Source organism: Lotus japonicus, chromosome 1, assembly GCF_012489685.1.
Source record: "Lotus japonicus ecotype B-129 chromosome 1, LjGifu_v1.2".
NCBI lineage: Eukaryota > Viridiplantae > Streptophyta > Magnoliopsida > Fabales > Fabaceae > Lotus > Lotus japonicus.
In genome coordinates, this window is record NC_080041.1 from 115,421,256 (window position 1) to 115,492,880 (window position 71,625).

The 71,625-nt window shown below is 37.2% G+C and overlaps 6 protein-coding genes across 14 annotated transcripts; 3 read left to right on the top strand and 3 right to left on the bottom strand.

Moving 5' to 3' along the window:
* The first annotated feature begins 9,479 nt into the window (after positions 1–9,479).
* LOC130729566 (high affinity nitrate transporter 2.7) lies at positions 9,480–12,466 on the top strand. Its single transcript, XM_057581355.1, has 3 exons — positions 9,480–10,337; positions 10,673–11,159; positions 11,984–12,466. The coding sequence occupies exons 1-3, from the start codon at positions 9,686–9,688 to the stop codon at positions 12,225–12,227; spliced, it is 1,383 nt and encodes a 460-aa protein (XP_057437338.1). The 5' UTR covers positions 9,480–9,685; the 3' UTR covers positions 12,228–12,466.
* Positions 12,467–14,250: 1,784 nt separating this feature from the next.
* LOC130729567 (chaperone protein dnaJ C76, chloroplastic-like) lies at positions 14,251–16,808 on the top strand. The gene is made up of 6 exons (XM_057581356.1): positions 14,251–14,490; positions 14,727–14,898; positions 15,094–15,289; positions 15,479–15,585; positions 16,156–16,366; positions 16,463–16,808. The coding sequence occupies exons 1-6, from the start codon at positions 14,396–14,398 to the stop codon at positions 16,585–16,587; spliced, it is 906 nt and encodes a 301-aa protein (XP_057437339.1). The 5' UTR covers positions 14,251–14,395; the 3' UTR covers positions 16,588–16,808.
* Positions 16,809–18,736: 1,928 nt separating this feature from the next.
* LOC130729568 (protein ANTHESIS POMOTING FACTOR 1) lies at positions 18,737–32,048 on the top strand. The gene is made up of 10 exons (XM_057581357.1): positions 18,737–18,901; positions 19,110–19,210; positions 19,555–19,664; positions 19,761–19,827; positions 21,301–21,400; positions 22,269–22,385; positions 22,462–22,599; positions 22,702–22,783; positions 30,661–30,710; positions 31,607–32,048. The coding sequence occupies exons 1-10, from the start codon at positions 18,824–18,826 to the stop codon at positions 31,760–31,762; spliced, it is 999 nt and encodes a 332-aa protein (XP_057437340.1). The 5' UTR covers positions 18,737–18,823; the 3' UTR covers positions 31,763–32,048.
* Positions 32,049–32,566: 518 nt separating this feature from the next.
* LOC130732488 (oleosin Ara h 10.0101-like) lies at positions 32,567–33,842 on the bottom strand. The gene has a single exon (XM_057584525.1). The coding sequence runs from the start codon at positions 33,435–33,437 to the stop codon at positions 32,823–32,825; it is 615 nt and encodes a 204-aa protein (XP_057440508.1). The 5' UTR covers positions 33,438–33,842; the 3' UTR covers positions 32,567–32,822.
* A 9,926-nt stretch (positions 33,843–43,768) lies between these two features.
* On the bottom strand, positions 43,769–46,079 carry LOC130729569 (LOB domain-containing protein 25-like). Of its 2 annotated transcripts, none has more exons than XM_057581359.1 (2): positions 45,851–46,079; positions 43,769–44,778 (listed from the first exon to the last, which is right to left on the bottom strand). In XM_057581359.1, exon 2 carries the CDS (start codon positions 44,760–44,762, stop codon positions 44,268–44,270), a length of 495 nt encoding a protein of 164 aa, XP_057437342.1. In that variant the 5' UTR covers positions 44,763–44,778; positions 45,851–46,079; the 3' UTR covers positions 43,769–44,267. The 2 variants fall into 2 exon arrangements, with proteins under 2 accessions (XP_057437342.1, XP_057437341.1); XM_057581358.1 differs by having other exon boundaries at positions 43,769–44,796.
* Positions 46,080–55,821: 9,742 nt separating this feature from the next.
* LOC130729572 (deoxyhypusine synthase) lies at positions 55,822–66,742 on the bottom strand. Of its 8 annotated transcripts, none has more exons than XM_057581363.1 (13): positions 66,276–66,742; positions 65,964–66,092; positions 65,593–65,679; positions 65,269–65,374; positions 64,946–65,181; positions 63,459–63,605; positions 62,731–63,249; positions 61,905–62,123; positions 61,531–61,617; positions 61,207–61,312; positions 60,884–61,119; positions 59,332–59,414; positions 55,822–56,194 (listed from the first exon to the last, which is right to left on the bottom strand). In XM_057581363.1, exons 1-12 carry the CDS (start codon positions 66,672–66,674, stop codon positions 59,337–59,339), a joined length of 2,349 nt encoding a protein of 782 aa, XP_057437346.1. In that variant the 5' UTR covers positions 66,675–66,742; the 3' UTR covers positions 55,822–56,194; positions 59,332–59,336. The 8 variants fall into 8 exon arrangements, 7 of the variants coding, with proteins under 7 accessions (XP_057437346.1, XP_057437345.1, XP_057437344.1 ...); XM_057581362.1 differs by lacking the exon at positions 55,822–56,194 and adding an exon at positions 58,317–58,943; XM_057581361.1 differs by lacking the exon at positions 55,822–56,194 and adding an exon at positions 58,317–58,973.
* Between the last annotated feature and the right edge of the window lie 4,883 nt (positions 66,743–71,625).

Below are 71,625 nucleotides of genomic sequence, written 5' to 3' on the forward strand. Positions count from 1 at the left end.
CTATAGGGGACAAATGTCGTTTTTTTTTTTTTTTCTGTGTCTAAATCAAATGAACCAATTCAAGTCTCTATTTATAGAAAAAAAATTATGAGCTTTGGTGAAAAAAAATAATATCTACGAAATAATTGACCCCAAATAATTAGGATGAGATAAAAATCTGGAAATTACAACAACCAATGAGATTTTGCCAAGTGTGTTGAGTGGACCCATTTACTATTCATTCAACCATGTTGAAAGTATTCAACATGTTGAACATTAAGCATGTCTTTCAACTACCCCATTCCATCTATTCAACCGTTGAATCCGTGATTCAACTACCCCATTGCATATAGTCTTATGAGTAGCTTATGAAAATAAACTTAAAACAACGTATGGTAGGTCATAAGCTATTTGCATAAGTTCTCCTAAATACTGGCTTGAGCGCTATGCTATCAGATAAGCTCAACCTCTTACAAACGGAGCCTAAATCCCCAAAACAAGCTTAAGTTTCTTCAAAAAAGTTGTAGCTTTAGATGTTTAGCAAAATAGTGCTTCAAACTCCATCCAATTAGGATACACACAGCTCGATCGAGATATGCTTTCACCATATGATCATCTTCTACTCAACTTTTATCCAAGCTAAAGGTCGAACCAGGTCTAGAGTTGAACATAAAAATTGTAGCTCTATTTCTTAGCTTTCCAAAGATATATGATATGCTTAATTTTGATAAGTCTAGCTCCATATAGCCTTTTTAACTCGAAATATGACCAGATGCTAGAAATGACCGTTTCACCGCTTTTCCCTTCCTTTAAAGCTTCCTTCGCCTATATTCATTATAAAGTACATCAAGATAGAAATTCAATCCAAAACAAATGGACATATAATATAAACTACCAAAATGATGCTAAAATGAGACGTAATATATGGTGTAAAACTCTATGGAAATTAAACCCGTCAACAACTTGATTAAAGATTGTTGGATGTGTTAGAAACAATGAATAGATTGAATGATTCTTCTTAGATTCAATGCTTGAAGATTACAGCTTATATACAAGTTCCTAATCAGTGAAAGATAAAGAAAAACTAACTAACTGAACTCTAACAAACTCTAACTGACTATTAACAAACTCTAACTAACTGCTAACAAACTAACAAACTCTAACTGACTTGACTTGTGAGTCAAGTTACTAATTTAAATTACAATAATTCCAATACCCTCCCTCAAACTGAGGCATATATGTCTCTAAGACTCAGTTTGGAAACAAGATGATTGAACTGCGTTGGATGAAGTGCTTTGGTATGCATATCTGCAAGTTGGGCAGTAGTTGGAATTGGCATGAGTTTGATGATCCCTTGTTGAATTTTCTCCCTAACCAAGTGGCAATCAACTTCTATATGCTTAGTCCGCTCATGAAACGTGGGGTTCTGAGCTATGTGAATGGCTGACAGGTTATCACAGTAAAGAGCTACAGGAGATAACATAGGATTATGTAAATCTTTCATCAGATAAAGTAGCCACTGTATTTCACAGGTTGTAGATTCTATTGCTCGATATTCAGCTTCAGATGAGGATCTGGAAATGGTACTCTGCTTCTTGGATTTCCAGCTAATTAAGGAAGTACCATAAAAGATGTTGAAACCTGTGATTGACCTTCGAGTATCAACACATGATGCCCAATCAGAATCACAAAATGCTGTAAGTTTATGTGCTGAAGTCGAAGAGAAGAATAAGCCTTGACCAGGATGTTGTTTGATATAGCGAAGAACTCTAAGTGCAGCATCATGATGCTCTTTCATAGGATTAGATAAGAACTGACTAAGAGTGCTCACAGCAAAACACAGATCAGGTCTTGTGTTTGTGAGATAGAGTAGCCGACCAATCAACCTTCGATAAGCAAGAATATCTGAATAAGGTTGGCCCGAGCTAGCTGAAAACTTGGTTCCTGGTGTCATTGGAGTAGTAACTGGTTGACATGCTAACAGGCCTGCATCATCAATCAGTTCCAGAGCATATTTTCTCTGTGACAAGATTAAACCCTCCTTGGATCTAGCTACTTCAAAACCAAGAAAGAATTTGAGAGCTCCAAGGTCTTTGATCTTGAACTGTTGATCCAGAATGTGTTTGACATGTTGTATTTCTTCAAGATCATCTCCAGCCAATACTACATCATCAACATAGACAAGCAAGATGGTAATATGGTTGGCTGTGTGCTTAACAAACAAGGAATAATCTGACTTGGATTGTGTGTAGCCAAGTGTGATTAAAGAGGAGGTGAGCTTGGAATTCCACTGTCTGCTGGCTTGTTTTAGCCCATATAGAGACTTGACCAACTTGCAAACTTGTCCAGAATGACTTGGCTGATATCCTGGTGGAAGAGACATGTAGACCTCCTCATCTAACTGACCATGCAAAAATGCATTATTAACATCCAACTGTTGCAAATGCCAGTTATTTGATGCTGCCATAGCCAGAACTAATCTCACTGTGGTCATCTTAACCACTGGTGAAAAAGTCTCAAAATAATCAAGACCATGCTGTTGAGTGTAGCCCTTAGCTACTAACCGAGCTTTGTACCTTCAATGCTCCCATCTGCATGTCTCTTGATTTTATACACCCATTTACAACCAATGGGGTGTTTACCAGAAGGCAGATCAATTAATACCCAAGTCTGTGTGCCTTCAAGAGCTGCAATCTCAAGATCCATAGCATGCCTCCAACATTCATGTTTGACAGCTTGTGCATATGTGGTTGGTTCAACACTTTGAGAAACAGCTAAGACATAAGACTTATGGGATGGTGACAATGAATCATTTGAAAGAAAATCAGAAAGAGGATAAGAAATACCAGAAGATGTAGAAGCCTGAGAAGAAGTATGAGCCATGTTACAATGGTAATCATGAAGATAGGTAGGTTTCTGTTTTGGTCTAGTGGAATGCCTCAATGGAATCTGATGTGGTATAAGCTCAGGGGTAGGAAGAGGTGAAATGGCTACTGGTTCTACTGGTTCTAGGGGAACAGGTTGAGGAGGAGTGAGATCACTAGGGGAGTCACTCAGGGAAGTAGGAAGGGGAGGAAGATGCAGAAGGTCAGGGTGTGAAACTTTGTCACTTGCTTGAAAAGGAAACAAATTTTCATAAAATATGACATTCCTTGAAAGAAATATCTCTCTAGTGTGCAAATCAAGCAACAAATACCCTTTTATCCCATCCTTTTGTCCTAAAAGAATACACTTTCTAGCTCTAGGCTGAAACTTAGTTCTATGAGCAGTAAGGGTAGTTGCATAACACAAGGATCCAAAAACTCTTAAACCTGTGATATCTGGTGTTGTGTTATGCAAAACCTTAAAAGGAGAAGAAAACTTCAGAATTTTAGTTGGCAAAATGTTCATCAAATACACTGCATGTATGACTGCAAAAGACCAGAATTCAATGGACAGATTTGACTGAAACATTAAAGCTCTAGCAATGTTTAAAATGTGCTGATGTTTCCTCTCCACAACACCATTCTGTTGTGGAGTTTCAACACAAGATAACTGGTGTTGGATGCCATTTTGTGTGTAAAAATCTGTCATGGCAAACTCTACACCATTATCTGATCTAACAATTTTTACTAAGGAGTTATACCTCTTTTGAGCATAAAGGATAAAGGCTTGGAGTGAGGCCCGAGCCTCTGATTTGGCTTTTAACAGTTTAATCCATGTGAACCTAGATTTATCATCCACTATAGTAAGAAAATACTTGGCTCCTGTAATAGACACAGTGCCATATGGTCCCCATATATCAACATGCAATAATTCCAATATAACACCAGAAAGAGTATTACTCAAAGGAAAAGACAATTTTCTTTGTTCAGCAAAATGACAAGCATCACAGTTTACACAAGGAGAAGTAGTAATAGCAGGATACAATTGCTGTAAAGAAACATAACAAGGCCTAGAGGGATGTCCTAACCTATGATGCCATACATTTGGCAAACTAGAGGGAGTAATAGTGGCCATGTTTACAGAATGAAAGGTATGTAGAGGCTTGATACTAGTAATTGGGGGAAGTACCATGATGTATAGCCCATCCTTGATCTCAGCTCTCCCAATCATCTTCAAAGTGATCTTGTCCTGAATAAGACACAAAAAATCAGTGAAAATCAATCTATATAACAAAGATTTGGTGAGTTGATGAATGGAAACAAGATTCACAGAAAACTCAGGGACATAAAGAACATTATGCAAAGTTAAAGTAGGGGATAGAAATACTGTCCCTAAATGTCTGGCAATAGCATGTGCTCCATTAGGAAGATTAACAGGCACTGGTTTAATAGAATGATAGGAAGTGAAAAAGACAAAGAAGAAGAAATATGATCAATGGCACCCGAGTCCAAGATCCATTGAGAAGTAATTTTACCTATGTTGTTAGAAACAACATTGTGACTGCTCACAAGATTGGTGGAATGTGAAACTGCAGTAGGTTGAGATGCAGGAAGTAATGCTAGGAGACTTTGAAATTGCTCTCTTGTCAGCTCAAGACTTGAGGAAGAAGGCTGATCTTGATCTGGAGGAGGATGAGAATCATCTCCTGAAGCAGCAACAGCAACAGTGTATGCTTTCTTTGGCTTGTAGCCATTCGGAAAGCCAGGAGGATAACCATGCTTGAGAAAGCATGTTTCCACAGTATGATTCAATCGGCCACAGTGTGTGCATTACCTCTGGCCAGAAAACTTGCTAGAATTGTGCTGAGAAGATGATTTGCCCTTGTTGTAGGTGGAATTCTGAGAAGAAGAAGCTTGTGAGTGAGAAGTATGAACTGCTAATGCTGCTGGTTCTGGAAGAACACCAATACCAAGATGCCTCTCTTGTTGAATGATCATGGAAAAAATCTTAGACAGTGACGGCAAGGGTTCCATCAACAGAATTTGAGATCGAGCAGCAGCATAGTTGTCATTCAATCCACGAAGAAAGCAGAGAACACAATCATTCTCACGATATTGCTGAAACGTCTTCACTGCGTCACAACAACACGCAGAAGGAGAAGAACAAGCAGGAATTGGGCGATAGTTGCACAATTCATCCCAGAGAATCTTCATTTTGGTATAGTATGCAGTAATAGACAGATCTGCTTGATTCAAAGAGTATAATTCGTGATGAAGATGAGAAATCCTTACCGAATCTCCCTGAGAAAACCGATCCTTGAGATCTTTCCAAGCAGCTGAAGCAGTATCGATCCAGATGATGCTTGTTGCAATTTCTGGAGAAACAGAGTGATTGATCCAAGCGATAACAAGATTATTGCAGCGTTTCCAAGCAGGAAGCATAGGATCATCATCTGCAAGCTTGACAATGGAGCCATCAGCGAAACCAAATTTGTTCTTCATCTGCAGAGACATAGTCATGGCGCGAGCCCAGCCATGGTAGTTGCTGCCATCGAGAATGGGAGAAACGAGAACCAGAGAAGGATTCTCATTCGGATGAATGTAGTAATCATGTGTAGAATCTTGCAAATTTGCGCGAGTAATCGGTGATCTTGTCGCCATTGATGAGGAAGAAGAGAATTGTAAACCAGAGAATCAAGGAAGAAGAAGAGGAAGACAGAAGAAGAAGAAGAGTATGCGGAAGTGTGAAGGAGAAGAAAAGAGAGCAACTCTATTCATCTGATACCATGTTAGAAACAATGAATAGATTGAATGATTCTTCTTAGATTCAATGCTTGAAGATTACAGCTTATATACAAGTTCCTAATCAGTGAAAGATAAAGAAAAACTAACTAACTGAACTCTAACAAACTCTAACTGACTATTAACAAACTCTAACTAACTGCTAACAAACTAACAAACTCTAACTGACTTGACTTGTGAGTCAAGTTACTAATTTAAATTACAATAATTCCAATAGGATGTACTCAAATCATACAAGATAAAAAAAAACCACTTTTATTGTTTAAACGCATTATAATTCATAAGCCACCAAACTTAAGAGCCTCATATGACCTATCTAGTCTCAAATAGATCCTTATGCATTATAATCCATACGCCAAAAGTAATGTAGACCAGCGGAAAATAATTTCTTCTAGCAGATAGATATTACAAACTCAGTAAGAAACGATTATTGCGTTGTCATGTCAGCACTTGGATTGTAATAAAACCAAATAATACGGTACACGTATATCGTCAATTATTGTACGTACACCTTAGTGGTTAAGAAATTGCCGATGATATATATTTATTTTTCTACCTTTTGCAAAATTGTAGGCATAATTCACATATTTTTTGTCGCTACAACAATCGTACGTACGTGTAATTTGTAAATATGATGCGATATTTTGTAGAATCTAGAGAAGACAAGATTCAATATGAACAACATATATACCTTGTATTTTCAAGCTTTTGTTTTTTCCTCGATTAGCTCTGGTCCCAAACATTTGAACGCTATGTTATTCTTTTTGGGAATTGTTATTTAGACCCCCGCAGCTATTCAGACTCCTGAAAAAGTGTAAATATACTTAAATACACTTAATGAAAAAAATATGAAAAAACCCCACCCCTCCTCACATTTTCTCTTCTCTCTCCTTACCTCTTTCCTCTTACTCTCACCCCCCACCACCACACACCACCACCACCACCACCCACAGCCACCGCCACCCCTATGGCCGCCGCCACCACCGCCGTCCCCACTACCACCACAAGCTCCATCTTATGCCGTTTTTGAAAATTATCAATTGTAGGGAGTTGTTACTGTCGTTTTTAATTTTTTTTCCTGCAAATAAACGCACTTTAGAAGTGTGTTGCGCACGCAAAGTGCGTCGTTAACGCACGTATAACGTGCAAAGTAAACACACTTTTAAAGGGCGAATTGCTGTAAATTTGTACAGAACTGATGTTAGATGATTTTTAAAAATTATGATACTCCACAGTAAATCAAGTTAGAATATTTGGAGATTTATGGTGGAAATTCAAAATAAAATACTAGATGAAGGAATTTGGCTAAATTACACAAATCTTAGGAGACCTTCAAAGAAGGTCCTAAGTTATGATCGTTTGATTTTTCTCTTCAACTTTGCAGTTGATCGACTTCGCATCCGAGATAAAAAATTGTCCAATTTTCCAAACTGCACCGCTCCTTATTCTAAAGCGACTACTACAAGGTGTCGAAATTTAGAGATTCTGATTGCATGTTTGAGCTCAGAATGGTCCTATTACCTTAACCAAGAAGTGTCAGTCCCAAATTTCTTCCAGAAATTAAACAGGAAAAAAAATCAGTGCGTTTCGCTCGCACTGTGAAAGTGCGACCAAAACGCACGTTGAAAGTGCGTGATGGACGCACCTTCCAAGTGCGTGATGGACGCGCTTTCCAAGTGCGTTTTGGTCGCACTTTCACAGTGCGGGCAATTTTTTTTTCATAAAGGGCTTTTTCGGATTTTAGGAATTTAACAGGGTCTGAATAGCTGTGGGGGGGTCTGAATAACAATTCCATATTCTTTTTCCTCCCTGTTGGTTTGCGGATGCATGCTTGACATTTGACACGACCTCGACAACAACCTTCTCCACCTTCAAAGAAAATAAAGACCACAGCCTGCCATCAGGAATAACTTAATGAGAAGAATCTACACTCAAATAATCTCCACAGTTTTTGGAGACTTGATAGAGCACACACCCAGAATGTGGTCATTGAGAAGTGAGCAAGTTCACGATTTGTTGATCTCTCAATTTAGAAAGGAGGAGAAGAGTAATGAATATGATATATGAAATGATATGATCAAAAGAGAGAGAAATAAAGAGAAAAATAAGGTGTTTATGAGTATCTATATTATTGAATGGTTTATATATGAATTGTTCGCACAAAAGTGTGTATTACTATTGGGTCTTGTTTTGGGGGTTTACTCAATCAATCTTCGACGACCACACCTTCGATGGCAAAACCCTCAATGATCAGGACTAACATTCAATCGAGCACATTCTCCGTTCATGACCATCCCCAAAAGAACACATACAACTACTACCCGCATCAAAATCTAAGTATTCAAGACGTTTATATTGTCACCTCATCACGTCCCATCACGATGTTGAATTTATTAATCCAACGTCACCCTTGGGATTCGATGGGCTTAACATCTCACCCCACGCGCTTAACATCGCATACATTTGAGTACTCTGTACTGTAAGAAAATAAAGTTGCACCTCACTAACAACAATTGCTTTTGACATTGTGGTATATAAGCGTTTGATCCTAGACTCGACGATGGTGGGCGTGGACAATCTCCAGACCCTTCCACAGGAGTTTCACCGTTTTCAATCAACATTGTTGTAGTAATTTGATCGAATTGATCAGATTCATCCGATTAATAAGCATTTGCCCGATCAGGTCTAGCTCATTGTAGAGGGTGAAGTAAATCATCACCAACATTCATTAAGTTATTTTATTGATTTTTTAAAGTAAGTAAGCACTATTAATAATTTTTATGACTTACTTTAACTTCTAAAATGACTCTTTTACTTTAGAGGAGCCAAGCTCATTATTATTAGTTGTATTGGGTACACCATCATTTATTTTCTTAAAACTATTTCTAAGCATTTAGGCCATTACTATTAGTGTCCCGATGGTAATTTATTTATTTTTCTATAAATAATTTTACTAAGGTTAAACAATCTTATGGTAGTTTTAAATAAAATAATTTATTATATATTTTCCAAGGATAAAAAAAATTAAATATGTTTTTGTCCCTGACTTAAACACCATCCCTATAAAATTCTCATAGTCTTTAGTCCCTGAAAAAATTTGTTTAATTGAAAATAGTTCATATGATGTTATAAAACATTTTTTAAATATTTTTTACCTAATCTCCAAGCCACGTGGCAATCCTAGTTAGATATATGTGTCAACATGTAATTTTTCACATAAGTTTTAGTCATTCAAATTTCTCTTTCGTCAAATTTAGTCATTCTCTATTTTTCCATCTTCTATCTCCTCTCCCCTCAAACCCAATATAAGTTTGACGAAGAAGAGAGGAAAATGGAGAATGACTAAATTTGATGTAGTAAAATTTTGAGGGACTAAAATTGATGTGGAAAATGCACATGTACACATATATCTGACTAAGATTGTCACATGGACGAATTACTGGATAAAAAACTTTTAAAAATGTTTTATGACGTCAAATATTTTTTATAAAGCAATTTTTTTTCAAGAACTAAAAACCATGAATTTTTTATAGGAACCCTTTTAAAGTATGATGTATGAGTTAGGGACTAAAATCATATTTAACGAAAAAATCATAGTAGAACTTAAACAACCCAAAATAAGAATATTGTTTTGTTCACACCCTTTAATTGGTGGAGATGAGTAGAGAAATGAGAGATAAGAAGAAAAGATAGATAAAGTAAAAAAAATATAATATGTGATATTATTGAAAGATGAGAGAAATAAATAGAAAGTAAAAATGAAAATCAAATAAAAATGGTAATGAATCACATATAACTACAAAATTGATGAGAACCCCATCATTTATTTCCTTAAAACCATTGCTAAGCATTTAGCCTACGTGTGAGTAATTCACTCTCTCAATTCCTGCGAGAGGTACATTGAATCGTAAGCAAGAATTTCTCTCCATTGATTTAAGCACCTTAACTCCAACTTTCCCATTTGCATAGGAACTTGTAATCAAGGATCAACATCCGCTTTCAGTGAAGCTCCACAGTGTGATAGGATCAACTCCAGCACCATGCAACATCAACCTCACCGTGACTTCCCTACTAAACCCCCTTCTTCCACCGTCTCCCTTGACGCCGATGGGAAAACCACCGACTTCCGCCCATTCTCCGCCGCCAAGTCACCGCAAATGCGCACCTTCCATCTCTCATGGCTAAACCTCTTCTCCTGCTTCTTCGCCACCTTCTCCATACCCCCTCTCATCCCCGTCATCCGTGACGACCTCCACCTCACCGCCTCCGAAATCGGCGCCGCTGGCTCCGCCTCCTTCGCCGGCGCCATCGTCTCCCGCCTCCTCATGGGGCCCATCTGCGACCTCGTGGGCCCGCGCATCGCCTCCGGGACCCTCTCACTCATCACCGCCCCGATCATCCTAGCAACCTCCCTCGCCTCCACCCCTCAATCCTTCATCATCATCCGATTCCTCGTCGGATTCTCCATCGCCACCTTCGTCTCCAACCAGTTCTGGACCAGCTCCATGTTCTCCCCCTCCTGCGTCGGCGCCGCTAACGCCGTCGCCGCCGGGTGGGCCAACATGGGCTCCGGCGTCACACAGCTCCTCATGCCCCTCCTCTACTCCCTCATCATGTCCCTCTTCCACGTCCCTTCCTCCACCGCGTGGCGATTATCCTTCATCCTCCCGGCGATTTTCCAAGCCCTCACAGGTACTCTCCACATTTTATCACAGTTTGAAATTTGAATTTACAGAATCACTTCATTTCACAAACACAACTGAAAGAATATTTCAAGAAAATTCTCAATTGAAATTTTTCAAAATGACTGGCTTCATCTGGAAGATTTGATCAATGTGTACTTATTGTGGAACTTTGTTTGAATTAATTTTCAAATAACTTTTTTCATTTGGAAGATTCAATCATAAGTAACTTTTCATTTGGAAGATTCAATCATAAGTGTTCATCGGATTTAATTTTCAGATGAGTGTAGCTCATGAGTAATTAAGTTAGTTGCATGATTTTTGAGAACTGAATTTTCTGAATAGGTATCTTAGTGTTGGCGTTCGGGCATGATCCGGTGCCATCGCGTAACCGCAAAGTGGGGCCGAAGGAGAGCGTGTTCAGCGTGGTGATGGGCGGTTTAAGGGACTACAGAGGGTGGATTCTGGGCTTACTCTACGGATTTTGTTTCGGTGTAGAGATGACAACGGACAACATCATAGCGGGTTACTTCTACGACAGGTTTGGGGTGAACCTACAAACAGCGGGGACCATCGCGGCGTGTTTCGGGATGGCGAATTTCTTCTCGCGGCCGACGGGAGGGTTGGTTTCCGACGCAATGGGGAAGAGGTTCGGTGTTCGAGGGAGATTGTGGGCTCTGTGGGTGGTGCAGACGGTGGCGGGTTTGCTGTGCGTTTTGCTGGGGCGAGTTAACTCGCTGTGGAGCTCGATCGTAGTGATGTGTTGTTTCTCAGTGTTTGTTCAAGCTGCTTCTGGCCTCACGTTTGGCGTGGTCCCTTTTGTTTCAAGCAGGTAATTAATGAATAATAATTAGCTTAATACAGTAATACTGTTGTTCTTAATTAATATGCTCTTGATATTTTGTGCATCACTGGTTTCGTCTTGTTGTTGATGCGGTTGAGAGTCAGTGTCATTCATTCTTGACTTGTTAGTCACAAACAATTATGTCTTTAATTTCACTGGAAGTGTCGATGGGATGGCCTTTCATGAGCGCTGACGTTGCTCATGCAAGATTCTACTTGAAGGGCAATGAACCGTTGAGGGACTAGTTTTGGTTTATTCACAAAAAAAAGGTTTAATAAAAAGAAATACATTTATCGAAAATAAAAGCAAAACTTCTAGAATTTCTCCATAGTACTCTTTATGCAAACTTAAGTTGACACACTTGAATATAGGCTTCGAGTGTAACTCGCCTCAAATTCCTTTGCATCCCCTATGTCTGAAGGCACATTCGAACTAGTGGATTGACATAGTGGTTCAACACTTTATTTCTTAAATAAGTGGTTGAGAGTTTGATTCTCAACTCTTATAAATTGAAAAAACTCATTGACCTTCATATCGCTCATGGGATGAAAAATTAGTTGCATTGATCATGAAACGAGAATTAGTTTCACAATTACTAGTAGTAAGAATAGTCTTATACTTTTTAGTCAGTTTAATTTGTTTTAGTGATCTAAATTGAGTTTTCACTCATTCAAATTTTTCTTGTGGATGAAATTGGATGATTTTCTTTACGTGAAATTGAATGTTAGAATGAACTTTTATTGTTACGAGAAATTGTAAATTGAACTCCAGCAACTCAATTCTTCATTTTTTTCATGTGTCCTTATTTGCAGATCACTAGGGGTAATATCAGGAATGACAGGGAGTGGTGGGACGATTGGGGCTGTTGTCACTCAATTGCTCCTGTTTTCCGGGGACACCATGTCAAAGCAAACAAGCATATCCTTGATGGGACTGATGATGATAATTTGTACTCTTCCAGTAACCTTGATCTACTTCCCTCAAGGGGGAGGCATGTTTTGTGGTCCTACCTCAAATGATGATCCCCTCGAAGAAAATTATACCTTGCTGGAGTAGCATTAATGAACAACAGCATGTAATTCGTGCAACTCGATTGTAGTACTCAAGCTTATAAACCCGCTGTAAATGGAAAGTACCAACCTATACCCTGTATGGCAAAGTAAAGAAGTGATTATGATATACAATAGTCAATCAGTAATATTCTAGTAGTAATGAATAGAGAGATTCCTTTATGAGTTGTTGTAAAAGATGTCCGTTAGTACCAAATTTGAAAATAGTTCTTGATTGAGAAGAAATTTTGATTAAGTATGAAGGAATGAGAAAAACATAAAGAAAAAAGTGATAGAAAGACCAAATGTGTTTTTCATACGAATGTTGGGTTATTTCGACCAAAATTTTAGAGATGTCTCTTGGACTATTATTTTCCCCTCATATTGAACCGGTGGTCATGATCTTAACTCATGAGGATCGACTTTTTGAGGGTATGAGAGAAAAGTCAGCAGAGAAGCTTCCGGGAATCAAACTCACTTGTGTATTGCTCTAGCGGTAATGACTTGCGGAATTGATTAGACTTACCTAAGAATTTGTAATATTGTGATCTCTGTGTAGAATGTAGTGGAGGTTAGCAGAACTTTTGTACCCACCTCGAGGTCTGCTTGGGGCTCGTGCCTGTGTGGTTGACTGACCGAGTTGTGATGGATGGCTTCCGGCACGAGCGGCGTCCCTACGAGTGGGAGTGTTCTAGCTCTTTGAGCTGACATCGAATGTCCTCTATCTCTTCTTGGGATGGATCCCGACGCTAGTCTCGCTAATCCCTTAAAGGTTCAAATGTTCACTCCCAGTCATTGAGACGCCGCATAAATTGCTTGTTCAAACTTATTTGAGGATTCAAAGCTTAGTTTGTGATTTCAGTGACTTCCTCCAAAATTTGCGGAGGAGGTGGTGGGGAAGTTACTCGTACCCTATAGGGTTTTCTTGAGTGGTAATCTTTGGCGACCACCTCAAGAGTTCTATGACAGCGAGGGTCGATGCTTTGTGGTTGACGTCTATGATATGGCAGAGTTTACCATCATGAGGGGAGTGGTGCGAGAATAGAAGTTTATCATTTTCGTAGATGACACTAATATCCGACTTGCTCTGTTGTGGGCCAAATGGTGAAAGAAGCTTCACGGCCATATAACGGATGGATTATCTCGGATGCTCCAAATGGGTGGTCGGCAAGCAGGTCACTTGCAAAATGGACTCCAAAGTTGAAGTCAACATGTCAATGAGGAGAGTGCTAGTACATAGAAAAACTATGGGTACCTTGATTGTGAAGGATGGCCCTTTATTTTTAACGAAGTAGATGTAAGTGATAAAACCAAGATATTTTGATATATAAGGAAAATGATACAATGACTTCGAAAGAATTGAACGGGGAGGTCAAAGTCGACGCTCCTTGGGCCTCATACAAGGCCTAAGAAGTTTGTTCAAAATACTTCTTATCCTAGTTCTCCTCTTCCATCCACTTCTTACTTCATATGCTCTCTTTTGTATAAATTATGTTATGGCCGACCTAAATGGCCACTCAGCCCACCATCGTCTTGGTCGGCCCAAAAGGCCATAAACAAGTGAATGCTGAGCTGGTCGACTAGGATGACCAAAAGGCAAAATCAGCGCCCGTCCAAGACTACCTGACTAAGTAAATGGCTAAGTCATTGGAGTGAGTGATGTAAACCCATTAAAGCAAGGCTAAACACTCAGAAGACTACCAACATAAGTGTCTAGCGAAGGTTAAACGTTTTCATTACTACTCAATCCAAATCCCTATAAAATATAGATTTGGTTAACTCTTAAGGTGAAACTTTTTCATAATTACTCATTATTACTTTATTATTGCTTTTGTAAACTTTGAGATTCTCTCTCGAATCATGAGTTGACTTGTATGTCGAAGTCCTTTTTTAGGTACCTACCCCATCGTGGGCTCATCTTGCTCCACCGTGCTCTCAGCCGTAATCACCACCGTGGACCGCCACTTCGGATCGGAGAATCTTTCTACTCATATTCTAAAATAACAAATCTTATTTTCAAATAGGACCATCTCCACATGTGAAACACAACAGTAGCATCACAGAAAAATATCTCGTGATTTTTCTATGCTGGACTCCAGAAATATCTACCTTCTCAAGAGTAAGACTAAAGCTTTGAGAATTCAGTACACAAACCATTGACGAACCATCAGAAGTATGTCGATTGTAGTCCCTGGTAGCTACTTCTTGTCTTGGTCAAAGACTTCTCAATTAGTTCATGGCCATATGAATTTCAACAGCCCCATGTCAAGGTATTATTAGATTACCCTGTACATGTTATAGAGGTTCAGAGCAAGTACTTGATTCTCCGTTCATTTTCCAAAAAAAAAAGGAACTACTTGGTTGGTAATATGAAAAATGACATATTAATTAATATGTGCAATTTTTGCTGGTTTCTATTTGCCTCCCATGCTTGTTGAGTTGTTCACAAAAGTCATCTGTAAAGTATCTTGTGCTTTTAAACTGATAAACCTGTTTGAAGATGAAGGCAGAACGTCACTGTAGTAAGATGTTGTAATAGAAGATCATGGGAGAAACCAAGAGCTCAAAACAATTACTATGAATTGCTTGGAGTTTCTGTTGATTCAGATACTCATCAAATTAAAGAAGCTTACCGGAAGCTGCAAAAGAAGTACCACCCAGATATTGTTGGCCAGAAGGTATTAAGTCACTTTTCTGTTTTTCAGAATTTTTTTTTGGATGCAAATCCAATAGCACTTAATTAGACCTTATCTAGTGTTTTTTCTAGTAGATTTGCTCCAATTAATCTATGAGGGTAAAATTTTGTTATTATAATTTGACAATCTTTTGTCTATTATACTTCATGATGTGAAGATTGAACTTTATTTTTGTAGGGTCATGAGTATACTCTAATGCTAAATAAGGCTTATGAAGTGCTGATGACAGAAGATCGAAGGAGAAAATATGATGAATCTATTGGTCAGATGAGGCTAAGATTTGGGGAAAACAACAGTGCTCCCCTAGGTTACAGCACATGGAATGGACCTTTAAGACCACAAGCTTTATTTGTTGATGAAAATGCATGCATAGGTACTCTATACAGAAAATTTCCTCGTTGTCATCAAAGATTATAGTTCCATTTCAGAACTGAGAAAAGGATGTTGACATTATAATCTATAATTGGAGTCTAATTAGCTGTAATATATTAATAATGAAAATCAGCTAGTATAGAATTTTTTTGATTTTATTACTCTACCCTTTCAATACTATTGCTGCCAGGATGCAGAGAATGTTTACATCATGCAAGCCATACTTTCATCATGGATGAAGCTGTAGGATGTGCTCGGGTTAAAGTTCAATATGGAGACATCGACAAAAATATTGAGGTATATTGCCCAAGGTTAATGTTTTATTCACACTCTAAATCAAACTACACCAAGGGATAGATAGGAAGAAAATGGATATAAAAGAGAGATATGATGTGTGATGTGATATGAGAAGTAGAAAGATAGGAAGAGAATAGGTGGAACTAAGATAGAAGAGTAAGTAGGGAGTGAATGAAAATAACTCATTGCACTATTAGTGTATGATGAGATTTACACACATCAAGTTATATACTAATACTCTTATGAACCAACAATTTCAAAAGGTTAAGTTGTTGGGTGATGTGAAACACAAATGGTTTTATATTATACCTCTAACACGGCAACTCACGCAGTAGCATTTGGACAATGCATAGGTCCACCTACATTGTGTTGAAACTCAACTTTCTATTAGAATAGTAGAGGCAACAAGGATCAACCTCTATATCATTTAATCATAGAGGTTCTGTTAGGAACCAACAAACCCAAAAGTTTAAGTTATGCTGGTGGATGAAGACACATAAATGGTTTTGTATTATACCTATAACCTATACTTCTGTAAAGTACTATTTTAATGAGGCAAGAAAATCTCAGGTTTCTATGGAGTCATGCCCAGTCAACTGCATTCATTGGGTGGAGACAGAAGATTTGCCAACCCTAGAGTTCCTGATGCAGCCTCAGCCAAAGGAAGGGTATGGTATATTTGGAGGAGGTTGGGAAAGACCTTCAAATGTTTTCACTGCTGCAAAGTCTTTCAACAAACAATTGAAGGGGCAAGCAACAACTAGGCCCTATGAAAGAACTGGTAGAAATTCTGAGACTTCATGATACACTGATAAACTTGCTGCATGTTAATTTGATTTGGTTGCTGAGAAAAGTTATTTTTGCCCCATTGCTGTAGGAGGGATTGATCAAGAGAGCCCTGCTCAAGCTGAAGCTAGAGCTCATGCCAGCATGATGATAAAGATGGAGAATTTCTTGAAAATTCGGAACTGGGTGAGAGAAATCTTTGGCATAAAGCCATAAATATAAACCAGGGATGAAAGATGCAGATATCTATGAAAGAAAATTGGAATGTAAATATAATCAATTAACCTAGAAGAAGAGTTATGCTGTTCATATAGAATGTTTTATACAGATTCCAATGTATAATAACCAATTGAAATAAGGTTTAGTATAATTGCTTTGGATATGAAGATCTTACAACTGTTTAAGTTTCAAATACAAGTATCATGGGTGATTGGTTAGTGTGACTTGAGCTCTATCATTCTGACTTAGATTGTATATTATTTAGTTTTTAACCTGACAGAATGTTAATAGCCAAAAAGGTCGTCAACAAACAGATCACTATGAAGTTCTGGAGCCCTGTAAAAGCTTAACCAAGGACTAAAGAGTTCATGGTTTTCTGAATTTATTCAAAAATTGGCAACTAATGAAATGTTGATTTTGTGGCAGAACATATTACATTTACATAATCTGAAAGAAGAAAGACTTCCAAATTCACAATTGGCTTTCATCTCTTTGTGAAAATTAATTAGCTACAAAAAATTTCTAAACATAAGTAGTTAATAAGTTCTTATGCATTTTGAATCCCTTCTTTAAAGCCCATTGGGATGATTTTAAGTTTTAAGTTTTGAAAGTTTAAAATATTTATTTTATTTTATTTTTATGATTTTAGTTTCATTTTTTGTTATAGTTTTCATTTTTTAAAATTTGTTGGCAATTTTTAAAATTCACAAGCACCATATTTATTTTTAGGAACCTTTCTTTATAATCACTTTCATCCGACACCCTCCACCACTGCAGTTAGTGCATGACACCTTTTACCATTGTTAGGCACCCTCTACAACCAATGCCATTGTCCATCATCATCCCTTCCCTCCACCACCACTTGAAACCTTCCACCTTCTGTCGAAAAGTTTTGTGGGGTCACGGTGATGGTAAGGGTGTTAAGGCAGTATCGATGATGGTGGTGAGTTATGGTGACAACAAAATAGAGGTTATGAACGATAGCAACTGTGGAGGATGTCCAATGTCTCTATGGTAAAAGCCTAAAAGGTGCCAAGCATCAAAGTAAATTATCAAGTAGCAATGTGTTAGGTTGTGGTAGTGGTTATGAAGGAGGGATTCGGGCGGTGGAAGGTGTTGTTATGTGATTTTACCAATAGATCATGTCAAATGATAATGGCGATGTTGGAAGGTGCTCGACGATGGTAGAGCATCTCTCATGTTGGTGACCATTGAGGGTGGCAGTGATGGATGATGGTGTGCGATGGCAGTGATTGTTGGAAATAAAGAGGTGTTATCGAGACCTAATCTACCATGTAATGGAGATTATGTTAATGAGAAACAAGTCTTTTGTAATTCTTTTGTTTTTATCATAAAATCATTGAGAATGAGACATCAATGATCCAGATAAATCAATATATGTGTAATGGTATAAGCGATTATAAGAGTTTCATCCTCTACGACTTCCTCCTTAAAGAGCCGAAACTGAATCATTTTTTGAAGAATAAAAGGGGGAAACATAAAATATACCTGAATTTGAAAGTAACCTTATAGTTTGAAAGTTAATGTGGAAGCAAGAATATCATGAGCAAGAATATTGGGTTGAAGTCTTTCCGGCCGAAAGTTGGACAATTTCTATTCTCCAAGGTTTTTAAACAAAAAAAGAAAAACCCAAATGGTGAAGGGTTCAAATGATTAGGTTTTATGGAACTTGGACATTCTAGAAATCCCATGGCGAACCACCAATGAGATTTCCTCCCCCTCCCAAAGCGAAAAAGGGAGTCCCAAAATTTCCTTTATGTAATTAAGAAAAATTGGTAATCAACGCAACAAAATGACTTATTAGAAATTACATCTTGGTTATAAGAGAAATTGAAATGGGGATCTTAAAATGCATTAAATATATTCTTTTACTTTCAGAATGATTGTATCTTGAAACATTTTGTGAAGCACCGGTTATGAAGACATTGCATTGCATTTACATACCAAGTTGGAAGCTCTTGTTTCGGTCGGCCCAAAAGGCTACCAGCTCAATATACTCTGAAGCAGCTCAAATGATCCACGATGGCCAACCGAGACGACCTGAAGTGAGTTTCATCTCGTCCAACTTATAGCCAAGCAGACTCACTTTTAATTAATTTTTTTAATCATTATCCTATTTTTTAGTGTGAAAGTGTAAAACAAAAGGAGTGTTCTTCTTCTGCTACTCTTCTCTTCCTGCGTTGCTGCTTGCTAGCTTCTCCGGTGAGCGACGATGGCGACGCCGGCACTCACCGAGCTTGATGACGACCTCGTTCGCAGCATGTCCATCGGAGCCGTCTTCTCCGACTTCGTAACTCCCTTCTTCTCTTCTCTCCGCATTCAATTCCATGTTTTCACTTTTCAATTCAAATCCCCTCGCTTAGCAATTTTTGTGTTTCTTACTGCATAAATGTAATCTTATTAGGGCTGAATTTACGATTCCATTGTCGCAAATCATTGAAATTTAGCTTTTGGTTTTGGTTTTTCTATCTAATGTTTAGTTGAATTTGTGTTTGTAGGGTGGGAGGATAAATTCGATTGATTTCCATCGTAAGGATGATTTACTTGTCACAACTGCTGAGGATGATTCAGTGCGTCTCTATGACATTGCTAATGCTAAGTGAGTTTTACTTTTAAGAGAAAACACAAGTGAATTGTATTATTATAAATGCGTCCGCAATCGATCGTGGTTGTGGACTCCAAAACCATGGTGTTGCGCCGCGATTTCTGTTGCTGACTGTGATTCCAAACCTTGTTTTTAAACCATTCTAGAGCTCTTTGCTATATTGTATAGTTATGTCTTGTGGTATTATTGCATATGCCTTAACTATGGGATTTTATTTCTTCTCTTGATTTTCAAAACAGGTTTCCATTTTGTACTCATCATTGATAATAATGTTACATTGTTACGTTGTAGGATTTTCAAAAAAAGGAAACTATAACACATTTTACCATGAATCCCAGGTTGTTGAAGACTACTTATCATAAGAAACATGGTGCTGATCGTATATGCTTTACTCATCATCCGAGCTCTCTCATATGCTCTTCAAGGTACAATTTGGAGTCTACTGCAGGTGAGCTTCTCTATATGACAATTTGGTTTAATGTAATTTATCGTGACTATGAATTATGACTGCAATTATTGTCTTGTTTTTCCTTTCTTGTGCCAGAATCATTGCGGTATTTATCAATCTATGATAATCGCTGCCTACGTTACTTCAAAGGGCACAAACAGAGGTTTGAACACATTTTTCTTATGAATGGATTTTCTACCTTGTAGAAGGAAAACTAGTTGCTTTTGCTTATCTCTTAATTCTATAGGGAAATGATGTGAAAATCAAGATTCTACTTAGGATTGGAGAGGGGGTGCAAGATACTAAATTATAGAATTGTAGATCGGGTCTTAAGATTCTACCAAAAATGTAAAAGTATACTATAACATATACTCCCTCCGGTCCTTTTAATAAGGAACACTTTTGAGAGAGTGTAGTGTTTCTTATAAAAAGGACCGAGGGAGTACATGCATAAAAATAATATGAATAAAGAAAATATCCTGAAAATCACATCATTAAGCTAAATTTAAGATAGAACTTCATAAGCTTAACTCCCAATATAAGTCATACTCTAAATCCATAGCCATAGGTATTTCATAACATGAAAGTAAAACACCAAAATGAAAAGAAAGATATCAAAGTACTCAATCCACGTAACCAAGAGAGACTTCGCAAATAGAGAGTGAGAGACTTTGTGAGAGCCTAAGAGCAACGTTGCTAACAAAGAGATTTCGCAAGGACAGACTTCATGAACGGAGGGAGAGAGAACAAAGACTTCTGAATAGAGGGGGAGAGAACAAAGACTTCTGAACTCCGAAAATAGAATTCCGAATAAAGGGGGAGTCGAGAAGATGAAGACGTCTCGTAGGGGAGAGAGAACAGTGAGGAGCGGTCGACAGTCTGGGGAATGGGAATGGAACTGTTTCAAATGAAATAGGGTTGAAATCAGTAAGTTTGGGGTATATTTCATCCTTTGATTTCGGCTTTTCATCCTTTGATTTCGGCTTTTCATCTGGGTCACGAAATCTGACCTGGAAACCAGTGATTTGTGAAATCGTGTGTGCAGCCAAGATCCCACGACTAGGAACGGCGATCCCCTGCAATCCCACTAGAATGTGTTTCTGCTTGCGATTTAACTCAGAACAGTGTTGCAGAATCGCAGAATCTCAAGATTTTACGATTAAAATCACGATTTTGCATATAGTTCATAAATCATAATTGCTTATTTCTGAAGCATCATTTCCTCTTTTGGGGCATCTTTGTTTCTTATTGTATCATTTCCTATTTTTTGAGGCATTATTTCTAATATCACTTTTCCTGATAAGTTCATCCAGTTGGAAGTATATCTGCCTTCTAGGATTATGTTTTCGTATTTTTCCCTATATAAAAGGGAAGTCTTCTTTCTAATTTTTGGTGAATCATTTTTATTATTTGATTCCCTTTTTCACTTCCCTGTTTATCTTCTGCACGACATTTAATTGATTGATGCAATGTAAGTTTTCCTTCCCCCACCATGTCTTGAATTGAACCCACTTGAGCTTAAGATAGATAATTTTCATGAGCGAGATTATGATGATAATTTGCTAATGATTCTGATCATGTCAGTTCCTTTATTTTACATGGTTTTATTGATGATTTCTTTTCTATGGCTTTATAGAGTTGTTTCGCTCTGCATGTCTCCAATCAATGATAGCTTCATGTCTGGTTCTCTTGACCACAGTGTCAGGATATGGGATCTTCGTGTAAATGCCTGCCAGGTTGGTACTTCTTTCTTTGTTTCAACTTGGTACTAGTATGTTTTGTTTAAGACACCTATGACTTTTTAATGTTAATTATGACTGCCATGAATTTTGATTATTTTTATCATTTATATGTATGTAGTTATATAATATAAACTTCACAAAAAATCCAGCATAGCAGCCATCCTGCAATGCGCTATACCGCAATAGCAATTTTGTGGTCGGCCGCTACGCGCCGCTATCCAAGATTGACAACACTGGTTTCAATTTTCAAATTGAGGCTGCTGATTTAGGACCTGTTTGATTTTAAGAATCTGTAAAGAAGTTATTTACTTTTTAAAGATGTTTTTGTTAAGTAGAAGCTTTTGTCTGGTTAGAAACAATACAAAAAGCTCTTTGTTTTAAAAGGTTGTTATAATTGCAGTATTGTTTTCTTTCTAGATCAGTACCTTCTCAAAATAATCAACAATGTAACTTTTTTAAGAGTCTGTTTTATTTATTTTTCCCAAAAGCTGAAACAAACGTTAAAATTATTTAAAAGTGAGTATTGTTTTTCATAAGAAAAAGCTGAAGCAAACAGATTCTGAATGAAGTTACTTATTTTTCCAAGGGAAATTAAAAAAAAATATCAAGGCTGTCAGCTATATAGCTATATGTTAGTGAAAAGAGTACATGGTACAGTGTAGAACAAGGAGTACTAATTAAACTATACACATAGCACACTACTATTTCTTCATATGCTTCATTTCCAAACCCACTTGATAAGTTGATATAATAGCTCAGTTATAGTTGAGCTTCAAAAGACTTGAATTTGCAAATTTTGTCAACAAAAAAAGAAAGAAAAGAGAGACGAAATTATGAAAAAGCTTACTGCTATAATTTTCAGGGAATCTTACATCTACGTGGCAGACCTGCTGTTGCCTATGACCAACAAGGACTGGTCTTTGCCGTAGCAATGGAAGGGGGCGCTATTAAATTGTTTGACTCTCGTTCTTATGACAAGGTTCTTATCTTCAATCTTTCTCTTGTCCCTCTTTTCCCATAATTTTACAACTTTGACGCTTCTCCTCCTTGTATAGGGTCCCTTTGACACCTTTCTAGTTGGTGGTGACACAGCTGAGGTTTGTGATATCAAATTCAGCAACGATGGCAAATCAATGCTTCTGACTACTACTAATAACCATACCTATGTTCTTGATGCATATGGAGGGGAGAAGGTTAAATTCTTTGATAATAAAAGCTTCAGCATTGCAATTTTGTTCTACAGTTTATTTGTTCAAAATGTGCGGTAAGTTTACGATAATAAACTTTTTATGCAGCGCTGTGGGTTTAATTTGGAACCATCTCCTGGTACAACAATAGAGGCTACATTTACCCCAGATGGGAAGTATTTAGTAGCAGGTATGACCTTTCTTGCAATTTAACTTTACAGACTTTTTCATTTCCACTTCATCTCACTTTGTGCATGTTTGGGTACACGGTGAGCCAAAGTCACTGTACCGAAACAACTTCCTTAGCTTTTGGGGTTGTCCACCGTGATTTTGACTTCACCGTACAGGAAGTTTGTTTATTTTTTACTATATTATCTCTTTGAAAGTCTTATTAGGGCCATCCTGTCATAAATAGTGTTGTCATTTGTCTTTCTTTTCTTTCTTCCTGGGCTAAATCCTATAGTTACAACATTTCCACATTATGCTGGTTAAAAAAGGATTGGAAAGTGGATTAGAATGGGCTAGTTTTCTCACTGTGTTTGTGTGTGTAATGTAGCATTGTTATCAAATCACAATTTATATTGTGACTTGACAGGCTGATTTTGGAACGGTGAATCATATCAAATTATAGGACTAGAAAAACTGCTTTCAGTTTAGGTCAGTGGAGTAATTATTTGAATTGGGCCTTATTACCCTCATTCCCTAATGAGGCGGGCCTACGTCCCAAAGTAAATAAAGTCTATGTTAGATGACACACTAAATGGGGAGACACACGGGGCACATGATCATGTTGTAGGGTGTGACGCACTTGATCAGAACGTAGAAGAGAGAGAGGGGCTAACTCATTGCCTGCCTAGGTGGCGGTGGCAGTGAGGAGCGCGTGCGAATTGCCAGAGGGAATATAAGCAGGAATAGTAAGGGGTCGTGGAGGTTAAGCTGGAAATTGGGACTAGATTTGGGAGAGATCTAGGCACTCTCGAATTTTCCTAGGGGAGACTTCTCTTTTCTTCTTGCTTCCTTGTATACATTGACACATTAGGTTCTGGATTCAGTTGATTCAGACCTATTTACCGTGACGTGAACAATACTTTCTTATCCCATTTCTGTTTTTTTCTCCTGGTACATCACATGTCAATTGGTATCGGAGCTCTCGATTCCAGAGCTTGGATGGTCACTACACACGTTGTGATGGAGGCTAGGGTGGAGTAGTTGGAGAGAAGTGTTCAGGGACGCCAATCGGATATGGGAGAGATTCAAGCAGCTTTTCATTTGAAGGGGAATGAATTTGTCCTCGAGGACTTTCCCTATGTTGATGAAGTTTGTCGGGGTTCACCAATGAGGAGAATTATGGGAGTAGACCTTGGGAATTGCAATCATGATCTCAACGGAAGGGGGTAGTTCACCACCGACATGCAACCCTGGGGGAAGGAAGCTGGAGATTCCGATCTTCAGCAGACATGATTCTTACAGGTGGACTGTGCCCATGGAGAGATATTTCAAGTTGAATATGGTGCGAGAAGAGAAGCTGGATGTAGTGGTATTAGTCTTAGAGAGTTGGGCCTTGACGGGTAGACAAAAGGTAGAACTAGCAAACCACAACGACTAGCCCCCCTAGCAGCCCTTTATATTGGTTAAAAAGAAAGATGAAGGGTTGAGGTTTTGTGTTGAAGTTGATTGTTAATTACAGGGCCTCTAACAAACTTACAATTCCTAAGAAATTCCTAATGCCTATCGCAGATGAATTGGGGGTTATGACAATCTTAGCAAAATTAGATTTGAAATCTGGCCTAACCAATGCCCCATCCACCTTTCAGGCCCTTATTAACCAGATTCGTAAGCCTAATTTGAGTAAGTTTGTCTCAAATATTAGGGTTGAATGATTTTATTTCATAGAATTATGTTACAATACATCAGCCATATATACAAAGCTGAAATACTAATTTAGGAAATATAATAACAGCACCTATACAATTAAATCCCTATGATTCAGGGATATTCCCCTCCTACATTATAAATGTGATTTGCTAAATAAGGAAATAATATAACTAACAATAAAACATATTCTGACACTCCCCCTCAAGCTGGTGAATAGGTATTTTCCATTCCCAGCTTGGAAACAATCCTCTCAAAGTTGTTGCTATTCAGCCCCTTCGTTAGAAGATCTGCAAGGTTATTTTGTGAGGAGACATATGGAGTGCAGATTAGGCCACTGTCTAATTTTTCTTTGATAAAATGCCTGTCAACCTCAATATGTTTGGTTCTATCATGCTGCACTGGGTTATGAGCTATGCTAATAGCGGATTTGTTATCACAGTAAAGTCTTATTGGTTCATCCGACTTTATTCTCAAGTCTTCCAAGATGATCTTCAGCCACAGTAGTTCACATATCCCTTGTGCCATTGCCCTGAACTCTGCTTCGGCACTGGATCTAGCTACCACACTTTGTTTTTTACTCGTCCAAGTCACAAGATTCCCTCCAAGGAAAGTGCAATATCCTGTAGTTGACCTCCTATCCACAATTGACCCTGCATAGTCAGCGTTTGTATATGCTTCAAGACTTACATTCCCATTCCGTTTGAACAAAATTCCCCTGCCTGGGGTCCCTTTCAAATATTGCACAATTCTTAGTGCAGCCTGTAGATGGACCTCCTTTGGTTGGTGCATGAACTGGCTGACTAGACTCACAGCAAATGCAACATCAGGTCTAGTGTGAGATAAATATATGAGTCTGCCAACTAGTCTTTGATACATTTCCTTGTCAACTGCAGTATCTTCTTCTGCATTTCCTAGCTTCAGATTTGGATCAATTGGTGTACTTGCAGGCTTGCATGCCGTCTTACCAGTCTCTTTCAACAAATCAGTGATGTATTTCTGTTGGGATATGAAAATCCCCTTTTTAGAATGGGCCACTTCAATTCCCAAAAAATACTTCAACTTTCCCAAGGTCTTAATTTCAAATTCCTTGGCTAGATGTTGGCTTAACAGTTGTTGCTCCTCCTCATCATCACCTGTCACGATAATATCATCCACATACACCAGTAACACTGTAACTCCCCTTGACTTAGAGTGTTTAATGAACAGAGTGTGGTCTCCTTGACTTTGTTTGAAGCCCAGACCTATCATAACTTTAGTAAACCTTCCAAACCACGCTCGTGGTGATTGTTTTAGCCCATACAATGCTTTCTTAAGCTTGCAAACAGTGTTGACAGCAGTTTTTCCACCATATCCAGGGGCAATTCCATGTAAATCTCCTCCTCAAGTTCTCCATGGAGGAAGGCATTCTTTACATCAAATTGTTGCAAGTTCCAGCCATAATTAGCAGCTAGGGATAATATCACCTGAACTGTATTCATTTTTGCAACTGGAGCGAATGTTTCCAAGTAATCCACTCCATAGGTTTGAGTGAATCCCATGGCTACTAACCTTGCCTTGTACCTCTCAATGTATCCATCAGCCTTGTATTTTATTGTATAGACCCACTTGCATCCTACTGGTTTTTTCCCATTTGGAAGAGGAACCAATTCCCAAGTACTATTCTTTTCCAGTGCTTCCATTTCCAAGTCCATGGCTTGCTTCCATTTCCTATCAGTCAATGCCTCAGATAGGGAGGTAGGTGCGGTTATAGTGTTTAAGCTTGTAAGGAAGGCTTTATGGGTAGGTGAGAAGTGTTTAAAGGATAGGTAATTGGCTAGAGGGAAAAGTGGCTTCGTGGTGCATTTTCTAGTCTCCTTCCTTAGGGCGATTGGAATGTCCAGGTCCTCGTAAAGTGGTGCTGAACTGGATTCTGGTTCCTGTGCAGTTGGGAAATCAGAGATTGATTCAGTGGAGATTAAAGGATTAGGGGAAGTTACCTCATGTAATGTTGGGTCGGATTCTTGGACATGGACAGATTCTGGAATGACCTTTGTCTTCCTTGTATAAATCAATTTTTTCCCAAATCTTACATCAGCTTCATCTTCCTCTTGAGTGGATTTAGTGGGTTGAGCCTCCTTCTCATAATCCGTTGCACTTTCAGTCCCTACTTCTGGTCCGAGAATAAAGTCAGTGAGCATAAGTAGATCATCTTCCTTTCTTGTAGTCTCCCCCTGAAGATGATCTTGGTGAAAGTAACTTTCTTGCTCGAGAAAGGTGACATCTCTGGACACAAAGAGTTTTTGAGATGGTGGGTGATAGCATTTATATCCCTTTTGTGTGGATGAGTATCCTATGAAGACACATTTTAAGGCTCTTGGGTCAAGTTTACATCTATCACCACTATGGACATGGACAAATGATACACACCCAAATATTCTTGGAACAAGTTGATTGGACGTGGACACATTAGGATAGAAAGAGGACAAAACCTCCATAGGACTTTTTGAGGCTAGAACACTGGAAGGTAATCTATTAATTAGATAACATGCAGTGAGAACAGCCTCACCCCAAAATTTCTTAGGGACCTTATGCTGAAAAAGGAGAGCTCGAGTTTGGTCTAGTAAGTGTCCATTTTTCCTCTCAGCAATCCCATTTTGCTGAGGTGTTTTGACACAGGATGATTCATGAATGATGCCTTCCTTTTGACAAAAAGAATTAAGCCCATGATTAAAGTAATCTTTGGCATTATCAGATCTAATCCTCTTAATGCTAACACCAAACTGATTCTTTACCATTGAGAAAAAATTCTGAACCACGGAGCTGACTTCGGACTTTTGTTTCAGTAAGAAAATCCATGTAACCCGAGTGCAATCATATATAAAGGTAAGGAACCAACGGGCACCGGAAACATTTGGGACATTTGAGGGACCCCACACATCAGTATGAATTAAATAGAAGGGAAACGTGCTCATATTATTACTAATGGGAAAAGGTACACGCTTGTGTTTAGCAAGCTCACACACTTCACAATGAAGACTCTCCACTTCTAATTTGTTAAAAAGGGAAGGAAATAACAATTTTATGACTCTAAAGGAAGGATGTCCAAGACGACAATGATGTAAGAGGATTTTCTCCCTTTTGGTCTTTATTGAATCAGCGAAAAAAGAGTTGCTGCTGTTGTGTAGATCTGGAGGCAGATTCAGGTTGTCCAAGTAATAAAGGTCATTCCATTCTCTAGCATGTCCAATCGTCCTCCCCGAGTATTTGTCCTGCAGTACACAACCATTGTCATAAAAAACAACTTTACATGATAAGTCTTTTATGAGTTTTTTTATGGAAATCAGACTAACAGACAATTTGGGAATATGAAGGACATTTTTTAGGGTTATGGTTGGGGTTATTTGAACTTCTCCTTGACCGGCTGCAGTCATGAGAGTGCCATCGGCTGTGGATATTTTCTTATTGCTAGGGCAAGGGGAGTACGAGGAGAAATTTTTAGGTAGGGGTGTCATGTGGTTAGTGGCCCCAGAATCCAGTATCCAGTATTGGTTATAGTTTGTATCTGAGGCATTGAGTCCAAAAGGAAAAAGAAACTCACCAAACATACCTGAACATGCGAGAGAACAAGTACCTGTTGGTTTATCCAACTTGCTGAGGAACGATCTCATTTTCTCTACTTCATCCTGGTTAAGTTGAATCAGGCCTCCTTTATTTTCTTCATTGGTTCCAGCAGCTATGTGCGCATGTCCTCCCTTTCTTGTGTTGTCTCCTTTTTTTCCCCACTCCCTGTCTCGGTTTTGGGCCCCCCACTCTCTACTAGGTGGCTTTCCAACCAGCTTCCAACATTTGTCACGAGTGTGGCGAGGCTTGTTGCAGTAGGTACACCACACTCCTTCACCTTTCTTCTCTATATTGCTTATTCCCCCCTTTTTTCTGGTCTGCCATCATGGCCGAGGCCCCAGAAGCTATCATGGCTGAGTTTTCCACAGTTGGGGTTTCTAGCATTACTCCCCTTCTGCTTTCTTCACTTCTGACCATAGCTACTACTTCATTAATTCCTGGAACCTTTTTTTTTCCAAGGATTTGAACTCTCACCTGATCAAAATTAGAGTTAAGCCCCACCAGGAAATCATAGACTCTATCCTGCTCAATATACTCTTTGAGCACTGCTGAATCTGCTGAGCACTTGGCTTTAATGACCCTATAATGGTCTAACTCCATCCACAATGATTTGAGTTGATTGGCGTACTCTGTAACGGTCTTGTTTCCCTGTTTTGCTGCCAGTCTTCACCTTCACATCATATATTTGAGCAGCATCTTTTGCTTTGGAGTATGTCTGCTCCATAGCATTCCAAATCTCCTTTGCAGAATTAAGAAACATGCAAGTATCAGTGATCTCTGGGATCATTGAGTTCCATAGCCATGCCATGATCATAGAGTCCTCTTCATCCCATTTTGTAAATTTGGGATCTTCCTCTTTAGGGGCATCTTCAGTCAAGTGGCTAGCTTTCCCTTTACCTTTCAAAGTTCTAAGAACAAGCTGGGTCCATTTCAAGTAATTCTGCCCATTCAATCTGTAGGCAGTGTAGAGGTTCTGCAGCTCTCCATGAGTTTGGGATTTATTATCCCCAGAGTCAATGTTCCTTGACTCAATATCCACTATTTCTTCAATTGGTTCTCCCATGGCAGCAGCAGTACAGTGAACGTATTGCAATGGGAATGTATTCGGGACAGCAACTAAGGAACAATCACGACAGCAATGAAGGCTGCTCTGAAAGGGATGATCAACAGCAATGAAGGCTGCCTTGAAAGGGATGATTGACAGCAATGAAGGCTGTCTTCTAGGGTTTTGGTTTGCGCAGTCAGAGGCGGCTCCCAGAACTTGAGAGCTCTGATGCCATCTCAAATATTAGGGTTGAATGATTTTATTTCATAGAATTATGTTACAATACATCAGCCATATATACAAAGCTGAAATACTAATTTAGGAAATACAATAACAGCACCTATACAATTAAATCCCTATGATTCAGGGATATTCCCCTCCTACATTATAAATGTGATTTGCTAAATAAGGAAATAATATAACTAACAATAAAACATATTCTGACAGTTTGCGTTGATGTTTTTTGATGACATCGTTATCTACAATAGACATGGAAATAGCCATAAGGAAGATATGTTAGATTGACTCACACCTAGGTGTGAAGGGACTAAGAGGATTCCTTGGATTGACTGGATACTACAGGAAGTTTGTGAAAAATTATGGGAGGATAGCATGGTCACCCACACAGCAGCTAAAGAAGGACAACCTTACCTGGGGAGAGGAGGTTCAATTGGCCTTCAACAGGCTCAAGGAAGCTAAGACCACACTCCCAGTTTTGGCAGTCCCAGATTTTGAAAAGATTGTGGTGTACACTGATGCATCAGGAAAAGAGGGGAGCAGTGCTTATGCAATAGGGAAGACCAGAAGACCAATTGCTTACATGAGGAAGGCCTCTTCCTAGTGGGATCAAAACAAATCTGTTTAAAATCAATTTTCATCAAAGTCAATTTGGCGAAATCAAGTCTGCAAACACTCACCCACATATACTATGATAAGACTTATGTTTAGGTTTGGTAAATTCCTAGTTCAAAACATATTGAGCATTTTGTTTATGTTAAATTAAACCTATGCAATTTATTTTTTGTTAAGCCTTTAAATTGGCACAATTAAAAAATTAGCCTTAATCATGATTTCATGATTTGATAACTATGCTCAGGAGATGACACGGAAAGCTGTAAGGCTTGTTAGATCTAAAATTTAGAATGTCATTTTATCATCAAGCATCATGTCCTTTCTATGTTTGCTGATTGAAGTTTTATGAACTCAAGTGAACTGTCCACAATAAGGTTCTTTGAGTGCAATTATAGGGGCCGATAAGTATATGATTGGTTGGATTGTGGATACATCAAGAAAAAAGTAGGAAGAAAATTACTTATATTCTCAGTTAAAATTTTCATAGCTTACATGGGTAGCAAATTTCTTATTTTTTCCATTGTAATATTTCATGACCAGTATGTGGTTGCTTATCTTGCTCTAGGCATGCATTAGCAAGTAATTCATTGTGCTGTTTCCATGCGGTTTAAATCATGAATCATCAAATTTCATCTTTTTTTTTCCTCCGATACCGTTTGGAGGATAGAAACTAACTACATTCTCTAATGTCTTAGGCTCAGGAGGAGGAACAATGCACGCTTGGAATATTGAGACGAAAAATGAGGTATTCATCTATTTTCCACAATAATATGATTCTGCAATGCATAAAATTTATTTGTCCTTTACTCTTGGCCCAATATAGATCAGATTTAGGAATTGAAAATGAATCAATTAAGAATTACTTGAAAGCAAATAATTAGGAAGCTATACCATAAAACTCAATTAATGCTGTATCATTGACGACAGATATGATTTAGGTTGGAGTCCAACATGTTGTGTTCTTTGGTTAACTTGTGTTAATTTTGTATTATATTTGTTGTTGTGCATTTATCCATTGGTAAATGATACACCGACTGTTCTAGCCATCTCAGATATTTTACTTCATTCCCTATATCCTGTTTTCTGTTCACAATATTTTCATGCTGTAATGTTCCTACATTCTTTTGCTATCCTACCTTGGTTGGACCCCACCTTTCAACCCTTGGTGGTAAATTCTCAATTTTAACTACCTTAATTGCATCTTTCAAAAAAACAAAACTACCTTGATTGCATAGTATTGAACTTCTGAATTTATGTTTTTCTATGATTGGGGATTGTTATATCTCCTTATTCACAGATCATGATCATCTCAATTTCAATATGTCATATCACAATGTTATATGAAAATTTTTATCTACTCCTCATAAATATCAGAGGATCCAACCAATTTATTAGGTATGATGAGAAAGATAGATACACAATATTTACATGAAGAGAAAGATAGATACATAATTTTAACATGATAATCTCATGTGAAGTTTCAATATATGAGATCCCAATCCCCTAAGTAACATGGCATGGAACCCCAGAACAGTAACATGATGTTAGCAAAAAAAGTTTTTATATTTTGCTGATACATGTCGTATAATTTTAAACATATTAGTGCAAAATATGACCAAGCTCTGGTTTTGTACCCTGCAGGTGGCATGTTGGAGCAGCCATATTGGTGTGCCTTGGTGCTTGAAGTGGGCCCCTCGCCGGGCCATGTTCGCTGCAGCCTCAAGTGTTCTCACGTTTTGGATACCCAATAACGAGTATGGTGCTACTGCTACTCCAATCACTTCTCCATTGATCTGAATATCATTATCCTCACCCATTGCATCTCCCAGTCCCAACCTGAAATGTTCTTTTTTCGGTGCATCTAGAAATCAGCTAATAACATTGTGATTTCGAAGCTTCTTAGTTTGCATCACTTTTAAGCAAAAATAGTGGATGCATTAAGATGATGTCAATTGTAAATCCATCACTGTGATTGAAAGTTTTAGGACATACATTGAATGCTCTTCAATAGTGAAGATTTTTTTTAATACAACAGTCATACCTTTAACATGTTTTTACAAGTTATTGCAACCTTTTAATGTCCTCCTGTCTGTTTTTACTAATCGAAAATTTTAACACTAACCCTTTGTGAGGGATAAGGCATTTGACAAATATAAATTATTGATTTTTTTCCATGTGTGTTGTTTTAGGCTCACACTTCAGTTCTCTTTTATCTCAGTGTCTAACTATTTCCTATGTCTATTTTTGTCCCCCTTATCACACCTTATTGAAGGAGCATTTTCCTTTTCCTTTATAGTAACACATTTTTGACACTGAAGCTTCCTTTACAATGATTTAGTACTTCTTGGTTAGCTAGTGTTACAATGTTGGCAAGGTATTAAGTTGACAGAATTAGCAACACCAAATTTTACACAGTAAATCAATCTGACCCAGATTTCAGGTCTGATTGGTTGGCTGTGTATGCTTAGAAAATTTGTTCTCTTTTAAAATTTCCCCTTCTCAGAGTTTGTGATATGAAATTTTGAACCCTGGACTAAAAAGAAAGCAATGACTTAAACCAACGTTTAACAACAACACCTTTACACATTGAGTTCAAGGATGTAAGTGAAACAGATGCAGAACACATTCATAAGAAAAAGAAAATTTACATAAAGAGTGATAGCTAGCTAGCACCCATTTTATGAGACATGAACCAAAGTCTCCTCTACTTAAGTACTTATAACAACAAGCACACATACCATACCATGCTACAAGACCAGACCAGAAGACACAAATGAGAAGTGCAAGCCCCGAGACACATCATTTATTTTTACACACAAACCCCATAACACTTAAAACAACCCATTCATTCTTCTCTTCATGTTGTTGTTGTTGTTCTGATCTTAGTGTCATGAGCCTTAGTGTCAGCCTTAGCGTCCTGAGCCTTTGCCTGTATATCTTGCCCAACTTCCTTGGTCTTCTGCCCCACCTCCTTTGTCTTCTGCCCCACGTAGCCTGCAACGTCCGCCATGCGCCGCTTCGCGGACTCAAGCTGGCCTGGCCCAGTCCCTTGGCTCTGCCGGATGTAATTCATGACCCAGGAGAATGATGACAGTGCAGTCAGCCCGCAGGCTCCGGATGTCAGAAATCCGGCCACAGCAAGACCGATGACAATGGTGGCCGGAACCAGAACCGGGCTGAACAGGATGAAAAGCGGGGTGGTCACTGCCAGCCCGGTCAGGGTTCCTGCCAAGGTAAGTCCAGCCAGCGTAAGCAAGATGCCTCCGACCGGCAGGCCGGCGGCCACAGCAACAACCTGGGAGGTTGATGGACCTTTCTCACCTTCCTCATAGCGGTGTTGGGGGTAGTTAACACCGGTTTCATAACGCTGTTGGGGGTTAACACCAGTTTCATAGCGGTGTGTTGTTGTGTGGACTTGGATCTGGTGTGGTGTTGTTGAACGATCAGTGAGTGTTGAGCGATCAGTACTCATGTTTGGAACAGGTGGATTTTTATTCTTTCTTTTTCCTATACTTGCAAAGAAAAGATTAAACTAAAACAACAGAGAACTAGCTAGTGAGAGATTTATGGTGGTTGTGTGTGTGAGTGAGGGTGTTGGTGAGGGGATGGTGTTTTATAGAAAAGTGGTGTTGTTTCGTGATGACACGTACGTGTTACATGGTGAGTTGGTGGTTTGCATGGGGAACAGGTTTCAGCATGGCCTTGGTTAATTAATAAGAAAAGAAGGTGATTCACATAGTAAATGGTGTAGGAGGAGCATTGAAATGAAACTTTGGTTTGGTGTGGTGGCGTTTTCTGGACAGATGAGAAAAGGGGGAACTTTCGCCACATCATTGGGGTTCCTCTGCAGAATAGTTGTGTTGTGAGCATTGCATGAAAACATGTGCTTTTTTTGGGCTTGGCCATGCATATGGGCATGTTGGTATCCAATGTGGTCTGTCGTGTTCATATATATAACTAAGGCAAAAAAATATAGATTAATGAATACATCATCCGGTTACTATTATAAGCAAAAATTAGCTTTTTAGATTCATTCAATAAATGATGTATGTGGTCATTAAAATGGTCACATACATCATTTACTGAATGTATCTAAAAAGCTAACTTTTGCTTATAATAGTGACCGGAGGGTGTACTTCATAATATAATTCCACTTACACTAAGTGAGATATGGAGAGAATAGAGAAAAATAAATAATATGATATATGATGTGATAAAAATGTAAAGACATAAGAAAAAAAAGTGAGTGGAATGAGATGGAAGAGAATAAAACATCACTCCAAAATATCTACCGGAAAATGATGTTGAGCATGTATTTCTCTTATTATAATATGATAGTTGATTTCTATATTTTCTTAAAAATATAATACATAAAAGAATATTGACTATAAAAATTGAGAATAATGTTTTCTTCAATATCCATTTCCACTCCAACTTGATGGAATAAGAGAGGAAAAAGAGAGATACGATAAGTGATGCAATAAAAAAATAAGAAAAAAAAAATGTGAAATGGTGATGGAAGAGAAAATGAGTGTAAACCCATAAAATATTTCACCTATAAATGCGTAGACATCGCACATAAAACAAAACAAAACAAAAATGACTATTGATGAGCCCCTATTTAAGGACACACAGTCGACATAAGCGTTTAATCGCCACAAATTGCAACATGTTAAAAAAAACATAAAACACACTTCTAGGTGTCTCAACCTACAAAAAGTTCCCAAATGAAAGCGTACACGAAATATGCCATAAATATGTTTTATGTTTTTTTTAACATTTCACATTTGTGAGCCTAAACCTGTCACTAACCGCGTATATTGATTGTGTGTTGCAAATGTTGTAGTTTAACTAGCGCGACCCTAAAACAAAAATGAGAAAGGAACAGAAAAAAGAGAAATGGCATAATGATGTATCACGAGATGCAATAAGAAGAAAAAGATAAAAGAAAATTAAATGTACGAAATATGGGTGTATTGTTTTTTCCCAATAAAGAGAAAATTGATAAATTATTCTCTCAATGAGAGGAAGAACAACCCAAAATGAAAAAATAAAGCACCAAACAATTGCACCCCAAAATTTAAAACCCTTCGACTTACAATTAGATGTTCTAAAGAACTTCTTAAAATCTAAAGGTAAAGGATGTTTTAAGCCCTTAAAGTCATGTTTCACCTTCTTCTTATGATCATCATATTGTCTAAATTTTTCAACCTTTATATAGAACATAAGGACTATTCTCAATTGCATCCCAAACATCAAGATTTTGTGACTCTGAAAATTTCCATCCTAATCTTCTAGTAATCATAATACTCCCCACTGAAACTAGGAGGCCTACTTATTGAGGTTCCGTTTCCTAGAAAGGCGGGGAGGAAATAATCTAAGTGTATCAATCTGGATTAAGGAATAATTTTCCAAACTAAGGAGGTATTTGTTTCACGGATTGGAAAATGATACCCAGGAATCTTGTTCCCGGGAATGTTATTCCCAGACATCTTTAAAAAATTCGTTTGGTTCACAAAATCAGTTTTTGGAGATCTTTTTTAATATTCATGGGTATAATTATAATATATGTTTGGTTCAAAATGTATATTCCTGGGAATAGATAGTAAAATTCTTAAAATACCCTTCGCGGTAAAAGACATGGGTAGAGGGTAGTTGGTAGTGGGTAGTGGGTAGTGGCAATTCAGAGATTTCACACCAAAAATCTCATTCCCTTCTATTCAAGATTCAACTTACCCAGGAATGAAAGATACCCGGGAATATTTTTTTCAAATCTGCTACCAAACACTGGAATGTAGATTCCGGCCCAAACATTCCCGGGAATCCTTTTCCAATCCGTGAAACAAACACCGTACCCCCTAAACTTTGGTGCCAATTGTAAACACTTTAGACACAAATACTTGGGAGGAGGGTTGACCTAGGTGACCAATTTTCCAACAAATTTCGGCAATCTATTACTGGTTCTCTTAGGCTTTGTTTGGTTGAGCCAATTTTGCAAAGAGAGAGATAGAGAAGATGGAGATAGGGAAGAGATAAAGAATCAATGTTGTTTGGTTCTACCACCTAGAGAGAAGAGAGGTGCAAAATACGTGGGGCCCACCAGCTTTTTCTCCTCTCTCCCTTTTGCGAAGAAAGGACTGGTGATGATGTTAAGAAAAGTTGATTCCTATTGTACCCTTATGCTAACCATTAAAAAGTTGTAGAAAATTTGTCTTATGTGGATTAAAGTGTATTTGGATAAAATGTTACCTTTTTTTTTTTTCTTTTTTATTATCCACCTCATTCTCTCTTCTATCTCTCCTCTTTTTTTATCATACCAAACAACCTCTCACCTATTTCTCTCTACTCTATTTCTCACCTATTTCTCTCTACTCAACTTCTCTCTTCTCTACTCTCTCTTCTCTATTTCTCTCTTCGCTACCAAACAAAGCATTAGTGTAAGGGTTGGCACCCCTTGTGCCTTTTATTATATATCAATTTATTGCTTACCCAAAAAAACAAAAAAACTGGAAAAGGTAATCTATTACAGGTTCTCACTCTCTAAGTACCCGAAAAAAAGAGTATATATATGCAAAGATGACAAATTAATGCAGCAGAATTACCAACAACGACGAATTCAATAGAGAGTTTGTGACAATTAAACAGTTTCAACATTGATGAATCATTGGTAATCCAAAATAATGTTTTTAAAATACCCAAATTAATCACAATACTAAACTAAATTTAAATGATAAAAGGTTTAACGTAGGCTACATTCACCTTCAACCAACAAAGGCTACATTCAGTCCCAAAACACATCATTAGGACTTTCTTAGTAGTATCCAATTACGATCTCACTCTCTTGAACATGTAACTCAGCTAGCACCCCACTTGCCTTATACAATCACTCACCAAAGAACAATTGTGGAATAGACGAGAAGAATTGCAGCATAAATAGAAATTTCCAATTCCCAAAATATGAAACCCTAGGTTGAACATTAAACACCAAATAATCAATAATCTAGCTCACTTTGTAAATAAGAAAATATGAGTGTGTTCTTTTTAGAAACAATTTGGGAAATGAAACTTAAGGAGCTAAGAATGATACACTACAAGAAAAACACAAATTATTGTCGGTAATGAGAAAATACCGACGGTCTTTTGATGGCTAACAATTTGTTGTTAAATCACACGTCGGTAATATTTACCCATGAATTATGGGAAACAATTGGTAAGTTACCTACTGTCATAACCTCTAGTAAGTTACCGCCGGTCCTATCTATTGGTAAATTATCCACGGTTCTCTTGTCGATACTATACGTTAGCGACAGTTCCAACCGTCGGTAAAAGCCGCCAGTAAACTATTTCCTGTGACGAAAAAAATGCCTCATATACTCAGGAAGAAAGTGCATTATCGGTTAAAAAAAATTAATTTCAATTCTTTGCACTCTTCGTGACAATATAATAGACTTCATTCAACCAAATTTTATATGAATGCATGTGCTTTCGAATATCACAATATAATTGTGGTTATCAATTAAGTAATTGCCAAACGGTAAGAATTAGTAGAATGTTAGAAAATATAATTTGTAACACTCTGATAATTTCCGTCGTTTAATAAGCACCTTATTGACAACTATATAATTATCTCCTTTAAACACAAACATTTGCATTTCCATTTGTAACAAAAAAAAAAACACAAACATTTGTACCGATTAGCATATTTGATAGGGAGACTCACAAATATTTGGGAAGTTTCTTTCATCTAGAATATACATGAGAATATTAAATTATATATTTCATATATGTGCATCTAATGGCAATTATGCTTCGTGGAAGAATCTTTTCCTCTAAAAGTATAAAAGAGTTTTTTATTGAACTGAAAGAATGACCTAGGAATCAAAGACTTTTTTGCTCACCTGGCATGTGCTTTGGGCCATTGGTTCACTTTGGGGCGGGCATGTCTTTTGTCTCATCAGTCAATCAAAATAAAACCACCAAGTCATGACAATGAAACTGTAGGGACAGAAGCAATCTTGGGCGGTTAGTGCTGGCCCATTAGATTTAAGAACAAAATGAACATGACATTCTTTTTTCCATGCGACGGAATTTAATTGAATGTTTGTGTAAACTTTGTTTACATAGTCATGCACATGCATTAGATATTAAAAACTTAGTGAATTTCGAAATATAATCCTCTACTTTTCTAATAATCATTAAAATATTGGCTTAAATAATGTACACCTTCATCTTATTGAAGTTTTTTTTAACTGTCTAGTCAATTTGATATTCTATTTTATTCTTAAATTTCTTGAACTCTTTCTAAATATTCTTGATTTTTGTTTTTTTTGATACACAAATCCATATCTACTGAATTCATCAACAAATGTGATGAAGTGATGAAAACTACCCTAACCATTGTGTTTATAGGTCCACATACATCACTATGTATGAGACCTAGACAATTACTCATCCCTTCACCTTTTTTAGTCAATGGAACCTTAACCATATTTCTTAATATATAAGATTCACATATGTCATTTTACCACTTTAAAAAATGCAAAATAGCATTGGCCAAATATCGACGCAACAAGGCTAAAAACTAACTCTGCGTAAAGTTTAGTGTTGGCGTCGAGACAAACAATGAAATGGTAGAAGCTAACTCGTCAAGTCGTTCAAATTTACGAAGCAAAATTTTAGAGTCGGCTTGGTCGACTCTAGGCTTATACAACTCAAGGGGGGCTAACACATATAGACCGACTCGAAAACTTAAACGCTAGAGCCGGCTACGCCCGACGCTAACAAGAGAAAATTTGTAAAAAGTGAAATCATGTAGCTTTGTATTCCAAAACTGATTAAATTTGAGAAACTTATCGAAATGCTCTAAATGTATAACAATGAGAATATACTTCTCGCAATAGTATTTGTGGCATTAGCAAGAAATACAAACCTGTTTGAAACTCATAGTCTATTCCTATTGACATACGTTTGGAGCATTTCGATAAGTTTTTTCAATTTTATCTATTTCACAATACAAGGCACTATTATTTCATATTATATACAACTCATAAGTCCTACTACAATCAATATCATACACATATTCTACTAGTGATATATTATAAAACAAGTATCTTACCATATCCTAACCCGAAGTTGCAATTTTTAACCAAATCATTTGAAACATGTAGTTGACGCCAAATGTGAAGGCAACAACAATGGAGTCGGTTGGGGATGGGACCTAGCTTTAATAGCTTTGGTCTTCCATTTCTTCCATTCACTCTGTCTGAACTACATGTGTAGCAGATGTTTGTTGCACTGCATGTATTTTCTTATGGTTTCTATTTGTACTGGTTTGGGGTGCCCTTTGTACCCCTTATTAATATACTTGTCATGTAAAAAAAAATCAACAAAGTCAGTGGCAGTGTACATGCGATAATTGGGGAGACGACAGTGGTGGAGGTCGTGGCAACAATGACGGTTGGCAGACATAGCAATCAGACGTCACTGGAATAGACAGTAGTGGTGATGGCCATGGTAGAGAACTGTTTGAATGGGAAAGGGCACTTTATAGACTTAGTGCTTTGAAAATATTTCATTATATATCGACAACGTTTTGCTAAATGACACGCCAACAAAAAAGAAAGTGACGCATCGGTTCTATAGCCATCTCTTGATTGGGACTCATAACTCATGGTCGGCCAAATAGTGGAACGAGTCTACTATAGGCAAAACCAGCGTTGACTACATCTTAGACTGTCAACAAGCAATGGCTGAAAAGGGCCCCTAGAAACCCAAAGGGATCTCAGCAAAGGTCAGAAGTTTGATAGGTTAATAATGACACACCAAGATGAGGCTCCTGTTCCGATTGGATCTAAAAGCCATATGACCCAATAGCGTCGTGACTGGATCACTAGGTTATGCTCTTAAGTAGACACCATATGGTCGGCCAACACAACCTGGTTTAGGAACGGACCACCCCGGCTCAACCGAAAAACTGTTCAAGCGACTTTTGGCAAAGGGTCAAGATAAGCTACTTAAGCACGACTGCTCCAAGCCAATTGTGCACTCGAAAGCTCCACTTAAAGAATTACCCTAACACTTGCGGAGAATCTGAACATTAACATTGAGCCTATTAGTACAGTTTCCTTTGTTCGTTTACATAACATACTATTCATTCTTAGCATTTCTAATTAAGTTCTTCTAAGACTCATGGACCCTTTGTTCATTCATTGACTTGAGCATCAGAGTGTCTTCTGCAGGTACTTCCCCTACCTTCGAGGCCACCACCAACACTCTCTTGGGTCAAGCCACGGCTCAGCTCCGCCTCAAACATGACAAGATACGTAATCCATAATCTAGGAAGAACACCTTTCTTCTGCCGGTTTTGTGTCGGCTTAACCTCGACGTCGTAACCGACGCTAATATTGAACGCCAAAACAAAATATTATTGTAGTCTAAGAGATATTACAATTTAAGCATACAAGATTGAACGTCTTTCATTTATGCCTTTTAATGATTAGGTGTTATTTCATGCAAAGTTCTTATATTTTAGTTATTTAGCTCCTTTTTTCATCAATGGATATGTTTTTAGTTAGATGAGATTGATGGTAGCATATATAGACTCAGCTAATATCACCTTGAACACGTGTTAATCGTGGAAGCTTTTAAGCTTATCTCGCTTTAGAGTATATCCTAAAAGGCAGATTTAGCATCTCATTACTTCAGACCATAGACTATTTCAGATTTTGACATGCCAAGCATCCTAATGCTTCAGATACTCGGCCAGGGGGACAACTGCTACGAAATGAAATGGTAGGCCTAGTAGTTTGGCTTAATATGGACCGAGTCTTATGCATATGAGAATAACGATTCATAATCAAGGTAATATCTACTATTACCGGATAATACCTGTCATATATCACATTGACATTTGATTCTCCCCTATTCATTACAACTCTGCGTATATATACATTTTAAGGGTGCTCCTTAGGTACACACTATCTGCCCAACCCTAATCTTTGTTTCTCCCTCAGCTTAGTTGTCTTGAGGGTTTGAGTCCCTTGCATGTACGCACCTCCGGTTAAGGGTGGTAACTGTTATTGAATAAAATGGTAGGCGCAATACTTTAGCCCGCTATTGATTGAGTCTTATGCATATGAGAATAAATATTCATAATCAAGATAATGTCTACTATTACTTGATAAAATATGTTATCGACACTTGCTTTTCCCCAAGTTTATCACACAACCTGTGCATATATGCGCGTTAAGGGAGCATTTGTTGCCAGATACCCGCTATCTACTCAACCCTAATCTTTGTGTTTTTCTCAATTTAGCTAACTTGAGTATTGAAGTTCCTTGCAAGTATACACCTCTAGTAGTCACTTGATCGTTGAATATGAAAAATGAGATACCGTTCCACGAAGAAAAATTCCAATAGAACAACCTCACCACATTGCCAACATCCTATACTCAAGTTCGATAATCCTTACCGAACACTTATTAAAGTCGAATGGGGTAGGCTATTATTGGTTTTTTTTTATAAGCAAAGATGAGCAAATAAATTATTGCTTTCATTGAGAGTTGAACTCAGGTAGGCTATTATGGGTACAATTAGTTTAACTGCAATGAGAATTGTACGTGGAATTTATTCACACATACACCCTCCGGTCACTATTATAAGCAAAAGTTAGTTTTGTAGGTTCATTCAATAAATGATGTATGTGACATCATTTATTGAATGAACCTACAAAACTAACTTTTGCTTATAATAGTGACCGGAGGGTGTATGTGACACATAGTTTAAGTAGCATGAATAAATTAAAAAGTTGAATGTCATCGATGACTGAGCTATGACTCATAATCTATCCACATGGCTGGGTAAGCGTGAGAAATGGGGGAGAAGAAAAAAATGCCCCGTCATATCCGCACCATGCACATTACTTGTCTAAAAAGGTTCAATGTACCATTATTACTTACATGCTATATGAACAGAACAATCTCTTCCGTGAATTTGTATCAATAGGCATCTCTACCAGTACCACTTATAATGATCATGTTGTAATGAAGAGAGGACATGGAAATGCAATCGCGGAAACATCACAAATAATATGTACTTTTTAGACAATTTTGAGTAACGAAATATGAAAAATTAATACATATATAAAGTCAACAAGTTAACAGTTCCAGTCTTACTTTGACCAGAACACAAAGTGTGTCTAGGAGAAAGAAGCAGTAAAGGATGTTGGAGGCTTTTTACTTTTTGGTGAATTGAAATGCATATTGTTAGGCTATACTCAGTATTCATACAAAAAGATAGGAACACGCATGAGTGCAAGCCATAACATGTTTAATTGGTGTAGCTGCAGGATGCACATCGTGTCTTGGAAACCTTCTCGATCGAGTTCATATGAATTAATGGAGAGAAAGATTAATGTCTAAGTGAGTTTGTTCAAGAGGGAGCTCATCATGCTGAAAAGGTAGGTTCCAATTTCCATCTAGTATAGAAAATAGACGGATAAGATTCTCTTTAGCTATCAATTTCTTACAATTTAATTAATATGGCAGTGCGCTAGCTTGGACTACAATATATATGTGGGGTCATTTCTGATAAATTAATTTTGTATCTCAAAAGGAAGAAAATACATATGTTGAGAGCTCGATCAGTGGCCTCAAAAGTCAAAACTGAGCATCAAATAGTAAATAATTTTGATCATGCGTAAGTTTTTTATTTTTATTTTTATTTTTTATTTGGGCGTTTTCTTGTAAATTTTATACCGTTTTTTGAGGGTTTTGTTTTTATAGGCAAATGTTAGTTGTTAGTAATGTTAGTAAATTAGTCTCTCATCATGGTTCGAACTTTGGACCATTCACCCTTCATTCTTCCACCCATTATTTGTCCGGAGATTGATTCAATATTTGTAAAAATGATTAGGGCGTTGATACGTGAACAACTAAGTGTCATAGCACACCCATATTTTTGGCGATTTTAGGCCGCCATAAAGTGTAAAATTTAACAAACAAAAAAAAACAATAAAAGCGTGTTTTGAGGCGGTCTAATAAAACTGCCTCAAATGCAAGTGACGCGGGTGTCAAGAGGAACTGTTGACTGGTTTACTAATCATTATGTAATGATTATATACCGATGACAGGTTTAAGTTTATTGAAAATAAGTGTGAGTAAAAAGTTTCACACTGGATATAGTGTTGAACAGTTATAAATTAGATGACTCATACATCAAATGTTTTAACTAAACCGGGTGAAAGATGTGATGTTCAATTCATTTCTAATGTTTGTTCTTTAGCCCAATGTGGAGATTCCTAGAGTTTTATGCATTTCACGGTCCAACAATGATATTAGAGCTGATGATTAGTGCGTTCACGAAAGCTTTCGGCCTGAAAATTAAAATTGACTCACACTTAAGAAGGACATTATTGGAAAATAAAGTATGAGTAAGAAGTCTCTTGAATGAAAAAGGGTGTGTTAAGCAAGCAGTTTATGAAATAACTCATACACTCAAAGTCTTAAGATTTTGGATGAGAAATGTTCTATCAACCCACATATATTGTTTTCTCTTAGGCCAACGTGGAGATCTCCCTAACTTTATGAATCTCAAGGTCCATCAAAACCAATAATTATTTATATTTAAAAATTCTAGTAAAACTAATTTGTAGAAAAAAAAAGTATGTGAGAATAGTTTCCCTTACATAAATCATGAGAGAATCTTAGCTTCAATATGGTTCCAAATTTTCATTTGTGAGGTTGCTAAGAGAAGTTTAGCAACATTGTTACAAGAGGCATATTCTATGAAACATTAAGAACAATCTCACAATATTTATATTTTATTCATATACCTTTAGAACCACACAATACAAATTTAAGTTTTGATACATTCACATCCACTTTTTTTTCTTATTTTCTCTTTTTTATCACATGATTCACTGCATCTTTCATTTCTCTCCTATATATTTTTACCTCTCTGGGTGTGAAGTGGAATTTGAGTGTTATATTATTTTCCTACAAATATATATATGTATATATGGATAGATGGATATGTAGATAGATGGATTATATACAGACTCACCCACTTCATCTCTTAAAGACTATACAATAAGAAGCCCTTAAGAGATTAATACGAAAATTTTCGTGATATGCAGATGGACTCGGAGTTCGTCTGATTTACTATTAAAAAGTATATAATGAGCAAATAACACATTGCAATGCACTTTTTATTGAAGTATGTCAACAAAAAGTATATCATGTGATGTTTTCTCATTTTTATACTTCCTAAAAGTAAACCAAACGGGTTATAAGAAGGTTGAAGATCACATATTATTGTCACCTCCTCTTTGAAAACCATCCCCAAGTGGATCATTGTTCCAAGCATAAGGATAATAAAACCCTGGAGATTGACCAAGGGAAGAACCTCCCCCTTCACCAATCCTTCTTCCATCTTGAGTAGTTTCCATTTCACTGCATGTAAAGCGAATCAAATCTGCATTTGTTGCATCAAGTTCCTTTTGGAGCCTAAGCACTTGCCTTTGGAGCACTGAAATGGCTCCAACACAGCCATAAACTGGATCTTTAATCCGTGCCTCGGCTTCATAAGCTAAAGAGTTCACTGCATCCTCTCTTTGATGGGGTTGGACTTCATTGAGAAGCTTACTCACGTTGCTTGCACCAAATATCTTGTGAACATTGGAAAACTTGTGAGGCTCTTCTGGTGGGAAATATGGGGCAAAAATGCAATCCGGCATGCACTTCCTTCTCAAAAACTTGCAGGCAGCACAGGGAGAGTTTGAGTAGCTAGAAGAAGCCATGTGACGATCTTGATCACTGCAACCAAAAGTCAAACTAAAACAAAATTATTTAGTGCATGTATGGAAATCTTCTACATACAATTAATTCTAAAGACATAATGAATTATAATGAGAAGCTTATGTAAACTTCAGGATTTCAGAATTGATTCTTATATAAGAAATGATATGCCACAATCAAATTAAAGTCTAAGAACAAGCTTATGCATGTGAGCTTTTGAATTTCAGAATTGATTGTGATCGGGGAAAATAGGATCCAAACATAAGAATTACAAAATTTTAAGCGGTAGAACTAATAACTGATATATCTATACTAACCAATAAACATATATCCACCTCATAATTAATATAGCGCCTCAAGCTATAAATAAAATCACCAGAAGGTTTATATATCTGTTGCTTGGAAATTATATAACACATGTATCTTAGCTTAGTAATTAATTACATAGTGTTCATCCAATCTGAATTTAATCATATCCATGAACATATGCATAAAACTAGGGTTATGAAAACTTTAATTTGCTTAAACTCTTCCTGTATTGTCTTTTTGGCTACAACATCTTCTCCCTCTGTTCAAACGCCTTTTACTTTCTATTCCTGTCTTTAAATTGAATCATTATATCTAAAAAAAGAGAATACCTATTTATACATATAGATTTTCTGACTACTGCCCAGAACCCTTTTTTTCAAAGAATTAAATAAGTAGAAATAATATAAATATTCTTTATGTTATGCGACAGCTTATTGCACTATGATTGAATTCATAATTCATATTCTCAAACTTTAAGCTTTTCCCTTGAATTTCTCTCCCTGTCTCTAACTTACCTTCTCCAGTACCCTATGATTTTCAGGAGCTAAAAGGAAAGCTACACCTACCAGGGATCTTTTCAGTTTAATGGTGGATATGACGTGGATCTTTCAGTATGATGAGACATCCATGCATTATTCACCCAGAATTTCATTCTTTTCAAAAAAATTCATAAACCAAACACTGAAAGAAACCTTAGAGCATAAATTTAGTAAGCAAACACCAATAAAAAAGAAGAATACATATAATTGGAATGAAGAAACGATATAAGTTAGATCATTACCTTGATTGCTTTTTTCTCTCTTGTGGAATTAAGGCTCTTTCACGATCCCTAAGTCTTTAATAATGCAAGTGAAAAAGAAGCATGCGACCAGAAGAGAAGTTTTGGGAATTTACTATTGGATGTGAGAGTTCATGGAGGAAAACCCTAGTTAGTTGCAGGACATGATGAGAGAAACCCGCAAATACAATGACAATAGATAAGCAACACGGGAGTGTAAGGTGAAAAAGATCATTTCTAGAGAGAGAATTGAAAGGAAAGGAAAAGACAAATGCAATAAATGGGGCTACATGGTGAAAAAGAATGAATATGACACAACCATTATAATAATACTGAAGACTGTGTAACAACATATAGAGCCAAGATTAACTGTGATTATATGCCCCACTTACTGCTCTATATTCTTGAATTTATGTTGCTAGTTGATTTATTTTTGGTAGTTGAATGCAAAATGGGTTCTCCATCACCTTAAGCAACTGTTTGCTATGTATTAATAACTCATTAAATGGAGAAGTTCTTTATAATAAATGGAGGAGAAGTCTTAGCTCAACTTTTATGCATGTTGCCCTGGGATTGAAATAAATAGCATATTCTCTCTCCTAACATTTTGTAATGATAATAAAATAAAGTACACTTAAGACAGGTTTAAAATGATTGTAAATGAAAATATTGAGAGGCTAAGAGTAAGAGAAGACTTGCAGTCACATTCAAATTAAGTAGACTACGAGAAGACATATGAATAAGTGAGATAAAAATTTCTACTGTATATGATGAAAAGAATGTAGTTTTGTGAAAAGTAGATTGGATGGGTAAGGAGTAGTTTGAAATCTGCAATTGTATCAGTTATGATCAACGGGAGTCCCTCATGTGAAATCGGCATGGTGACCCTCTTGCCCCTTTATGTGCACATGCCTTTGAATACCAAGAATCAAATGCATGTGCATACTAGGTGTGCAATCTAAATATATAACTAAATGTTAAATGCACATGATCATGAAATTAAATGAGAGATGAGTGGTTTAGTAAAACTCCTTGTACTCAGATTGGGTGCAAACTTGAAAGCACTAAGACATGGTCAGTTGGATCCTCTAACTTAGATTAATTCATGTAAAATCACTTAGTCCTTGCAAAAACGAGCACACAAATTTAGACACCACAACATAAGTCAAATAATTCAATGAGCCACTATGACTCAAAATCCTATGCATCAAATCATCAATTCATAACTAGTGAACTTAATTCTCATTATATCCACTAGTTGATTCATTCTAAGCCAGGTTCATAGAATTCCGAACCTCATATCATGTTATAGTTGATCAGGCCACAACAGGCAATCCGCACAAGAACAAATCAATTGAATTAAATATAGGAGCATAACAGAAAAAATGCATACTAAAACAATGCTCAAAGCAATACCCGGCTGGCTTAACTAATAGAAGCGAAAGCACAATCCCCGGCAATGACGCAATTTTGATGAAAGGATATTTGATGAAACAATGTTTCCTCTACTAAAACTACTATCAAATCTCTTTCAAGACTCAATATTAGTATAGTATCGGATTTTGTCGTCTTCACAAGGATTGTGTTGCTACGTACTTGTTTCACTAGCAAGACATTGTTTGAACAGTTTAAATATGATATGTGTTTTATTTAAATTTAAATAAAGGAAAACGATAAATAAAGCGATAAAAGAAGTTCATAGAGGCAAACAAGAAGAAAGCGTATTTGGAAAATGAGTTCACTTCATTTACAACTTAACCTCAACCAATATACTCTTATAAAATGAAATTAACATTTAAGATGCCGATAAGAGCTATGCACCTACTAATTTCTTAGCTAAGTGAATCTACCAATTAAGAACCTAGTCTTAATTCATTAAGCCCTAGTGATCATAAAATGAGCATTATAACACATACCTACTCGATGAGACATTCTCAAGCTCTGTTCCTAACCCAAGAAATGCATGTCCTAGTGGATAGAATCTCTGACTATCACTCAAGAAATCTCAATAGTTCCTAACTAGATAATCCTATCCTAGATAGGTGAGTATCCCGATTTGTCACTCGGTTTAGACCTCATTCTCAACTCATGATATTCATACCTAAAGGTTAATGTCTCTTATTGTCACCTAGAAAACCTCAACCCAACCTAAGACAATCCTTTTTTAAAATGACTGATGCATGCAAGGGTGGTTCCTCTCATTAACTAAATTCAAATTAACTTCTCAATTGTCATGCAAATCTTAAAAATCATCACATAGTCGATTGATACATAAACGCGCAAAGAGAATTATTAAACCTAAGACATAGGTGTTTTTCCACTATTTATGAACTAAGCACACATCAATTCATATAAATTTCTCAATCTATTTATGAATTAATATAAACCTTTAAAATAATCAGCCGACCAATAGAAGCATTAAGCATAGAGAGAAACACCAATAATACAAGTTCACAAATTATAATTGCTTAAGGATGTATCAAATAAGAGTAAAATCAAGGTAAATCATCACAAATACTAAAATACAGTCAAAAGACGACAAAAAGTGGTAAAGAGGAATGTGGAACCCAAGATAGAACAGAGCCATGAACGTCGGGAGAAGTTGTCACCTTCTTCCATGGCCCTGACACTGGCCCTCAAGGGCTAGCCTTCCTTCCCACCAAGAAATTGCCTCTACGAGTCTCTGAAGAAGAGAAAGATGAAAAGATCCTAAAAAAATAGGTTAAAAACGGATTTTATAGTGATTTTTCGTAATCTGTGTGTTTTTGTCTTTTCTAGTGCAACAAATGATCTGGTGCAATCACGCGCACCGTAAAACAGTGCACCGTAATATTTTAGTATTTGTGATGATGTTCCTTGATTTTACTCTTATTTGATACATATTTATGCTATTATAATTTGCGAATTTGCATTATTTGGTGTTTCTCTCAATGTTTAATGCTTCAATTGGTCGATTGATGATTTCAAGAGTTTATATTAATTCATAAATAGATTGAGAAATTGATATGAGTTAATGTATGCTTAGTTCATAAAAAGGAAAAAAACACATATGTTAAGTTTAATAATTCTCTTTGCGCGTTCATGTATCTATCGACTATGTGATGATTTTTAGAATTTGCATGACAATTGAGAAGTTGGTGTGAGTTTAGTTAATGAGAGGAACCACCCTTGCATCAATCATCTTAAGAAAGGACGGTTAAGGTTTACTAGGAGACAATAGGAGACATTAACCCTTAGATAATAGTGACAAGTCGGGATACTCACATAGGATAGGATTTCTTGAGTGACAGTCATGCAACTTTTATGATCACTAGGGTTTAAGGAATTAAGGCTGAGTTCTTAATTGGTAGATTCACTTAGCTAAGCAATTGACAGGTAATAGCTCTTATCGGCATCTTAAATGTTAATTTCATGTTATAAGAGTATATTGGTTGAGAATAAGTTGTAAATTAAGTGAACTCATTTAGTCAAAAGACCACAAAAAGTGATAAAAAGAAAAGTGAAACCTGGGATAGAACAGAGTCATGAACGTTCGGAGAAGTTGTCACCTTTCTCCATGGCTCTGACATCAGCACTCAAGGGTCTTGCCTCCCTCTCCACCAAGAAATTGCCTACAAGAGTCTCCCAAGATGGTTTATTAGGTTTAGAAGAAGAGCAAAGATGAAAAGATACTCAAAAAATAGGTCAAAAACAGATTTTATAGTGATTTTTCGTAATATGTGCGTTTTTGTTTTTTCCGGTGCAGAAGATGATCTGGTGCAGTCAGGCGCACCGTTTTCATAAAACGGTGCACCCTCACGTGTCTGGTGCATCTGGTCAGTGGGGAGGCTACAGAGCGCGCTCCGATGCGCAGGTACAGGGTAAGATGGAGGACGCGCGGCACACTGGATTATACCCCGATTGCTGCTACGAGTTTTTTTTTTTTTTGAAAGTTAAAAAGAGATATTATTGAATGATAAAAGAACATAGGAACAATCCTCCCGTGGAATAGATGAACATAACCAACAAAACCAAGCAAAACAAATTAGAGAGAGTGTCTCATTAAAACCTTACTAGACAAAACACCCGGTGGAGGAAAAAGAGTACACTACTCCCTAATGCCCAAAAATACAAGATGCCCCAAACCACAATAGCATTTGAATTTGCAAATCAAATTTTCACCCCCCAAATGAAAAAACATGACTAGCAACCCACACAAAAGCAGCCACGCCTAAACAATGTCATTTCCCCAATCTACCAGAAAGAAGGAATGGAAATCATGTCACCAACAAACCAGAAGTACCCCTAATCCTTCCAGAAAGCTCACTTAACCATCAACAACGAGCCCCTTCCCCTTAAATCACCTGCAGCAAAACCTGAACCCAGTCCAACATCCACCCTACCTGCAACCACTAAACCAAACAACGACATCTCCCGATCACACCCCATCTTAGCCAAAGAGTCTACTTGCTCATTAGCCTCCCAGTAGAATCAATCAAATGCAAGTCCTTCACCCAACCTCCGGCAAACGACGAAACAACTTCCACCATCACCTAATTCGACCCGAGTTCCTTACAAAACTGCAATGCTGTGCAAATCGCCTTAACCTATTGAAAACGATGGCTTGCAATTTGATTTGCCAATTCGCGCACTACTATTTCCTCAGGACAATCAAATATCATGTCAGCACGCATACTATTAATATATGCACGTCGCGCTCTTGTCTGAATACCTTCCGGACTATTCCAATCCGCTGGCACCACATGTAACTCATCCTTCATATCTCTCTTTTCCTGTACAAACCCACTCTTCCGAGGTCTTCCTGGCGGACGTTTAGGTTTGGCCTCCAAAACTGGCAATTTCTCCTTGCGCGGGCGACCTCTCTTCTTCCTAGGAGCCACTTCAAAAGCATTTGGCTTGCGATGTAGCTTAATTGCTGGCACCAAAGATACGTCTAGGGCCAAAGCTTGGACTGCATCAACCTCAAAGTCACTTACTCCAGAATCACTTATTTGGCTATCTGGTTCCAAAGATAAAATCTTTGCTTGTGCTAATGTGTGACACACCTCATTTTTTTTTCTTCTGATTTTCTCTCTCCTCTCAAATCTTCTCTAAAAAAATAAAAATAAAATAAAATAAAATAAAATAAGTAGAAGATAAAAATAAGATAACAACTTAAAATAAATTTTAATACATTTTAAAAAGAAAAAAAAAACTTAAAATAAATTTATCTAATCTTAAATTAAAGTAAATAAATCATAATAATAATTAAATAGAAGATAAAACTAACCACAATGGATGACACAAGTGGTGAATGTGCATTTCCTTAAGGTATTTCATCTAGGATCCTGGCTCGGGTTCGATCCCCTCTGAGGTAAAAAATAATACATTTGTGGTCAATGACATCACTTTCGTATCCCGAGCCAGACTAGTCACGTGGGACCCCTTTCCCCGTGGAGACGGGTGGTCAAAGGACCAAAAAATAGAAGATAAAACTAATTCAAATCCTAATAAAATCTAGAAAAATAATATAAAATGTAGAAAAATACTAAAATTAAATAAATACATTAAAATGCATGAAATAAGTCTAAAGTGTCCTAAAATAACTAAAATATCCTAAAAATTATACTAAACTACATGCAAATAAACTAGGAAAATAGCCTTAAATCTCGAGTCATCACACGCGCACCGTAAAACAGTGCACCCGCGTGTTCTTGTGTTTCACTTCCAGAGATCTGCCACGTGTCCCAATCTTAGCGCAGGGGCATGGTAAGCAAATGGACGCGCGACACACTGGATAAAAACTCTATCATATACGAATTTCTTTTTCCTTTTTTTCTTCTTCTGATTTTCTCTTTCTTTTCAAATCTTCTCCTCAAATAACAATAAAATAAAATAAATAGAATATAAAAATAAGATAACAACTTAAAATAAACTTATCTAATCCTAAATTAAAGTAAATAAATTCTAATAATATCTATTAAAATATAAAATATAGAAAAATATTAAAACCAAATAAAAATATTAAAATGCATGAAATAAATTTAAAGTGTCATAAAATGAATGAAATATCCTAAAACTTATACTAAACTACATGCAAATAAACTAGAAAATAAGTCTTAAATTGGGTCATCAGCAGCGGATAAGTCATCAAAGAGTTTGTGTGAACTTATTTTTATTTATCCAATGAATAGTATTTATAAAAATAAAAAATATAAGGACCCTCTTAATGATTGGGATCAAAACCCTAAATGATTGGAAACAATAGAAATTAAAATATAAATTAATCTTAAACAAAGTTGAGAGATATCACAAAACAGTAGTTAGACTGTATTGTCCCATAAGTGTACGTACATACCTCAAACTGAGTTCATATTTTTTGTCAAAACATTGAATACAATAATATAATAATACATGTCATCAACATTCCCATTGTACCTATGTACTATGCAAAACGTGAAGCCATATATTAGCTAACCACCGCATCCAGAACAATTGAAAATCAAACAAACATGCCATGTCAAATATGGCAGAGGAATAAAGAACAATCTCAGCTATTTTATCAGATAGAAGCTAGCTAGCTAGGCACATTCTCTGATCAGGTTCTTTCTTCACCTTCGCGATTACTTCATTTTGTAGGGCACACATTTAAGGATTCATTTTTATTTGGCTAAAAAGCATTTTTGGCCCCTGATGTTTTAAGTTTGTGCACATTCTGCCCCTATCTATTTTTGTCGATGTTTCCACCCCTCATGTTTTCAAACAGTGCACCGTCTACCCCTCCGTGAGGGGTAGACGGTGCACTGTTTGAAAACATGAGGGGTAGACGATGCACTGTTTGAAAACATGAGGGGTAGAAACATCGACAAAAATAGAGTAGGAGCAGAATTTGCACAAACTTGAAACATCAGGGGCCAAAAATGCTTTTTAGCCTTTTTATTTTTATAAAGAGATGCTGTGATATGTCAAATAAAAACTCTGTCCTACTAACTCATATTGTACATGTATACTGTTATCCTAATAATTGAGTTGAATTCGAGAACCTCTTAAAGAAAGCTTTACTGTTTTGCTTCTATTATTGATGATCACTTCCTCAATGTACTCAGGGACAAACATTGCTGCATAGTAAACTCTTAAGTTTTGCAATCAGTGATAGAAATAGTTCAGACTATTCGCTGGGGTGCTTATGGCCTAAGCTACATCAAATTTAGGTCAAACCATACCAATTTAATACATAAACAAGCTTTCAGTTTTTCAAAAGCTTATTCATTTAAATAAATCAGATACAAGTCATTTAAAAGCCTTTTAAGTTCAGCACAGTGTTTTAAAAACCGGACCGGCCGGTTCGATCAGTTGGACCGAGAACCGGTCATCTCGCGGTCCGAAACACTGTTAAAACCAGACTACTTTGAAACCGGTAAAAAACCGGTCAGAACCGGAGCTGTGCGGTTTAACCGGTTAGTACAATTTTGTGCTATTATGCAGCTGTCTTCCCTTGGTTTCCGCGCTCTAACTGTTGTACTACTCCCTCCGTTTCAGAAAGTTTGTAGTTTAAGGTTGTGACACAAAGAGTAAGAAAACAATTATTGATAGTATAATTTGACTAAATTGCCCTTATTATTTAATTTTACTAGTATGATGTGTAACTATTAAATTATACTTAGATAAAGAAGAATGTAATTAATAGAGAAGAGTTGTGGTTGGTTAATATGAAAGGTCATAAGTGAGAGAAAATGTATTAAATGAGGGCACTTGTTTGAGACGGATAATTTACCACTTGTTTGTGCTTGGTCTAATTTCTCTTCTCAGTTGTCGTACTTAGCTTCTATTGTGTAGGATTGTGTAGCTTTGGCTTCTAGTTTTAATTCTTTTAGTTTACGTTATGTTCATCGCGGTTGTAATATGCTCGTTGACTTTATGGCTAAATATGCCCTTTCGGGTCAACGTTTTGTTTGGATAGCGGACGCTCCTCCGGGTATCGAAGGGCTCCTATCCATGGATGTAGCTTCCATTTGATTTAATGAAATTTGGTTTATGTCAATAAAAATTAATATTTATTTTTAAATTTATTTAATTACTATCGGTTGGACTCCGGTTTAACCCTGGTTGAACCTTTAAACCTTAAAGCAGTGCCTTCACCAGTTTATTGACCGGTCCGGTTTTCTAAACATTGGTTCAGCATGTCAACCTATTTAAATAAATACAATTAATATAAATTTATAATATTATAATATATATTTATTGACTTATAAGTATATCCAAAGGGCTGTCTGAATCACCCAAAATAAATATTAGATTAAATTGTGCCCTGGTCTTAGATAGACCAGTGATATTTAAGATAAGTGGGCTATGAATTTCATAATGTATTTATTTATTTATAAATAATTCTAGGGTAGGTAAACTCATTCTCATGGATGATTTAGACAACCCTACATGACAATAAGTCGATAAGAAATCACATATTTAAATATCTTTATAATATATTTAAATATCTTTATAATTTTAAATAAGTTTTAAGCTCTTAAGAAGCACAACGCAACTCTACCTATTTTCTATCAATCTATAATTTTGTTGACCTATCTATGTATACACAAGTTTTAGTACATTTTCTAGCCTACGCACATAGGCTTTTGTTTAGAGTAAAGTACACTCACCCCCCTTGAGGTTTGTTAGAATTACACTCCACCCCATTCTTATCTAAAATCTACATCCTACCCCATTTTATATAGAGGAAAGTTTAGTGACGAAAAATATTCTTCATTAATAATTAGTTATTATTTAAATTGTTAATCAATAATTTCAAAAAAAAAAAATCAATATAATCCAATAAATTTAAAAATGAAAACATCACAATCCTCCTCATTCTCTCAATCACGTTTTTCCTCCGTAAATTCACAATGCAAATTATGCAATAACACACCTGCCCGATTTACAAACCATATCTCGAGCATAGTGAAACATGCTTGTGTTTTCATATTTGGTAATAATTCAATTTTAATCAAAATAATCTCTTTATACCTCCAATTTTCAAAATTGGGTTGTAGGCCAAAAAAGCAACACAAATGGGTGAAGAAAATAGAGAAACAAAATTATGAAAATATGAAGTGGATCTGAGGTTATTAGAGCCCAACGAGGCGGTGGAGCATCGTTTTTAACAAAATCCAACAATATCTTAGACCAACAGAGCGTTCGCTCACAACTTAAAGGGGTGAAATTCACAAGAAGTAGTTGAACAAGTGGCTTTAGGGATGTGCGATTCACGTTCTGGGGTTCAGGTCGCAATAAAACTTTGAGGCATGGTGGTGCCATGGGGTTTCACATTGTGGGACAGTGAAGCCGTGTTAAAGGGAGTAAAGGCTTGGTGGTGGCCGTTTGTGGTGAGAAATATGATTTGAAGATAGATTGGACGTGGACTTAACAGACAGAGTGGATGGTTTTTTTAAATTTAATTCAGTAAAATTATTTTCATAAATTAATGTATGAGAGTGTATATGCATTAAATTTATTTAAATTTTTACTAATTAGTAATTAGTTTTTAGTAGTGACGAATTTGTTTTCGTCACTAAATTTTGCCTTTATAAAAAATGGGGTGGAGTGTAGATTTTTAAAAAGAATGGGGTGGAGTGTCATTCTTGCAAATCTTGAGGGGGGTGAGTGTATTTTACTCTTTTGTTTATTTAAATATTTTAGTAAGGAGCAAGCTTTTAAATATGCCATTAAGCCGCAACAAACTTTAAATAGGCCAGAAACCTGGGGAAAAAATCCTATTAGAGATATTAGGTCAGACTTAAGTCTCAAATTTGTTTGGGAGACCAGGCCTAGTTACAACACGAGACCAAAGTGCTTTTTTTATATTTAAAGCGCAAATTCTTGCTTGTGTGATCAAAACTGCAATCTCCTTCATAAAAATGTTTCCTTCATCCCAATAATGAAGTTTTTGAGATAGTTAGTTAAATATTCAAGGCGCTCAAATTCAATAAAGAAGCCGAACAAAGTGCAAGGTGAAACAGTACAAAATGTTATTTATACTATTAGCAAGAAAGGGCCGAAGAGATCTCAGACATTGAAAAGGGGTCTCAGCAAGGCTCAGTAGCTTGACATATCAATAATGACACACCAAGCTAGGGGCTCCTGTTACGATCGGCTCTTAAGCCAGAAGACTTGAGGGTGTTGCAGACGATCCACAAGGGTTTGTTCTTAAGCAGACACCACAAGAGCTTCTTGCACGTCCTGGTTTAGGAAAGGATTACCAGTTCAACTAGCAAAGTGTCATAGCAACCTCATAAAGGTTGAGATGAAACACTTAAAGTATGATGGAACCAAGCCATACATGCGCTCGGAAGCTCCACTTAAGGACTTCCCTTACACCTGCAATGACACTGAACTTAGATATCAACCTTATAAGTATAGATACTATCGTTCATTACATAACATGTTATTCATTCTTAGTATTTCTTGAATTCTTCTAAGACTCATGGATTCTCTCTTTGCTCAAACACTGTCTTGGAATATACTTCCTCTACAGTCGAGGCCAGCGTCACCATATTCTCAGGCAAACTAAGGCTGAGCACCACCACAGAATTCTAGGAGACTGATTAGTCTAGATTTATTACGAGAAGTACCAAGAGGTACTCCAACTCCTCTTGTAAGAAATAGTGGGATCATAACATACAATAACTCCTTAAACACTAAACATGGCTCGTACGTCGATCACCACTGTGAAGGGAAATTAAGGGTCTAATTATTTTTGCACACAACTGAGACAAGGGCTAACCCTAATAAAATCCAACAAAATTGTTAAATCAATCCGCTCATCCATAAAAACTACACCGTTTCGATGTATCCAAATTGACTAGACAATCAACCAAAACACTTTCATAGCATTTGTTTCGCATACTTTTTTGGTGTGTTATTGTTTTAGCAATTTCAAATCGGGTAGGTCCATTATGGTCGGTAAAACACTTCCTACTAAACATTTAATGTAGTTGCATCCATAGAAGCTCGAACCTGAGACCTATGTTTATACTAGAGTAATCTTAAGTCAATTGATCTACACGCTTGGTAGTGAGCACATATTTTGCTGATCGGGCAATGAGGTTTGATGTAAACTACTCAAACTCTTTCTAGTAGTTAATCTTAATAAATTTTTAGAGTGGAAGGAGGGGATTATTTTATGAAAAATGTGTTATTATATGATAACATAAGAATGAATCATAACCATAAATCTTATTATGGATAGTCAAGATTAAAACTATTTAATGGTCACATGACCACTTAAAAATGTCATGTGACATTTTAAAAAAATCACATGATTTCATATTTTAATCTTGATCATTCGTGATTGAATCCAACGATCATAATTTATTTTTATTTTATATAAGAACGCATTTCTCATAAGATACATGTATGTAAATCATAAGTTATCATAAGTAAATTATAATTAACCGTATTAAAACATGTGCATCTTCTTGGGTGTAATTATTTTATTTGTATAAAGAATCAATTTGGAATTTCGGAAACAAAATCCATCTTCTCGGCCTAAAACTGTTTTACTTACTAGAACCACAGGGGTAGTGTGGTAGTTGTTTACTTGTTCTTCTCAACCCATAAATCAAGAGGTTGGGAATTCATACATCACCGTAAGAAAGTGAAATATATTTTGCGGTTAATTATTCTCAGCATCGTACAAACACCAACAATAAGAGAATTTGTTACTACCGGTGATTAATATCGAAGGTGAACCTAATATGCACCAATTTTAGGTGGTGTAATTTTACACCACCTACTTTGACTGGGTATAGCAGGTCAACACATTATTTATTTAAAGAAAAAATATCATTAAAAATTTGTTATGTATTAAATTTCTTTTAAGAAAAGATGTGTTGACCTATTATAGCAGGTTAAAAAAAGTGGTCTAAAATTAGACCACTTTAAAAGTGGTCCACATTAGGGGTCACCTAATATCGAAGTTAAAAAAATTATTAGAGCACAACTAATAAAGAACAAATTTCAATGTGCAGAATGGTTGGTTGATGTGCTTGCAAGTGTCGTAGTCCTCACTCCTCATCTATATTATATATGGTCATCGACTCATTGGTCATGGCCATTTGATAGTGTATTTTATTTCAAAATTTATGAAAGTTATAAAAGTGCCCCATATTTTATTTCCCCCATTTTCTGTTCGGGTGGGTTTTGAAACGATGTCTAACGACTTGACTCTGCCGAAAGGCCAGAAAGGTACCAAGATTAATTATCCTATCACAAGGTGAAGAAATTGTCTAATTATAGAGATTAGGTGATTCTTTCATAAAAAAAAAAAGATTGGGTGATGGGTGTGTTAGCTGACTCACTTGAACTACTTAAATATATAGTAATCATTGTTTGTCTTTGGTATTATTTAATTTTGAATCCACGTCTAAACCACATAATGCTTCTCAATTTATTTCTTTCTTATTATTGTATTTGGCTAGTTAAGCATGTGTGCATATGATTGTGGAATTAAAAGTACTATATAAATTATAAACTCATGAAAGTATATTTACATCATCAATTAAGCTACATGAATCTGCGTTTTTCGTAATCTCACAGATAAATACTTAAGAAATAGGGATACATAGAGATGACACTTGCTCGGCGCGAGGGCTAGGAGTTGTGGAGAAGAAGGAGAAAAAAAGAAAATCAGAAAAATGAGAAGGATAACATAGAAAAAGCATGAAAATAATCTAAACCAGCAGCACTTTCATAGGTGTGCAGAAGAAGGAGCCTAGGACGATGAAGAAGCTCCAACCGCTGGCAAATCTACTGAAAAATCTGCCAAAAGTCGCGTAGGTGTGGAAGAGAAGAAAGGTGAAGAGGAAGAAGAAACTAGAGGTTGAAACTTGGAAAGAGTGAATGGCAAGATGTTGTACGAAGAGTGTGAAAAGGAAGCTAGGTACACTTGGGCAGGATTCAATTTCACTAAGCCCTCAGTTTTTAACCTAATGTGTGTTAAGAAGGGGCAGAATTGGAATTCTGCGCGTCATACCTTTCCCTTCATCCATGGGGCTGCACCAGACGTGATTTTAATCGCAATCGTGCGTGCTACCACCGCTACAGCCTCCACCGTCACAGCCAACCGCTGCACCGCCATAGCGCGCTATTAACAAGCCTGGTTCAAACACGATTAAACCAATGAACTTTGAACCGGTAACTCGAACGGTTAAACGAACGGTCCGGTTTTAAAAACATTGCTAAAACTTCTCTCCAACATCAAATTCAGTTATCAGTTGGAAAAATATTAAAAGTACTAACATTAGGTTATTTGATAAATTTTTCTAGTCTTATTTGTTCTAGACATTACAATTATCCTCACCTCAAGACTAAGACAAACTACAACTCCAAAGAAAAATCATGACATCTATAATTCATGTATCCCAACATTCAATGATATAATTAAGAATTTCAGTAGTGAGCTGGTCCAAGATCCTGACACAATAAAATTAAAATGAAATTGACAGTAAACTTACATTTATCAATGGTGAGGTTTCACTCTTGAGGCAAACGTTTCAGCAACCAGCAGAGGGAATGCTATTGTTGCATCACAATGTACCTGGTTCAATGGAATAAAAAAAAATTAAGGGAAATAGGGATACAGTATTGCTGGGTGTTTGGTACCCCAGTACTATAACCTCGGTGCCAAAGTTGAGTTGTGAAAAAAATAAAAAATGGTTACTAGTTTTACAATAAATCTTTATCTTTAGAAGTCCATTAAATATAACCAGCAAGCAATGAGTATTGAAGAAATCGCCCTAGATATTCTACACAATGAAAAGATGGATACCAGAGCACTTCCCAATATTTCAACTAAAGGTCATATTACCCAAAACATTATTAACTACTGATAGAGTGTTAGTTAATTCATTCATATTTTTTTTGGGTTAACAAGTTAATTCATTGATATGTACTGATTGTAGTTGTAACTATTTCACTTTGTTAGTTAGTTTCTGACTCAGTTTCTGTATTCAGCTATATCCAGTTTGCATTCATATTGAATTACTACACTGGTCAATAGAAGAGATCATTGATTATCATTACTCTCAAGTCATCTCTCATTTTCGCAATATGATACCAAAGCATCGAGTCACGCTTCTGTGCTTTCTTCAACTTGCACATCCTTGCTGCAACTTCATCCTCCTTTAAGATTCCCGTTTTTTTTCTCTTCTCCTCGGCACTGTCTTTCTTCCATGGGAGACACTTCTAGCCACTTATATCTTCATCATTCTGATGGTCCAGGACTTGCACTAGTTTCACAACCTTTGCCAGGTCTGAATTACACGCAGGACTACAACTATAGCTCCCTCAGGGAAGAACAAAGTTGGGCCTGATCCTCAAATACAAGCAATAATATAGCCATACCTTGGATCTTCAAGGTAGTCTCCAAGGAGATCATTGCAAGAAGTATGTACTCAGAAAATGTTGTAGAAATTTGGCAAGACCTGGGGGAAAGGTTTAAACAAAAGAATGGATCCAGAGTATTCCAGCACTGCAAGGAACTCATGAGTCTTTCACGAGGATCAAATTAAGTCAGCCAGTACTTCACCTAATTGACGACCATTTGGAAAAATTGGCTTCTTTTGCTAAAGCCTTGCTTCTACCATTTGGAACATCTATTCCCCATCTTGAGGGTGGAGTATTACCCGATAAATTATATGTCAGTTACTATTAGTTAATTAGTTTCTATATGTCAGTTATTGTAGTTGTAACTATTCAATTTGTTAGAATCAGCTTCTGTATCCAGCATGTTGTACATGAACCACACTGATCAATAGAAGAGATCACTTATTCTCATTTCTCTAATTCATCTCTCATTCTCTCAATAAGTCATGCTGGCATTGCAAAATTGAAAAACAGATGAACCTTTCGCGTTTACAGGTATACCACTAAATGAAGATGTTACTGATATTCATGACTACATAATGTAAAAACTATTGATCCTTAAGCAAAAGCATTTCTGGCAAGGGTATTACATAATTCGGGAAAGAAGAAAGTCAGTTGTGAGAAAGTATACATGGGATGTACCTTAACAGTCTTAGCAGATCCGCGTATTTTCCCCCAAGAAACAGCCTCATCTGGACGAGCTCCAGAATCACTCCCATCAAATTCTTGTGCAGTATTAATAAAAACTGCATAGTCAGCACCATTCCGCATCATGTTGGCATTGCAAATATGATGTTTTGGAAGCCCACCTCCTAAAATAATCATGCCTGTCTTCCTAGGATTTGCATGTACAGCTTCACCATTCATGGCCCTAATATCTGTTGCATTGCCTATTATTTTAGCAAGGTTTCCAAGCTGTTTTAAATCATACACACAATAAAAAGTAGAAAGAAAGAAGAAAAAACCTTGCACTATGTCTACAATCAGACCAGGGCTGCGGAAGGAATGGAAGTACAGCATGTCCCCCAATGAGCCATCAGTTAAGCCTGGACAGAAAACTGGAATGTTGTTCTGGAAAATATCAAACAAAATGTTAATAATACTGTGTGCTTCCTTCAAATATCCAAATTATTCAGAAAATCAGCACAAATAACTAGGCTGCATTCCGTATATACACACCACGGGAAATGTAGACATTCAACAGTTTAATGATGAAAAAAGAGACTAAATAAGCGAAGTAGACAGAATATCTTGATTTACTGAAAATCTAAGCTAGGTCTCATTCTTGCCTTGTATGCCCAGTAAAGATAAGAGCTTTCATTTTTTATCTCCTTTCCCAATCGCGCTATTAACTTGGAGGGTGTCCATGTCACATTCTGCCATAAAATAAGATGATGAAGGGTCAAGGAAAAAGTTACTAGTGACAACTGAGAACAAACCTCCTGCATAGAAGGTTTGTCATTCTATGATACACAAATAAATCGTTCACAGAAACAGTAGCATTGAAAAAGGAAAACCGAAAGAAAAACAAAATATTTTTCAAGCAGATTAAATGTATTCTACAAAATTTAGCACTGCGGATGAATGTCATTCCAGGAATCCACAAATTCTGAACCATATCAGTTTTATAATGCACTGAATAGAGAAGTGTAAAATAGAATACCTCACTATTTTGTTCTATCAACATTTGATCAAAAATAGGAATAATCCAGTCCTCGAATTTGCAGTAGTTGTCATTAGGGACAAGTAAATTACCAATCCGATTCAATCCTTTTGAACGAAGAATGGCTCCAAGCAGAGAGAAATCTCCTTTAAATGTTGGTGCAAGGCACTTTATAAGATCTTCTTCAATGCCACCAGCCGTTGTAACAACCGCATCAACCTGGAGAACAAAAGCAAGAAATCAATGACATAACTACAATGAATTTATCAAATATTAAGAGAAAAACTTGCATTTGCAACTTTGTTTCAGAATGCCATTGCAGTTCAAATGCATATATCTCATAAAAGGAAGCTCGATCTAAAAGAGAATTTCTCTTCCTACACATGGTTCCTACAACTTTCCCACAACTAAAAGAGAGATTCGGATGGAAACGAGGGAAATGTGAAATAAGATGACTTCTAAAAAAGGGTTGTATAAAAATGAGTAGAAATAATATACAGAATTGGTTTTAGTTCCACCCCTTTAGATATTCATACCATCCTCTTCCGCACTTTCAATTTGCGGTAATTTGTGTTCCGCACTTATAAGTGTTGTGTGTAATTGGTTTCTGCACACATATAAGTGATTTGGGTTGCGAGAAAATGAAAAGGGGTGGCATTAAAACCAATTCCCAATAATATATACCCTGTAAAAAACATAGCAGTCTGTGCACAATTACAAAACAACTAGAATATGCATTTTGACCTCTTTCCCTGAAACAATGCTATACTTCACTAAAATCAAATCTTTGAAGCAAATTGGTATTAGGGTCTTAGACGAAACTCACCATGTGATGCTGAACAAGATACCGAACAGTATCTCTAAGACCAGAGGAGATGAGATTAGAAGTGAAACCCAAAAACACTTTACAAGTTACAGATTTTCGGTAATCCAAATCTTTCTCATGGTCATCATCAGTGCAATTCTCTGATATGGGTTCATCAGCAAGCCTCCAATCTAGCATTTGATTCACAACTTGGATGGCCTCGCCGAGATTCGAAGCTTGAAAGCCAGTGGTGAGCATGGAATTCAGAAGCTGACGGTAATTGACACCTTGGTTGAAATCATAGCCCTCAATCTGGACGCTCTTTCCTTCGAGGGTTTCTGATTCTTTGAAAACGGTGGCGTGAACTGATGCCATGACTGTGTTGTCATCTTGCTTCGTCGTCTCACCTTTTTCATCATCTGTAGAAGTTCCATCCGCTTTATACATTGTGTCATAACAGTTATTTTTGTCACTTTGCTCTTCAGCAATAGAGTCAGGAGCTAATTTAGAATCCTTATTTGTATCAGCTGCTTTGACAATCTATTTCAAAATAAATGGAAACAAAAGTAGGAATTAAGATGGAGCTTTCCAAGGAAATGGGCACACAATTAGTCACATGAATTCTCTGGAAATGCCATTAAAAATATGTTAAGTACATCATGTGTGTGTAATTTATTTATGATACTAGATTACTATAATATGCCATTGGTTTACTTGTTGGTAATCAAAGTTACTTATGCCTCTCAGACCTTTTCAGTTGGAGTATCATCAGTAGTCTCTTGTTCATGACTCAAATCTCCTTCTTCTAATTCAGTTGGAGTATCATCAGCAGTCTCTTGTGAGGCAAACGTTTCAGCAACCAGCAGAGGGAATGCTATTGTTGCATCACAATGTACCTGGTTCAATGGAATAAAAAAAAAACTTTTCAGGGAAACTGGGATACAGTATTGCTGGGTGTGTGGTACCCCAGTACTATAACCTCGGTGCCAAAGTTGAGTTGTGAAAAAAAAAAATGGTTACTAGTTTTACAGTAAATCTTTATCTTTAGAAGTCCATTAAATATAACCAGCAAGTAATGAGTATTGAAGAAATCTCCCTAGATATTCTACACATTGAAAAGATGGATACCAGAGCATTTCCCAATATTTCAACTAAAGGTCATATTACCCAAAACATTATTAACTACTGTTAGTTAATTCGTTGATATTTTTTTTTGTTAACAAGTTAATTCGTTGATATAATAGTTGTAACTATTTCACTTTGTTAGTTAGTTTCTGTATTCAGCTATATCCAGTTTGCATTCATGTTGAATTAATACACTGGTCAATAAAAGAGATCATTGATTATCATTACTCTCAAGTCATCACTCATTTTCGCAATATGATACCAAAGCATCGAGTCACGCTTCTGTGCTTTCTTCAACTTGCACATCCTTGCTGCAACTTCATCCTCCTTTAAGATTCCCGTTTTTTTTTTCTCTTCTCCTCGGCACTGTCTTTCTTCCAGGGGAGACACTTCTAGCCACTTATATCTTCATCATTCTGATGGTCCAGGACTTGCACTAGTTTCACAACCTTTGCCAGGTCCAAATTACACGCAGGACTACAACTATAGCTCCCTCAGGGAAGAACAAAGTTGGGCAAGACCTGGGGGAAATGTTTCAACAAAAGAATGGACCCCGAGTGTTCCAGCTCTGCAAGGAACTCATGAGTCTTTCACGAGGATCAAATGAAGTCAGCCAGTACTTCACGTAATTGAAGACCATTTGGAAAAATTGGCTTCTTTTGCTAAAGCCTTGCTTCTACCATTTGGAACATCTATTCCCCATCTTGAGGGTGGAGTATTACCTGATAAATTATAAGTCAGGTACTATTAGTTAATTACTTTCTATCCCAGTTATTGTAGTTGTAACTATTCAATTTGTTAGATTCAGCTTTCAGTATCCAGCATGTACTCATGTTGTATATGAACCACACTGATCAACAGAAGAGATCACTTATTCTCATATCTCTAATTCATCTCTCATTCTCTCAATAAGTCATGCTGGCATTGCAAAATTGAAAAACAGATGAACCTTTCGCGTTTACAGGTATACCAATAAATAAAGATGTTACTGATATGCATGGCTACATAATGTAAAAACTATTGATCCTTAAGCAAAAGAATTTGTGGCAAAGGTATTACATAATTCGGGAAAGAAGAAAATCAGTTGTGAGAAAGTATGCATGGGATGTACCTTTACAGTCTTAGCAGATCCTCGTATTTTCCCCCAAGAAACAGCCTCGTCTGGACGAGCTCCAGAATCACTCCCATCAAATTCTTGTGCAGTATTAATAAAAACTGCATAGTCAGCACCATTCCGCATCATGTTGGCATTGCAAATATGATGTTTTGGAAGCCCACCTCCTAAAATAATCATGCCTGTCTTCCTAGGATTTGCATGTACAGCTTCACCATTCATGGCCCTTATATCTGTTGCATTGCCTATTATTTTAGCAAGGTTTCCAAGCTGTTTTAAATCATACACACAATAAAAAGTAGAAAGAAAGAAGAAGAAACCTTGCACTATGTCTACAATCAGACCAGGGCTGCGGAAGGAATGGAAGTACAGCATGTCCCCCAATGAGCCATCAGTTAAGCCTGGACAGAAAACTGGAATGTTGTTCTGGAAAATATCAAACAAAATGTTAATAATACTGTGTGCTTCCTTCAAATATCCAAATTATTCAGAAAATCAGCACAAATAACTAGGCTGCATTCCGTATATACACACCACGGGAAATGTAGACATTCAACAGTTTAATGATGAAAAAAGAGACTAAATAAGCGAAGTAGACAGAATATCTTGATTTACTGAAAATCTAAGCTAGGTCTCATTCTTGCCTTGTATGCCCAGTAAAGATAAGAGCTTTCATTTTTTATCTCCTTTCCCAATCGCGCTATTAACTTGGAGGGTGTCCATGTCACATTCTGCCATAAAATAAGATGATGAAGGGTCAAGGAAAAAGTTACTAGTGACAACTGAGAACAAACCTCCTGCATAGAAGGTTTGTCATTCTATGGTACACAAATAAATCGTTCACAGAAACAGAGCATTGAAAAAGGAAATCCGAAAGAAAAACAAAATATTTTTCCAGCAGATTATGTATTCTATAAAATTTAGCACTGCCGATGAATGTCATTCCAGGAATCCACAAATTGTGAACCATATCAGTTTTATAATGCACTGAATAGAGAAGTGTAAAATAGAACACCTCACTATTTTGTTCTATCAACATTTGATCAAAAATAGGAATAATCCAGTCCTCGAATTTGCATGTCGGTGCAAGGCACTTTATAAGATCGTCTGCAATGCCACCGCCAGTTGTAACAACCACATCAACCTGCAGAACAAAAGCAAGAAATCAATGACATAACTACAATATTGTGTGCTTCCTTTTTAAAATGAAATCAATGATATTCTCTTTTCAAAATGTTAATAATATTGTGTGCTTCCTTCAACCTGCAGAACAAACGCAAGAAAGCATTCGCAAATTGGTATTAGGGTTTTAGAGGAAACTACTCACCATGTAATGCTGAACAAGATAGCGAACAGTATCTCTAACACCAGAGGAGATAAGATTCGAAGTGAAACCCAAAAACACTTTACAAGTGACAGATTTTCGGTAATCCAAATCTTTCTCATTATCATCAGTGCAATCCTCTGATACAGGTTCATCAGCAAGCCTCCAAGCTCGCATTTGATTAACAACTTCGATGGCATCGCCGAGATTCGAAGCTTGAAAGCCAGTGGTGACCATGGACTTCAGAAGCTGAGGGTAATTGACACCTTGGTTGAAATCATAGCCCTCAATCTGGAGAAACTTTCCATCAAGGGTTTCTGATTCCTTGAAAACGGTGGCGTGAACTGATGCCATGACTGTGTTATCATCATCTTGCTTCGTTGTCTCGGCCATTGTTACCATATGCGAAATTCGTGAGTACTGGTTTGGAGTATTTGTACTCTCCAAAACGGCGTAGAAAACGTTGAGAATTTTTTGGGAAGTGAGGCAACTTTTTACAATGGGCCAACGGCCCACGATGCAGAAAATATTAATGGAATCAGAATATGTAAGTTGACCAGAAAGAAAAAAAAAATATATATATATATATATATAATGTATCATATGAAAATGAAGCTTTTATGTGAGAGTGAGGAGTCTTTTTTTTTTTTGAAATTCCAACAAATATATAGAAATTAAGCCGGCCTAGAGGCCAAAATGTCAGATCGAACAAAAGCATCAAGACTAGGCGGCCCCTCCTCTATCCAAACCAAAAAAGAAGAGGCACTCAGGGCCAAAAAGTCAGCGGCACTATTGCCGGATCTACGAACAAAAGAAACATCCATATTGGAAAAAACTAATGAAAGCTTACGACAATTAGAAATAATCAGATCTAAATAAGAGGACCCCATGTTGCGACGACGCCACCACTGGAATAATTGCAAAGAATCTGTCTCAAAACACACAGTGCGAAATCCAAGATCAATAGCCATCCTCAGCGTCCATCGAAAACAAAGAGCCTCTGCCAAGCCAACGGATTGCATCAAGACCGGAGCCAATGTAGCTGCTGCCAAAACCTCTCCCTCCTCATCTCTCGCCACCAACCCAAAACCAGCTCGATTCCTCCGCACAGACGCATCAAAATTGACTTTGATCCAACCTGTGTGAGGACGTTGCCACGAAGATGCATCAGCCACCGCCGGGCTTGTAACGCCCCGAATTTCAAGGGTTACGGTAACAAGCTAATAAAATAAATATGCAATATTTTCCAAAAGAATGTATAAACACGAGTATATATATTTTTTTTCAAATGTATTTCCAAAACATGTCATGCAAACTCCCAACTACAAAACCTAACCAATAGAAACCACTCAACAAAAACTATTATGCAACGACATCATGAATCCGACATACTCCCTACGATCTCCACATCGGGGAACCACAGGAAAGCAATGCATCGGAACCTACCCGAAACCTCAAATATAAACTCCTAAAATCTTTATACAAGCTTAAACCAATAACGGTAAGCTCTCTAACCCAAGGCTCTAGCCTTAAACCCGACTCTACTCATCGAGTACTCCACTATCCTTCAAGTCCTCATCTCTATTTGCACCAAGGTTAAGCTCCTTCGAAGATTCTCCATCGCCTAATAGCGTTAAGTGCCCAAACAACAAGTAGCAAATAGAAAGGGTTAACTCCATGCAATTACCACGTAGAAAAGGGAAAAGCATGCTATTCAAATTTAAGTGCATATCATGGCACATAAACTAGCAACTTAATCTCAATATAGATGACAACATATATCTAACAAATGAAATCAAATCATATATCAACAACGCCAACAACATGGATTCAAATCAACTATTAACAACATAGATTTAATAAATTTAAATCAGATAACAATAACCTCAATGATATAACATCTATTCAGATATCAACTTAACAGCATATAACATCTCAGATATCCACAACCTCCACAGTATAGAATCAAATCATATGACAATAATGTCAACAGTATAACATCAAATCAAATAACAATAACCTCAACGATATAACATCAAATCAGATATCAACAACCTTGACAATATACCATCAAATCAGATAATAGTAAAACCAACACTAGGGGTTAATCAATGACGTCTCGTAAGACAGGACAATGATAGGACCACACCTCCTCATCGCCACTTATTGCGCCACACAGGGCAGGACAGTCACGTGGAACGAAAACCACTGATCTGCCACTTAATAACGCCACGAAGGTCACACAGTCGGTCAAATCAAAAGCGTCTCGCAAGACGGGACAGTCACGTGGAACGACAACCACTGATCTGGCCTCTTAATAACGCCACGAAGGCCACACAGTACGCCACGAAGGCCACATAGTCCGTCAAATCAAAAGCGTCTCGCAAGACGGGACAGTCACGTGGAACGAAAACCACTGATCTGCCTCTTAATAACGCCACGAAGGCCACACAGTATAACCCAACAACGCATATGCACAAATATCAACACAGCATATAGCTACTTAGCATATACTTAGTATGTGATTCATCCCAACATCAACCACGACAACAATCAAACATCCACAAGAAAGCAGTAATGACAGAAACCAGTAAACGGCCAAAGCCTCTCAGAAAACGGAGACACACGTCTCAATAAGTTTACTCGGCCGAAGCCTTCATAAAACATTTGGCACAAGCCTCAGAAACAATCAACATAAGCAGAGATACAACATAGCAAAACATGCCAACATTTCAATCAATTGCCAATCAAGTTAAACACCTTCATCTCAAACGCATGCAGGGCGATTTAAACATGCAAGACTCAAAGACGCTCTAAAACTGAGTTACCCTTACCTTAGCCAATTTCTCCATCCAAGCTCAACATCCCAGTCCAATCCAAAATAAAGCTCTCGAACTCAGCAAGTTCCTCGTGCGTCTTCCTCGATTGTGAAACCTCACCAATTGCTCCAAAGTCTCTTTCCTCAGCTCAACTCGTTCCAAACCTTAAGCAAAGTATCATTGCTTAGTCGCTAAGAAACAATACAACTAATAACACTATCAAAACCCGAAAAGAAGCTTTCGAAGCTCTAGAGTTCGACATTTAGGCACGAATGGACAATAAGACAAGTTTTCGCTAAAATGCGCATAACTCGAGCTACAGAACTCGGAATGACACGAAACCAACGCCAAAATTTCGACAATTGAAAGAGCTACGCAATGACTCAGGTCATAGAGACCCAAAAATTATTTTTGGACACGGTACCCTAACAAACAGGTTTCAACCACTTTAGAAAATAGGGTTTCCGAACTTTTTCTTCGATCTAAATCAATTCCTAGGTATTCTTAGGCGATATCTAGGCCAAGGAAACTCTCAGAAAAATTATCGAGTCGAAAACTGTCGCAGGGGTATTTTGGTCAATATTTTTAGCTCGGAAACTCAAAATCAGAATTTCGAAAAACAAATTAGATGGGGTCGATACCAACGACGATTATGACGACTAATCCTACTGACGCTAAGCTCAGTCGAGAGTTTTTGACTCAAAAAGCGGAACCTCAGCATAAAATGGGTTTTTAGTCAGTTTTTCAGATCTACAGCGACTCGGTGAAAATCCGAACGATCCAACAGTGATTATAGCATGTTGGGTTGCAGTAGAAGATAATTGGAAAGAAAAATCGAGGTAATCAGACATTTTTACAAAAAGCTCTAAACTTTGAGCACAGAAATAGCTAGAATAAGCCGACAGAAAGCAGAAATAGAAGTAAGATTAAGCATCCTTACCTCTGTGCCTACGCGTAGCTTCTGAAATCAGGACGATCGGGCAAGAATCGGAAAAAGCTCTGCACCCCTCTCTTTCTCTCTCTAGCTCTCGGCCACTTTTTGGGAAAAATGAGATATTTCTCATTTTTTCCCTTTTTATAGGAGAGGGGAAAATCTGAAAAATCGATATTTCGCGGTTCCGGTCGTTTTGGTACTTTCGTCTGCTGATAAAAATTGAGTATTCGGCGACAGAATGTCGAAACTCAAATCAAGATTCATTTAATTGAGGAAAACGTCTCAAAGACGGTGTGAGTCGATTTATGCCGAAAAACTACTTTTTGCAGTCGACGTCGGATGAGGAAACTTCCTTCAGGAAAAAGATCACAAACGTCGAAAGAAATGAGGCAACGCGGATGGAAACTTCGTTAGAAGCTCCGAATAGAAAAACCCTTCATTCAAGGTCTTAGTTAAAGTTCTCGAGACGTTAAAGTCTGGCTTCGGCGGACTTCCGGGAAGCGAAACCTAATAAGCGTACAGTCCAGGGTTTCGTATCGGAAAGCTAGTCATGGGAAAAATACTCAGAAGTTCTTATTCTCTCTTTAATTCTAAAATTCTCTTAAACAATGCTCTAGGAGCGGATATAGCCTTTTTCGGACACTCTCGACCTTAGTCGGGTGCGAATATGGCTCGTGCTATCAATCAAAATGACTAAAGTGTCATCCTTAAACATACTGCGAACTTTCGTCTTCATAACGCTAATCCAAACATTAAACACGAGTCAAGTTCCTCTCACGCTGACACAAAATCCTATGCGTGAGTTGGAAATTAATTATTTATTTAATTCTAAAATCCTGGGTCTTACAGGGCTCGTGACAGAAACTGGCCTAGGCAACGCGCAAAGAGCCACCAACCGCTGCATCACAAAGGCAACCTGCACCTCCCTCTGATTAAAAACCAAAGCATTCCTTGCCTCCCAAATGACGTACAACAACGTAAAAATCCTGCACACGGCCTCCTCCTCCAAATGCTCCATCATGCCCTCAAGCACCTCATAGAACGCACCTGTACCAGCTGGACGAATACCCAGAACAGCAAACCAAATCCGAGCAATAACAAGACAGAGCAAGAGAGAATGGCTCGTTGTTTCATCATCAATCCCACACCATGGGCAAGAAGGGTCAACATCGATCCCACGTCGACGAAGACGGCTGCGAAAGCTCTCCAAACCAACTCTCGGCACCTAGGCAAAGCAGTACAATGCCACACCACCTTCCAAAATGAAGCTGGAATCACTGGCGTAGAGGACGACGAAGGTACCCCTTGATCATGGAACCTCCTGATAAATTCGTAACCAGATTTAGCACTGTACCAACCATCTTGAGTTTCAGGCCAGAAAAGAAGATCCTCACATCCTTGGACAGGTAATGAAACAGCCAAGATGCATAGCGCAGTGGCCAGGCTGAAGACATGCTCAACCAACTCCTCATTCCAACGACCATTAACAAGCAAACCAGCCACCTTTCGTAACCCCAAATCCTCAAATAAATCCTGCCTGAAAATTAAAGGTGACCCATTAGGGAGCCAAGCATCATCAACAATATTAATAGACTCACCA

Bases quoted from the DNA above. Each gene is read 5' to 3' on its own strand.
- LOC130729572 (XM_057581363.1), bottom strand. From the start codon at position 66,674: ATGGTAACAATGGCCGAGACAACGAAGCAAGATGATGATAACACAGTC. The intron at 65,680-65,963 runs GTGTTCTATTTT...ATTTTATGGCAG, and splicing joins TGATAGAACAAAATAGTGAG to AATGTGACATGGACACCCTC. The intron at 65,182-65,268 runs GTTTCTTCTTCT...GCAATGCAACAG, and splicing joins GATTGTAGACATAGTGCAAG to ATATAAGGGCCATGAATGGT.
- LOC130729568 (XM_057581357.1), top strand. From the start codon at position 18,824: ATGGCGACGCCGGCACTCACCGAGCTTGATGACGACCTCGTTCGCAGC. The intron at 21,401-22,268 runs GTTGGTACTTCT...TATAATTTTCAG, and splicing joins TTCGTGTAAATGCCTGCCAG to GGAATCTTACATCTACGTGG. The intron at 22,784-30,660 runs GTATGACCTTTC...CTAATGTCTTAG, and splicing joins TGGGAAGTATTTAGTAGCAG to GCTCAGGAGGAGGAACAATG.
- LOC130729567 (XM_057581356.1), top strand. From the start codon at position 14,396: ATGTCGATTGTAGTCCCTGGTAGCTACTTCTTGTCTTGGTCAAAGACT. The intron at 14,491-14,726 runs GTATTATTAGAT...TTGAAGATGAAG, and splicing joins TTCAACAGCCCCATGTCAAG to GCAGAACGTCACTGTAGTAA. The intron at 16,367-16,462 runs GTAGAAATTCTG...CCATTGCTGTAG, and splicing joins TAGGCCCTATGAAAGAACTG to GAGGGATTGATCAAGAGAGC.
- LOC130729569 (XM_057581359.1), bottom strand. From the start codon at position 44,762: ATGGCTTCTTCTAGCTACTCAAACTCTCCCTGTGCTGCCTGCAAGTTT.
- LOC130732488 (XM_057584525.1), bottom strand. From the start codon at position 33,437: ATGAGTACTGATCGCTCAACACTCACTGATCGTTCAACAACACCACAC.
- LOC130729566 (XM_057581355.1), top strand. From the start codon at position 9,686: ATGCAACATCAACCTCACCGTGACTTCCCTACTAAACCCCCTTCTTCC. The intron at 10,338-10,672 runs GTACTCTCCACA...TTTTCTGAATAG, and splicing joins GATTTTCCAAGCCCTCACAG to GTATCTTAGTGTTGGCGTTC. The intron at 11,160-11,983 runs GTAATTAATGAA...CCTTATTTGCAG, and splicing joins GTCCCTTTTGTTTCAAGCAG to ATCACTAGGGGTAATATCAG.